At 35.1% G+C, this 72,089-nt stretch overlaps 1 long non-coding RNA gene across 1 annotated transcript; it reads right to left on the bottom strand.

Moving 5' to 3' along the window:
- Positions 1 to 27,100: 27,100 nt before the first annotated feature.
- LOC127539268 (uncharacterized) lies at positions 27,101 to 48,188 on the bottom strand. The gene is made up of 3 exons (XR_007947898.1): positions 48,028 to 48,188; positions 28,947 to 28,999; positions 27,101 to 27,362 (listed from the first exon to the last, which is right to left on the bottom strand). It is a non-coding gene; the product is annotated as an uncharacterized LOC127539268 (long non-coding RNA).
- Between the last annotated feature and the right edge of the window lie 23,901 nt (positions 48,189 to 72,089).

Raw genomic sequence — 72,089 nt, 5'->3', positions numbered from 1 at the left:
AAATGGCTGAGGCTGGATTTGAATTCATGAAGATTACTCTAAATCCAGCAGACTGTTCACTGTATCACCTAGCTGCCCCATGGATTAACTGATAGTTCCTGACTTTTTAGGTAGAGTCATGTCCCTAAATTCAAAATTAGACTCAGACACTTACCAGTTACCTGATCCCAGGAAAGTCATTTAACCTTATTTACCTCAGTTTCCTTATCTGTAAAATGAACTGGAGAATGAAATGGCAAATCACTTTAGTATCTCTGCTAAGAAAACCCCAAAAGGGGTCACAAAGAGCTGGATTCAACTGAAAATGACTAAACAATGAAATGTGACTTTTTGTTTATGTATTGATCTGATTATTGAACACAACATTTACCAGGGATTGGAATAAGGACAAAATGCTTTCATAGTCCCAAGGAAACCTTCTCTTGCTTGGTCTATGTGATTATTGTAATGGCTCGTCCATGGGCCAATTATCAAGCAGTCACTTGAATCAAAACCAATTGATTCCATTTAGTCATCCTGACAACAGATTGATTCATTCTTCTGTGGTCAATCATAATGAAGAAATTGGAATTGAAAGCAGTCAAATCAGAAACACCATGGGTACCAAGCTCTGGCTCTTTGTTAATTTTTTTTTCCCTTGGCAAGTTTTTCTTTGCTAATCTGTCCCTTATATGTTCACTTTGAAACATATATAAACATGGACATACATAAGAACACACATGTGCATGTATTTGAATGAATATATTTACAATAAACACACATATATGTATACATTCATGCATGCATTTTATAAGTATATACTTTTATATGTACGTGCATGCATGTATTTACACATATACATACATTTTTATTTCTCAAGAACAGGGAGAAAAGAAGAGAGAAAAATTAAAGCTGAGCAAGTCATTTCTCCTTTATGGTCCTCTGTTTTTGTAAGATGAAAAGGTTATAGTACATGAACTTTCTAGTTCCTTCTCCACTAAATCCTATAAACTAATAATGATATTTTACTTAAATTGTACCTTAGATTCAATTATTAAGATAATTTCCCTAACAATTAGAATGGCCCCTAAGAGCATTTATTAAGCTCATACTGTACACAAAACATAGTGAATAGAAAGATAGGTCTGGATTTATCAAGACCCAAGTTCATGAGGATTTTGCCACTTTTAAGCTGTGTGACTGAGCAAGTCATTTATTTTCTGTTTGTCTTAGCTTCTTTATCTGCAAAATAATAGCACTTACCTTCCTGTGAAGGATTGTGAAAATCAACTGAGATAATAATTGTGAAGCACTGTGTGCCAGACACACAGTAAGCATCATTTAAAGGTTAACTATTGTCATTATCTTCCCATCATCATCATCAACATCATGCTAAATAAGATCATCCATACTTATATGGAATGAGACTACCAGGGAAGTAGCCTGATGTTTAACATTAGATATCTTTAAAGCAAGAAGGGTCCAAAAGTCTGAAATATTTTAGAGGAGATTCTGGATTAGATATCCATTTGTGAAGATGAGCTCTGACATTAGTCCCTTCTCTGAGATTTGATGTATTCTATTATTTTATATTAACATGAATAGGGCACTTTTCTAAAGAGGAACTCAATGAACTTCATGATGAGATGTTGATGTTACTGGCACTGACACAAAAGATAAGAATTAATTTTTCAAAAGAAAAAAAAACTATTAACAACAATAGAAACAAGTCCTCTTTATCACGGATAATAAGAGAGATCAAAACAACCCTGAAGTTTCATCTCACATACAGCACATTGTCAAAGATGACAGAAGATAGTAATAGTTAAAATTGGATGGATTATAAGAAGATAGACCCACAAGTGTATTGCTGATGGAGTTATGAATTATAATCATTTTGGACAGCAACTTGGAATCATGAAAATAAAGTGACAAAAATATATACATTTTGACTTACTGTTAGGCTTATATTCAAAGCTAGTTACTGATAAGAAAGTTTCTATACACATCTGAACATACACTTTTTATGAAAGCAAAGAATTGTAAACAGAATAGATGTCCATTAATTGAGTTAAAGAAATTATGATATATAAACATAAATGGAATATTACTGTCCTGTAGGAAAGGATGCTCATAATGAATACAGAAAACCTTTATATACTCTGATACAATGTGAATTAAGGACAGTCAAATAAAAATATATGCCCAGTAGCTACAATATACAATTTGGAAAAATAGTCACAAAACAATAAAAAAATTGCAAAATTACAAAGATGAATCATAGACCCAGAGAAGAGGCAAAAGTCTATGAGAATGCTACATTGCATACATTTTCAAATTCATTTAATATATTGATAGTTTTTGCTTATGATTTATATTTTTTATCTTTTTAAAAACATTATCTATTATTTGAGATGGCCTCCTGAACATCCCAAGAATGTGGGATACTGGAAGAACCTTTGGTAACATAAAAAGTCAATAAAAATTTTAAAAATATTTCAAAATAAATTTAACACTCACATCAAGCACCATTATTCACTTCTAAGTAATTCTCTGTAATGGATAAAATCTCAGAGAATGAAACAGGGGTAAAAAATATAGACACTGAACTATTACTATGAAATAGACTGGATTTTTTGTCAAGGAAAGCTGGAACTGAATGAGACTTCAAACACTATCAGTATTAGCTTGTGTAAGCACTTTAGTTTCTTTCAATCTCTGTTTTCTCACATGTTAAATGAGATTTAAAAATTCATTATTAACATTTATCTCACAGGGTTGTTAGATTTAAATGGAGCAGTTACATGGTGAAGGAGATAGAGTGTGAGGCCTGGAATCAAGAAGACCTGAATTCAAAGCCAGACTTGGTCATTTCTTAGTTATGTGATCCTGTATAAGTCACCTAATCTTTTTCTGTCCCAGTTTCAACATCTGGAAAATTATTATTATAATAATAGCATTTACCTCCTAGGCTTGTGAAGATAAGATAAAATAAGTGCACAGTGCTTAGCACAATGCGTGGCACATGTATATTAAGTGCTACATAAATATTAGTTACTATTAAGTAGTAATATTTTAGAAAGAACTTTTAAAAGTTGAACCACCAAGTATTATGTTGATCTTATAATACATGTTAAAAAGATTAATTGACTGATTGATTTCTATATCAGTATCAGAAGGGAAAAAGAATTATTCTATTTATATATCAGTGCTGTAAAGGATGGTGCTAAAAATCATCTTGCTTGAGCATGAAATAAAGTGGTCACATTTTCTCTCAGTAAATACTGGGCCTGGTAATGGTACCAGAGAAGAAACAGAATATGTAAGAAATAATATTTGCATTTAAAATAAGAGTTGAATTGGCTTATTTTTAATGATCTTCTCAGCTCTCAGTGATGACCATCATAGTCATCATCATAATTATCTTATTGTTCATCATGATATTCCTTAATAACAGAAAAAAAACCAAACATTAATAAAATATGAATAGCCCTGTACTAAATTATATGCTTACAGATGGGGAAACTGAAGCAAAGAGAGGGTAAATGCCCATCCAGAACATAGCACTTGAAGTAGCTGATGTCAGATATAGACTCAAGATTTTCCAAGTCCAGAACTTTATCAAAAATCAGTTAGTCAATGAACATATATATTAAGTTCTAGTTATGTTCCAGGCTTTGCTTAGCATTGGGGATCTAATGAAAGACAAAAGATAATCCTTGTTTTCAAGGAGCTCAGTGTATAATAGGAAGATACCACCTTGTAATTTAATGTAGTTTAATATAGTTGGTAAAAGCCTTTAAGGTGGGATTGAATTTATATAAGATAAGGAATATGCTACTTCAAAATGTTAATAGCATGAAATAAATTATAAAAGTTGGAATGTCTATAGTGCTCCAGGGTCTGAGAATCTCCATAGAACAGGAATAAAAAAATTCTCAGGTTACCATGTTGGTTGGCTGATTTCTGAGGCACCAACTCCTTTGGAAACATGCAAGTTATCCAATAAGCCATTGGGCATCTGTCTTATGTCCTCTCAGCTAATCCATTCCTGAACTTATATTGAGGACAGCAAACTGCTCATCAAATTAATTGTCTTCTGGTGCTATTTACCACTAAATCTCTGATGCTTCACTCTGAACACCATGGGAGTTATAAATACATTACATCTACATGAACAGAATTACAGATTAGAAACAGTTTGAAGTTTGGATTGAGGAGATGTGGGGTGTTAGTTCAGCTTTGCTACTAATTTGCCATATGGACATTAGACTACAAATTAGCTCCTTTGAGCCTCAGTTTCCTCATCCTTAAAACAGAAAGGAAATAATTGGTTCCTAGTTTCATAACAACAAAATGGAATCATAAAAATTTGGAAAAGAACAGAACTAGATAAGCAAATGATTATTTTTACTAGTTCATGACTAAGTTTGGGAATCCTGCATAATGATCACATTACTTGGATCCAATAAGAGAAAACCTGCACTTAGTTTTGACTGACTAATCTCTTGGCATATTGGGACTATGCCTGGATATATCTAAGATCTCTTTTCACACTCTTTTCTTCCACCCACCCACTCCCTTCCCCCAACTCCTGCCATTTTGTGAGGATATACAGAGCTCTCATTCATTGCTGGCCATTTGCATGCCTTCAGGAATGTACTGTTGCTTCAGTCCAATGGAACAGGCTGTGGGGTTGGCTCAGCCATCAGGCACCTGTTGGAGCTGAGTCACCACTATTCATGGGGTGTACTTCTTGGCCAGGTTTGGATTCACTGGGCTAAAGATGACAGGCTTAGCCTGCCCAATCTGCTGCAGCTGATGCTTTCATTCAGTGGCAGCTTTTAATGGAAACTATAGAGCCTTGGTTTATTTTTATTTAATTCTCAAATACTCTTGTGATAGACATTCAGAGAAAAGAAGCAAAAATAAGTTGTTGAGAAAAGAAAGAAAGAAAGAAAGAAAGAAAGAAAGAAAGAAAGAAAGAAAGAAAGAAAGAAAGAAAGAAAGAAAGAAAGAAAGAAAGAAAGAAAAAGGAGAGAGGGAGGAAGGAAGGAAAAAGAAGGAAGGAAAGAAGGAAGAAAGAAAGGAAGAAGGTAGAAAGAAAGGAAAGAAGGAAGAAAAGAAGGAAGGACAAAGAAAGGAAGGAAGGAAGCAAGAAAGGAAGAAGAAAGGAAGGAAGGAAGGAAGTATGGAAGGAAATATGGAAGGGAGGGAGGGAGGGAGGAAGGAAGGAAGGAAGTATGGAAGGAAATGTGAAAGGGAGGAAGGAAGGAGGGAGGGAGGAAGGAAGGAAGGAAGAAAGGAATAAAGGGAGATAAGGGAATGGAGGAAAGAAGTGAAAAAGGAAGAGAGGGAGGAATGGAGGGGGGAAGGGAGGGAAACAAGGAAGGAAGAAGGAAGGAAAGAAGGAAGGAGGGAGGGAGGGATGAAGGGAGGAAAGAAGAAAGGAAGAAAGGAGTGAAAAGAAGGAGGGAAGGAAGGAGGGAGGGAGGAAGGAAGGAAGAAAGAAAGGAGGGAAGGGAGAAAGGAAGGAAGGAGGAAGGAAGGAAGGTGAGAGAAAGGGAAAGAAGGTAGGAGGGAGAGAGATAGGGAGGGAGAGAGGGAAAGAAAGAAGGAAGGAAGGAGGGAGGGAGGGAAAGACAGAAGGAAGGAGGGAGGCAGAGAAGGAGGGAAGGAAGGAAGGAAAGAAGGAAGGAAGGAAGGAGAGAGGGAAGGAAGGAGAGAAGGATGAAGGTGGGAAGGAGGGAGATAAGGAGAGAGGGAAGGAAAGAAGGAAGGAAAGAAAGAAGAGAGGGAGGAAGGAAGGAGGAAGGAAGGAAGGAAAGGAGGAAGGAAGGGAGGAAGGAAGGAAAGAAGGGAGGAAGGAAGGAAAGAAGGAAGGAAGGAAGAAAGGAAGGAAGGAAGGAAGGACAGAAATTCCTCTTTTTGAATTCAGTTCTGCTCTCAAACATTATCTTTGTGACTCTGGACAAATCTTTGCCTCAGTTTACTCACCTATAATGTGACCTAGGGAAGGAAATGGGAAACCACTCCAGTATCATCTTTGCTAAGAAAACCCTAAATGGGATCATGAAGAGTTGAAAAGAAATAACAGCAGCACCAGCAAAAGCAACAGCATCAACCCTTTTTAAAAAATTTATCTTTAGTTATCTACCCATTACAGTTACCTTGGGTTTTGAAGGGAAGAAAGAGCTTGTGTTCACAGGGAATTATCTTGGTTATGACTATTAATACTAAAATAAACAATAAAGAAAAAATATATTACTCTGAGTTATGGTCTTTTCCAATTTGTCTGAATATTGGATAAACCAAAATATAAGTAAATGACAAATGTGGTTTGACAAATTCACTCAGTTTAATAAACTGACCAGCAGTAACTTGTTCCTTGGTCTCTATATTTATTTTTATTATAAATATCAGGATATTGTATGGGTAAACTCTTTCATATACCAACAAGCAAACCACTCAGTTTTCCTTTAACAAATTCACAGTTTTGTGCATAAAGGAATTCGCACATCTTAGTAAATCACAATGTAACTTGCAAAGTTATAGAATCAGAATGTTGGTATTGGAAGTCATACATGAGCACATTTTTTTGTATAATTTACAAGTCGTCATCCAGTGTTTGCTTGAAGATTTGCAATAAAAATAAATTTGCAATAAAGATAAAACTATTGCACTTACAGATAACAAGCATTTTCATTACATCAAATCAAAATCTGACTCTGACACGTTCATTGCTCTAAGTTCTGCCCTTTAAAACCAAGAACAAGGTTAGTCTCTGTTCCCACATGATAGCCCTTCAAATACAGTTGTCATGTTATTGATCACTGCCCCTTCCCCTACATCTTCTCTTCTCTAATCTAAATACCTTTTATTTCTTCAATAGCTATTATAGGTAATAATCTTCAAAACTTTTATCAGTTTTGCCTTCTTCTGGCTATTTTCTAGCTAATCTGGAAATTTTATGTGGTTTGTCCAGTGCAGTGGAATATTGACCAATGAATTTGGTAACTGAATGTATATTTCATTTTACATCTTTCATTTCACCCTAAAAATGGCTGAAGTGCTCCCCTTAAGAATGTGTTAGTTTTTCCTCACTTTCATATTATATTAATGACTCATGTTGAATTTGAAATCCACTTAAAACTCCCTGAAAGTCATAACAACTGTTATTGGAGGAGAGAGAAACTATGATATGATCAGTGAAGTTGTGTGCCCCCATTAGATTGCCAACTTCTTGAAACCAGAAACTTTTTTTGCCTTTGTGCCCTCAGTGTCCAGTACATAGTAGATATTAAATAATTGCTTATATATTCAACTTTCTTTGATCAAGTCATGCATTTTCTTTAACTATTTGAAATTTTATTCTGAACATATTTTATTTAGAAATCAGATTTTTAAGAAAAATGAAAGTCACTTTGGATGGTGCTAATTAAGGTCTATTTTTAACACCAAGGTCTATTTCTATAAATAGTGTTGTTATGCAATAGAGGAAAATGCTGGATTGCAAGTCAGAGAACCTTTATTTAAATCTAGGTCTGGCTTGCTTTTTAATCTGCATAACTTTGGATATACAGTTTCATATCTCTGGGTCTCAGTTTTCTAGTATATACAAGAAGGATTTTTACTAGGTAAAACTCCAAAATCTACTCTAACTCTAAATATAGGATCCTAGGTTTCCTGAAAAAGCTACTTAAATCTTTGTCCACTTAGCTGGTTAGCTCAGGGTATCCATTAATTCATGGCCATACTGCCCATAATGTTCAATTGGCTTTGTATTGACCACATTCTTATCTCAAATTACATTAAATTTATAGAATTTTTCTTCTCGAAAATGGAATGTGTTGGACTCAGACTGAACTCACTTGAAAAAACTGATTGTTAAATTTTCAAAATAAGTATATATGCCTCAGACATTGGTAAATGTTATAAATCAAGGCTTGATTAACTATTATATTGATTGGGAAGAATCATTAATAATGCAGATTAAATTTAAGTGTCTTGCATTCTCCCCTTACCCACCAAAGAGGTGATTATTAAATGTTTAGTATTCTACCTTTGCTTAAAAGCAAACTCAAATTCTATCTAAAAAAATATCATTTATAAGAGCAGTTAGTTGGTATAGTGGATAGAGCATCAGCCCTGAAGTCACAAAGTCCTGAGTTCAAATTTGGCCTGAAACACTTAACATTTCCTGGTTGTGTGACCTTGGTAAAGTTACTTAACCCCAATTGCCAATATATATATATATATATATATATATAATATATATATATATATATATTATATATATATATATATATATATTGCTGAGTATATATATTGTTATATATATTACTTCTCTCCATTACTATTAGTATCTTATATCAAACCTTATATTATAATCCTATATATTGCTTCTCATTTAAACTCTCTGCTTCCTCTTTCTTCATCCTACTAATTGACCCTACTCATTGCTGTCAGATCTAGTACCTTAATGCATTTCCCTATGATCTTGCTGCCCACTACTCAGGATTCCCATGACTCCCCATATGACTGAATAACAAATATCAAATTCTTTAAACTGATACTTTAACTTCTTTGTGAGAGCACTCTTCCTACCTTATATTTCTTATTTATTCACTCCACATTGAAATCAAATCTTACTAATTACATCCTACTAGTCCCCAAGCATGCCCCATGCTTTCCCACCACTATTCTTTGTTTACTTTGTCCCTTAACCATGACAAGCTTTTTTTTTTATACAGTAAACACTTTCCTTCAGAGGCTCCCAAACATAACTAGCTCTGGCAATGTGTGTGTCAAACTTATTATCGATGTGGACATCACTGGAAAGTATACTGCCAAGGTAAGAGAACTTATCCACAGCATGCAAAACTTTGCCATTTGCCATAACCGATAGTTTCATGTATGGATGGTGTGGTGATGGCTGATGAAAGACCGGTGTTTTCTTGATGCTAATTGTTAGGCCAAAATTAGTACAAGCAGCAAAAAATTGATCCATAATTTATTGCATCTCAGTTTTCAAGGCTGCAATGAGTGCACAATCATCTAAAAAAAAAATCATGTATCAACAGCCTGAGGAGTTCTCATTTTTATTTAGTAGCTTCTGAATTTCCCTTATTACTTTCAATAAACTAGTCTTGATGTTTGCAAGTATTCTGACCCACTTGAGCAAATGCCGTGCTGTACAACAAATCTCTGAAAGAAAAACCCACTCCTTTTCTGCTCCTTTGTGGTCAACTATGTGTTGGCTTAACTTACCCTCCAAGTTCTCAACAAACTGTTCCTTCTCAGAGAAGTTCTCTAATCTTTGACATTAATTCTACTAGCAGTCTTTTTGCTTTAGGTTCACCACTTTTGTTGAACATGAATATTCAGATTGGAGAGGATAAGTCTATGATCAGTCCAGCAGTCTGTTCCACACATTACCTTGATCACTCATACATCCTGTCTGTCTCTTGCAATCATAGACTCTATTAAATGCCAATGTTTGCTGCAAGAGTGTATTCACAAAGTTTTATTGTATTTATGTAAATGGAATACAATGTTAGTTATGAAAAGTCATGAGATACAAAAGTCTTCGATAGTAAATTGCCATTCCTATTGCTGTTTCCAACTCCATTCCTCACAAGGATTCCCTGCCATGTCTGGTTGTCTGAACTTCCTTTAGCATTAAAGTCACCTAGAATTATAAGCTTGTTCTCTTTTGGCACATTGATGATAAGGATCTGCAGGTCTTTATACATTTTTTCTTTGATCTCATCAGGATTTGTCATGATGGGAACATAGACAATGATAATGGTGGCATGGCATTTTCCCACAATAGGAAATCATATTGTCATGAATCTGTCATTCATTCCTTTTGGAAGACATGTGAGCTTACTTACTAGATTAATTTTGATTACAAAATCTACAGTAACTTCATATCACTTCCTTTCATTGCAGCCATTCCAGAAAAATGGATGAGGTCGTCTTATTTTCCAGCTTTTTTTTCACTCAGGGTTGCTATTTGGATGCAATATCTGTTGAGTTCCCTTGCAGTAAGAGCTGTTCTTTTTTCAAGTCTACTAGATTTTGTGATCTCTATAAGTATATGCATATTCCATGTGCCAGTTGTGAGAGGAATGAAATTTTCTGAAGTTTTTGTATATTTTTTGGTATCATGACTGCAGAGGTAATCAGATTAAGGTTGTGTAAGCAGACAGTTTTTAGGACACCTTTTCTAGACCCTTTCTCACACATGGAGGTGAAAGACATCTTAGACACCTGGGAGTTGTTGAATCCTACTGTTACTTCCAGTGAGAAGATATGTTGGAATACACATGAGCCACCTGACAGTGGCTGCTGGAGATCCAACCCAGACCTGCAGAATGGATCTCCTCGTGTGAGAGGATGATACAAGGAGACTGAGAGGCAGTTGCTGTTCTCCAATCTCCCTCACTGAGAGGCCATTGCATTGTCTGACATCCCTTTTCTTCCCTCTGCCTCCAATTTATTTCATTCCCAGTCTGCAATACCTGTGTCAGCAAAGGATGCCCTGCAACTCCTTCACATAATATGATCCACAGCTGTAGAAGCTCTAGGAGAATTGACCTGCCCCTTAACAAATGACCCTATAGTCTGGCTCGCCTGTGTTCAGGATTGTGACTGTAGCTCCCAGTGTATCTACACCTTCTGTTTTGTCACTTTTCTATCACCACAGGACTTTGAGATAGGTGGAAATGGTAAAATAGTATGGTGATAATTTTTCATTCATGCGAAAGTTGGATTTAAGTAAGGCAAAGTTGCACGAAATCATCAGCCTCATTCTCTCTTCTAAAGCCATTATTGTTCAGTAGTAAGACAAAGTCAAGACAAATGGTAATGACTCAAAATGATCTTCATGTCTTTTATGTATAACCAAGCTCTAAATGCTCCCCAATACTTGCTTCAAGCACCTCCAAGGCCATTGGAACAATTTTTTCTTTTCCACTCATCCCATCAAGGGAAATCTTTACATGAAAACCCCTAATTTATCATAGGGTTTGAGAGCTTTTGGTTACCCTAAACCTGGTTTTGTCTGTATGCGGGATGTGGCCATTGTGCATGCTACATATTCTTGGAACCACAGTTGGAGTTGGGTAGATTAGATGGACACCAAAGGTGGAAAGCAATGCTGCAAAGGGCCTAGCAGTCTTCACACCAGAGGCACTAGTCTTCCTTGAACATATCTGACACCTTATGTCTCTACATAAATGTGGAAGGTCATCATCAACCACATTCACCCATCAATTGGAACCACACCCCTTAAATTAATTTTGTCCTCACTTTAGTTGTCTGCTGCCCAGAAATAGAAAATTTCAAGTCCTTGATAAAAATGTTAATCAGCACAAAATCAATCAGATCATCAAGAACCAAACAATCATTGATGATGATTTATTTAGCTTCAGTCTTACTATTTTAGTATTTTAGTACTATTTTAGATGTTCATATCAACATGAAAATGTGATCTGGGAGCAAAAGAGAGTAATTTTAGACAACATTAAGAAAATTAATACCCAGGAGAAAGAGATGATAATGCAATGGTACTGGTCAGATTGTCTGCAAAGCACTATGTTAAGTTATAAAAGCCATCTTGTGAGAAAGGCATTGACAAATTGGAGTACCTTTAAGAATGGATGATGATAGTTAGAAGATCAGAAAACATTTCCTTTGGACCTTTTTTGAAGACCCTGGGAGTATTTAATCTAAAGAAGGAAAGAATTAGGAAAGATATGTATTAATCTTTGAGTATTTGAATAGTCTTCATGCTAAAGAGAAATCTGCTTGGTACCAGAAACCAGAATTAAGGACAATGGACAGAAGTTAGAAAGAGATAAATTTAGAATTAGTTTAAGGGAAAACAAAACAAACAAAAAGCTTCTAAATAATGCTAACTAAAAATAAAATGGATAGTGAGTGAACTAGCAGAACACCTCTCACTTAGGGGCTTTAAAGATTCTGAATGAAAACTTCTTGTGATTGTCATCTATCTGCTCAGGCACCTATTAGTACCTAAGACTATTACAATCTTAGAATTTTCTTCTATCACTGAAATCCTATTATCTGATTAGTCTTTTCATGCCCATTTATCACATTTGAACTTTATTTTTCAGTCAATTAAGAAGGAATAAATATTTTTTTCAGGAGAATACAGATGCACTCAAACTATTAAGACCATATGACTGAATTTGTTAGTCATTACCCTATTGTTTGAAGTCACTAGCCAGTTCATACAAAACTATGACAATGGTTCGTGTGTCTAGACATCTCTCAAGTCACTTGCTAGAAGGAATCCGAGCAAAGACCAGTCTGACTAAGAAAATGATCCCAAATAAACCCTCTTATTGAATATTTCAAGTTAGTCAGGAAAGAACCAGTGGTTTTTGTTATGATGATAAGCTAGTTCACCTTCGAAAGTGTCATTACAGTGTGGCAAGGCAAATGAAGCCTCTGATGTGGGACTATAGGGTCAAGTTCATTCATCCTGGGCTGCCAGCCAACCACTCTGTTCATGTTAACACTTTTCCACCAGAACTCAAGAAGAGCACACCACAAACATGTAGATTTATATCAGCATATGCTGGGAACTGCTCCAAACCAAGCTTTCAACAGTTTTTCAAGCTGTAAGCAAAGCTCAAATCAGAAGACAGTCACCAAGAAGAAGCACAAACATGCTGTTCTCACCCTGTATATTCATTCAATTTCACTTTGGGGTCTTTCTGAGAATAGAAGGGTGAAGTGGACCAGGATTTCAGAAGATAGAAATAGGACTAAGAGATTTGCCACCAAGTTCTAGCTTTCCTTTGGAAAATTTGTGGTATAATAGTAGCAGGAAAGTCAACAAACATTTTTTTAAGTCCATACTCTGTTACAGACACCGTGTTAAATTCTGGGAATACAAATATCATAAATAAAGAAAGGCAATCCTTGTAGCCCTAGAATCTTATGTTCTTTTGGTGAAAGACAACATAAAAAAAGAATTAAAAAGATGTGGTTAGGGTGTGAAGAAAGGTGCTTCTCTTTGGATGTTGTCTAAGACCAGAGATGTTGAAGCAGAGATAGAAGGCATAAAAAGGTTGATCAGCCTGTACTCTTCTCCAGAAGTATAGACTCCAGGAAGAACTTATTAATATGAGAAAGAGGTCATTATGGCTGAGAGATGTAAGATGAGAAACCAATAAGCCCTGAGAGAAATATATTTTTCAGCTTTTCCAAAAAATAGAAATATAATGATGTTTACTCATACATATATTGATTATGATCTAATCTAATCTAATGGAATAAATTCATTCCAATGAGCATTTGTTAACACTTATAAGGCACAGGAGACAGGGGTTAGATCTGTGATATCATTGAAAAATGGAAATATTAGACAAGGGAATTGTCTAATGCTATACATTATAGTTTTAAAAGAATTGGCTAGAATGACACAAACATTGCATGCGAAAGCAGGATTTTTGTTGATTGGTTAGTTGGGTGGTTGGTTTTCCTCACATGAAACACAATTATGTCTTCATGTATGTTCTAGTTATTGCCTTCCATTCTGTTTTTTTGGAAAGTATTTTAGATTGAGATATGGAACAGATGCAATCACTTTTCAGACTAAACAGGGAGTCTGAATAGGACTAGGCTTGTCTCTTGGAGGACTTGGGGCACCCAAAAAATCCTGTTTTTCCACAAAAGATTATCTTGCCAGTGACTTAATTGGTATTTGCCCAGTCCCCAGACACCACAAATTCCTTTAAAATGCAAAGAGGGTCTTGGATGGCATGTCTCAACTGGTAAAAAAGAGGAAGCCACAGCGAGGATCATAGAAGGAGGAGATAAAAGGGATCTTAGAGTTCAACTATTATTGAATTCCTAACTATTGTTAGGAAAGAAAGGAGGTAAATATTTTAATAATCTTTCCCCCATGACAAAATAAGACTTAACAACTGTATTCTACATGCATTATGTCTATTCTGACACCTTGTTTCCAACAAATTCATGTGTTGTTATTCTGCTATTTGGTGCCTTAGTTTTGGTTTTCCATTTGTACACCCCTTTAATCACTCTCCTGACTTGTAAATATTTATAACTTCTCCCCTCTCCCTACATATATATCTACAGTGAAGGTAACAATAGCTGGTCAGTAATTCCCTCTTTTCTAGTAGTAATAGGAAGAGGAAGATGGAAAGAAAAAGGAGGAGGAAGAGAAGGAGAAGGAAGAAGAAGAAGAACAGGAGAAAGAGGAAGTTGTAGTAATTGTGGTCAGAAAAAAAAGTAGTAATAGTAGTAGTAGTGTAATAGTGGTAGTAGTAGTAGTAGCAGTAATAGTAGTAGGAGTAGGAGTAGTAGTGGTAGTAGTGGTAGTGGTAGTAGTAGGTAGTAGCAACAATAGGAGAAGGATGAGAAAGATCTGGCATTTATATGATAATTATTGTAATATATAAAGTTTTAACAGTTACAATCACTGGAAATCTATTCCACTCAAGACCTTAAAGTTTCATTCCTCAATAGAAGTGGCAACATGGTGTGGTAGAAAAAAAAATCAACTTTCAACTAAGAAAGATTTGGATTCAAATCTTATGCTACCTTTATCACCGTAGGCAAATCATGTCTGTAGAAAGAAAATAATAATACTCTAACAAGTAATTGCAATATAATATACCATGAAAGTAGTCATCCAGCATTTGCTGGAGAAATTTCCAGTAAGAAGAAATCCTTTATTTCTCAAGGAAGGCCAATCCATTTGTAGGTTTCTCTTCATTCACTACACATTGTTCTTAGGCTCTTATTTTGTCTCTAAACAGAATAGATCAATCTATCATCTACTGTCAAATTTCTCTATCAAATTGAGTGTGGAAAAGAGCTACAGATGTCAAGAAATAGGGGAGAACAGTGAAAGCATTTCAAATCTTTTGCTATAGTAAAATGGACCTTCAAAAATAATCATTATACAAAAGCATTTATTTCCTAGAAAGATCAAACAAAATATTATGTAATACCTGATGACATTATAACATGAAAGTTTATATTGATAAAATCAAAGCAACAGAATAATCAATCCTTTGTGTATTTGTGATCCAACAAAGTTATCCAGAAGAACAGAAATTTTAACTGAGGTTTCTTCCCTATACTCCCTCAGATCACTATGCTGTATTACCTCCTTCACATATATTCAAATCCTAGGACCTGAACCTATGGCTTCATGCAAACAAAGCATAATTACTACTACTGAATTCTATCCCCTAATTGCAACCTTTTGTGACTTTATAGCAAAACTTGGCACTGTAAAAATCTGATGATTTGTTAAGATATGTTACATCATCGGACATATACCATGTCCTACACTGAAAAAGGTAGTGGGATTGGAGTCAAACCCTTGGTCAGATACTTATACATGACCTTAAGCATATTTACTTTCCATTTTGGGGCCTCAGAATAAAGGGATTAAAGTAGTTGATTTCCAAAGTCCCTTGCATGCACCTTTAAATACTCACTAGTAGCAATTATTACTAGATCTTTTGATCTGAAATGAGAATTTCCTCATTGTGTAGGCAGGGGGCTGGCTGATATGGCCTTTTGCTGTTTCTTTCAATTCTGTGGTTTGAATTAAAAATTAGATATTTAATTTACCGCAGTAGTTACTGCTGTTTGATTACCATTGCCAAATTCCCCTGTAAAATGCAAAAGGGAATGCTAAGATTTCATCTGATGCAACCCAAACCTCACCATTGTCAGCAGATTGCTCTGAACAGGCTTATAGAAAGAACAGCTGTATGTCTTCAGTACAACTAATCCTTTTATAAAAATTACACAACATGAATGCATTGGCTTTTCTTCTCCTTCTTCCCCCAACATACTTTTTAAATTTAAAATATCTCACAGATTGCCAAAGTTGTATGGGATATAAAGGAAGACGAATGAATGAAAGCCAATAAATAAGTAGTATCTCAATGAAAAGCTTAGATGTTTCTAAAGACAATCCCTGGCAAAGGTAATGAGAAGAGGTTTGAACAATTGTTCAAAACATTGTGTTTCAAAAATTCTACTTATTACATGTGTGGCTTTGAGTCTGTTTCTTTATCTGTTGAATGGATTGGTAGTTGAAAGAGATAGGTGAAATGAGTGCTTTTTAGCATTCAGTCTCTTAAATTTACAATTTAGCAGTACTGCCTCTTTGTTGCTCAGTCCCAAGGTATTTGGATCTCAAACTTTCTTAGCTTTTTGGGTCTACTCACACTCACAAACACAAACATACAGAATATGCATATAGGTAAATCATTCAAAATACTCCATTATCTCAGCAATATAATAATTATATGTTTGTATCAATGCATATATGTGTGCATCCATTGTACATACACACATGCATATGTGTATATATGTCTGTGCATGTACATACAGGGATATTTTAAATATAAATGCACAAATATGTTCACATATATTTGCATAAGGGTTATAGAGATAGTGACTGAATCTGTGATTTAAATGGCATAGGGAACTCTTATATGAGGAAATTCACTCTATCAATGCAAATTGGAATTTTATTCACAATTTATGGTCTTAGAGGTTGCCTAGAGCATTGAAATATTATGTGCCTTAATTAGGATCCCATAGCTGATATATATCAGAGGCAGAGTTCATATGCAACAGATATATACCAGGGAAGATATAGATTATATGCCTATCCATTTATAGATACTGATAGATATACATAGATGTACTTCAGAATTTGTATATCATGGCACACACTGGCACAGAACTGCCTAGTATGATATAGTGTTATCAGAGAAGATGCTGTACTCTATGAGCAAGACAGAATTGAATTAGCTCAGAAGAAATGTTAGATGCACAACATTAGAAAAGCCTCCCCAAATGTTCACAGTGACTGTTTTCATTTTATCTGTGGCAGACCATTCTGAGCTCATATTGTTCTGATCAACCCAAGTCATTGTTAACAATTTTAACATAGTAATCTCATTTTGGTCCTTTATGAGAATAAAGGAAGAAAACTTTCAGATATAGGCATATATATAGATATTTATATAATTATATGTGTGTTTATATGTATGTTCATGTGTGTAAATGTATATATATGTGTGTGTGTGTGTGCATACACACATACACACATCTGTAGGTGTATTTCTATCATCTACCTATGATAACCTTTGCTCCTTCCTTTTACTAACGAACTTATAAAAAAGAGTAGTGTACTTTTGTGTCATGTGTTTCCCCACCATCTTTTTTCCTCTGTAATCTGATTATTGCATTTATTGGTGTGAAGGCCAATGATGGCCTTCTTAAATGATGGCTGTTCTTAAAAAGAACAATTTCAGAAGTTTGAAAATGAAAGGCCATAGGTGGGGATAGGAGTGCAAAGAGTAGGTTATTAGCTTGTCAAGGTAGCAAGGTCAAAATAATTTTTCCCCTTTTTCTTTTGTTTTTCTTCTTCCCAATTTCTTTACCTGAGGGGAATCAAACCAACTTTTCATGGGAATTATCACAGGCATTCACTTAATTCTACCATCAAAGTTGTATGAGCTAAAGTTTGAAACACAACTTTAGCTACAGTACAATTGATTCCTCTTTGGTCAAAAACAATGGCTTTAAATATGAAAGGAACCAATTCCTTGGATTCTTTTTATTCAAACCTCCTAAAAATGATTGAGGAATGAATTCTAGGAACATCCTAAATTTCTTTAAATTTATAATTGTACAAAAAATCTCTTGTTGTAAGGGAGGGAGGAGGTTATTGGTATTAAAATGTTACACCCAATGCTTGGAAAATATATACCATTATATACAACTATAGCTCATATAGCCATAATCTAAAGATCTATGTCTAGGATTATTGGAAACAGAAAAGCAAAATGTAAAGAGTAGTTTCAAAACATTTGTGTTGTAGCCACATGCCAAGGGATGCTGTGGTACAATTTAGTCATTTTTATTCCCTTTGAACTCTTCAGTAGTCAAAGACAGGAGGCTAGACAGTGGGATCCCATCACTGCATGTCACAGAAATTACTGGAGAAGCTTCTAACATCAGTCCTGTCCACAACCCACAGGGAGAAAACTCTTGCCAACAGGATCAGTGGAATACAGGAAATGCATGTTCCCTAAAATCCACAGGTCGGTTCAGACATAGACACCCTGCCCAATGTGTGTGTGTGTGTGTGTGTGTGTGTGTGTGTGTGTGTGTGTGTGTGTGTGTTGAGGGAAGGAGAGGCAGAGGGAAGGAAGAATCATGCTTTATTCCACTTCCAAATTTGATAGCACTGAGACTTAGCTCCTACTTATCACCTGGTATCACATGAAGCCTTTCTTGACCCTCTCAACTATTAGTGGCCCATGTCCCTAAATTACCTTATGCTGAATTCATTTTATATAAACTTAATTGAATGTGCTTTCTTTGAATATAATGTAAGTCAATCATTTTAAAGCCTATGAGTTCCTTGAGAGCATGGACTTTTTTTTTTTTTCAATTTTTGGTTTTGTATACCCAGCACCTTGAACAGTGCTTAACCCAAAATAGATTCTTAATGATGTTTGTTAAATATTGATTGATTGTTAACACTAATCCCAAAAACCTTTTAGTTGTTTCTTGTTCCAGGAGTTAATGTTAAGCTTTCTTATAATACTGTAATATTATTATCTGCTACAGTCCTGGCTCTGGGCGCAGAAGAATTAGACTTAATATATGGGGAGGTATAGGAAGGAATTACAAATCTCAAAGAAAAGAGATTTAACTTTTTAAAAATATATACTAGCTAAATCATTAGGCACCACCTGAAATTAGTCCTTGAAAACTGCTTTCAACAAAGCTTAGTTCTAATTGATTGGTTAATTGACTAATCTGGTTCATAATTAGAGTCTCTCCCAAAATGATTAGCAGAGTCTTCACAAAGAAGGTACTCAACTTACAAAGTAGAATATATCGGGTATAGGATAGTTATTTATTTATTTATTCTACCATAAAAGAAATAATTGAGCCATACACTACTCCATAAGTGTGCATAAAAATGTATCTTTTTTTAATAAAGAGGGGTTGGGAAGAAGCCCCATGGAAGCTGAGATTTTATTTTTTTAATAACTTTTTTATTGACAGAACCCATGCCAGGGTAATTTTTTACAACATTATCCCTTGCATTCACTTCTGTTCCAATTTTTCCCCTCTCTCCCTTCACCCCCTCCCCCAGATGGTAAGCAGTCCTATACATGTTAAATAGGTTACAGTATGTCCTAGATACAATACATGAGTGTAGAACTGAACAGTTCTCTTGTTGCACAGGGAAAATTGGATTCAGAAGGTATAAATAACCCAGAAAGAAAAACAAAAATGCAAGCAGTTTATATTCATTTCCCAGTGTTCTTTCTTTGGGTATAACTGCTTCTGTCCATCATTGATCAATTGATACTGAGTTAGATCTCTTTGTCAAAGAAATCCACTTGCACAGAATACATCCTCAAACATTGTCGTTGTTGAGGTATATAATGATCTCCTGGTTCTGCTCATTTCACTTAGCATCAGTTCATGTAAGTCTCGCCAGTCCTCTCTGTATTCATCCTGCTGGTCATTCCTTGTAAGGAATATTCCATAACATTCATATACCACAATTTACTCAATTATTCTCCAATTGATGGGCATCCATTCATTTTCCAGCTTCTAGCCCCTACAAACAGGGCTGCCACAAACATTTTGGCACATATAGGTCCCTTTCCCTTCTTTAGTATTTCTTTGGGATATAAGCCCAGTAGAAACAAACACTGCTGGATCAAAGGGTATGCACAGTTTGATAACTTTTTGAGCATAGTTACAAATTGCTCTCCAGAATGGCTGGATGTGTTCACAATTCCACCAACAATGTATCAGTGATCTTGGAAAACGTATTCATAAAACAAGTAACTGAGACTGCAAATCAGGGACAGGCCATCTGTTTTCTAAATTTGTAATCAGAATTCACATTGTATCACTCATCATTTATGTAACCTGGTGAAAAATCTCTTAATCACTCTAGATCTCTACTGCTGTTCTTTTATCTGTAAAATGAGAGAGCAATCAGACATTATTGTTATGCTCCCTTTCAGTTTCCAATCCATGAGTCTATGATCTTGTGATCTTGTGTACAGGCATTTCACTTTTACTTTTTACCAAGTCAGGAATGGCTAGATTTGTCCATGAACATGTTCATCTCTAAGAAAGATATAGTTGCTGGAAACACCTCCTGCTATGAACATCCGGGAACTCTCAAACTCCCCAACTCCCAAGATAGCTATGAATGCTTGAAATGCTCATCTTGTAGCACCATTGGTTAGTGGATTTTGCTCAAAGAAACACAAAGCAAAAAAGGCAGATAAGAATTTGAGGTCCAGTATCAAAGTCACCTAGGCAAGCAAGTGATCTGTGCCTATGAAACATGTATACAGCTGCTGTAATTGTTGCTGAGGAAGCTGGAAAGTGGGGGAAGAGGAGGGAGAGGAGCTAATATCCCCTACTAAAGTTTAAAGAATATATTTCTCCCCCTAGAGCTAGAGAATGCATACTCACCTGGATGGGTAGTGTCCATTCCAACACATCAAAGAGGCTTTCCTAATTATATCTATTATACTCTTCTCAATAATAAAATCTTCACTTTTCCCAGGATATAATAGGAATGATTCAGGAACAGTCATCCATATCTTCCATTCTAGAAAATTCTCTGAAGAACTGAGCATGCTTAAGCATCACCTTAGCTTTTCTGTTTTTCCCCAAGACTTTATACTAAAGTGTATTCATAACATCTTATATGTTATGTGAAGAGTTCCAAGCAATCAATCCACCATATTGTTTAGACAATTTCCTCCACCTTTAAGATAGGGGATCAGATCTACTCTTGGCTTATTTTGTTGCTATAATATTGATTTCTACAAGAAAAAAAAATGAAACAAAACAAGGGCTATAGTTTTCCCTAAAAGTGACAACAAGTTTTCTCATCATAAAGAATGCTTGAAACACAAAAATCTTAAATGGACATTGACAAATATTTAATATGCCTAACAGTCAGCTCCTCATTTCTGTACACTCTTGATAGGTAAAGTCTCTGAGGAACTTTGTATTGCTTAAAAGGCATTGCATTTTCACTTTTGAGTTGTCTGAGCAATTAATTCAAGGTCCATATCTTCTTTTAAGTCAGAGTATGGCTTAGGCTTTCTTAATCTTTTTCTTAGCTGCATCATCCTGGGAGGGCTCATTTTCTCTTCAGAAAAGTTATTGCAGAGATCACCTTCTAATGGGCATCAACATACAAATTCAATTGTTTCCTAATTCTCAAAAGCTAGGAATATTCCTCCAAAATTTGGCGTTTGATTATACCTTCAGGTAAAGAAACCCAAAGCAGAACATTTTCAAGAAGAAGAAAAAGGGGGAATTGAGAGAGAGAAAGACAGAGAGAGAGAAAGAGACAGAGAGGAAAGAGAGAGAAAGAGACAGAGAGGAAAGAGAGAGAAAGAGACAGAGAGGAGAGAGAGAGAGTGAGAAAGAGAGAGAGAGAGAGAGAGAGAGAGGAGACAGTAAATGAAGAGGAGGGGAAAAAAAGAACAACAACAGCAACAACAAAAAGTAAGAACAAAAACAAGAGAACAAGAAGAAGGTGGTAAGAAAATCATTTCTTTTTTTAATCCCACTGAGTTTGAGCCTTTCCTTTAGTCTTTAGTGACAAATGTCCTTTGGCTCAACCTCAAATGATAAACATCTTGAAGACTAATTAACAGGATGATGCTTTATCCCAAGGACCAAGTCTTTCAGCACTGAGTCAGAGTACATGTCTTTCCTATGGAGGCAGAACACTCAACTCTATGAGATAGGTCTCATTTCAATTCTAGAAATTTTGAGGGAGGGAAAGAAATTCTGAGTATTCCCTGACTCCCATTATATTTTCAATTTTAGCTGAGTTCAGTGTTTGCACCTGTCAATACTGTATATTATGATACATATAGTCCTCATTCTGGAATTTTCTTGAACACAAAGTCTTTTAGTAAATCTTCCCTAAATATGTTGTATAATCATCTTCACTAGATAGGTCATGAACAGCAAAAATAAACAAACAAACAAAAAACCCAATGCTCTTAAACTAAAACTGTGACTTGATTAGTATAAGGAGCTTCCTAGAAGAAAATTGCTTCTACCTATGAAGAGGGGCAATTGATCCACAATAAAGATTTTTAAGAGAGTTTCTTGGAGGAGAGGATGCCCTGAGAGATTAGGTGTACAGTATTAGATACAGTAAGTGTGTAACACATAATTCACTTTCCCTCTCTGGGCCTCAGCTTCATAATTAGTAAAATTCATTCAATAAGTGCTTGATAATGTATACTGACGTGAATTAGGTACTTTATAAATGTATTATGTGATGTGGACTAAACTGACATGGATTAAAATTGAAAGTAAAAAGCTAGGTAGCACAATGGATAAAGTGCGAGGCCTGGAATCAGACAGACTCATCTTTCTGAGTTCAAATATGGCCTCAGGCACTTACTAGCTGTGTGACTCTGTGCAAGTCACCTAGCTGTGACTTTTTTGCTTCAATTTTCTCATCTGTGAAATGAGCTGGAGAAATAAAAGACAAATCACTCCAGTATCTTTGCAAAGAAAACCCAATGGGATCATGAAAAAGCACAACACAACCGAACAACAACAAAAAGTTGAAGGTTGTACATTTGAAGGGGGAAGGGAAAAGGAAGCTTTTGCTTGTTTGTCAATTTTTTTTTTTAGACTTTTAGTAGCTTCCCAAATTTAAGGTTCTTATTGAAAGCCAGTTTGCAGCTGGCCAGAGAACCTGAAATCCTCAACATTCAGTTAGAGGTTTGGGAAAGCATATATTAAGGTCCCCAGAGAACTACCCCTAAAGCAGGAATTGTCATTTCCTTATTTCATCAGCATCCAAAGCAAGCCCACAACAAGGAAAAATGCAAGACTTCATTTTCATGGCTTGAGTAGGAAGAGATACATGAAACCCTGAGAAGAAACGTGACATGGTTTGAAATGTCGGCCTTTGGCCAAGCCTTCCAAAATAACCTCCCTCAAAGAGCTACTTGTAGATAAAAATGGTTTCCCACTTTAGAAGCTCCTCTTTTGGTCTGGTGGGGGGCAAATGTCCAGAAATTCTAAAAATTTGCTGAGGAAAAGCAAGACTTACAATTTCTTGCAGCATAACTTTCAGACCTCATTTTTAAAAGTGGCCAAGATGAAAGAACAATTCTAGTTTATTTTTTTTAAGATGAGGCTCTGCTTACTTGGTTGTTGACTGGAAAGGTGGGTTATATGTGAATTTGGGAGAATACAGATAGTAAGAGGCAGAGGAATAAGCTCTTACCTTTGAAAGAGAGAAGAAGTAAAGTGTCCAGTTTATGTACTTTTTTGTAATTCACAATAGAATAGCTTCCTGTCTAATTCTACTGGAGAAAATATACTCAGTAGAGTCAGAACTAAGATTTTGTCATGGAAAGACCATCATATTGGAAGACAATACATATGAGATGTGAGTCAGAAAAGCAGGACTTTAAGCCTTTTCCTTGCAAGTTTGGAATGTGGTAGTTGCTACAATATCTTTTTTGATTATTATGCAGTCAAAGCTTACATACAATTCATGGCCCTTTAGGAGCAACCAGTACCAAGTACTCCCTTCAGTAGGGCTTAACAACATGTGTTGAATTAAGCACTTAATAAATGTGTTTGTAAATGAACAAGTAAATGAACTTGTTTTATTCTGGCACAGAGTGTAGTATCTGGAACAAACATAATAATATTTTAATAGATGCCTGTTAACTAACTGACAGATTGCTCTTGAATAAATCACTTCTTTTCTCTGCTCCTCAGTTTCCTCATCTACAAAATTAAAGTTTTGTATGTGATCTAAAAACCTTTCTATACTCAGTGAGTCAAGGAGTCTAGGCAAGTTTTATAAACAGGTTAATAAGCAGTGCACATTTATCTCATATTTGCTATGTCCAGTTGTAGTCAAATACCTATGGAACAATTCTCTTTTCCCATTTCCACTTGTTAAAGCATAGACACCTTCAGTGATAAAAAGAGAGAGAAGAAAAACACAGTAACAGAAGATGAATGCTATGAAATTAGTATAATGATCACAAGGAGTAGATTTGAACATGTATCGTTATACTTCTTGGTAGCTGTGGGATGCTGCAAATATTGTCAGACTTGTTTCGTGTTTAGCTTTTCTAATGGTTCAGTTTCTTTTTAAGTATACTACGCTTTGCAGAAATTCCAATGGAAAATGCCATCCACATCCAGAAAGAAAACATCATATTTTTCTTCCTAGATTAAATGTGGATCAAAGCATAGTCTATTCACCTTTTGCTGTTGCTTTCTTATTTTTTTCTTTTTGATGGTTTTTCCCTTTTGCTCTAATTTTTCTTGCACAACATGGCTAATATGGAAATATTTACCTATTTAACCTATATCAAATCGCTTGATGTCTTGAGGAAGAGGAAGGTAAGAGAGGGAGAAAGAAAAATTTGGAAAACAAAGTTTTACAAAAATAGACATTGAAAACTATCTTTACATGTATTTGGAAAAATAAAATACTATTAATAAAAGAAATAGATATCAGCTACTTGGGAAAGATTAGTATGAGATATTGATGTAAGACAAACAAAAGATATTAATAAGATTTTTTTCTGAAATCAAAATAGATTACTCACTTTTTCAAGAATCAGAGGAAATGGTATGCAAACTTCTAAGAACTGACTGGATCTTCAATCAGAAGAAATTTCTCATTATTATTATTATTTTTTTAATTCTTGTGCTCTTCTTTCTGTGGGTGTTTTTTCTTATATACTCATCCATCTGCTTTTTCTTTTCACTCTGTTGAACATGGGATCTTTCCATCTGACTTGTAGTTACAGATACAGATTATTTGAAAATATATGTATGTATTACATATATACATATATGTATGTACACACATATGTTATATTCATCTGTAACTACAATTGTGTATGTGTGTGTGTGTGTGTGTGGTCTCCCCCCATTAGAATGAGAACTCCTAAAGAGCAGAGACTGTAATCTTCTTTTTATTTTAATTTCCATCCCTGGCACTAAACATGATTCTTTGTACAAAGTAATTACTTAATACTTTTTCATTTATTCATTCTATTCTATCATAATCTTACATTTAATTGTGTGCATGTATATTTTTATTAAAACTTCTTATTGTCAAAATATATGCATAGATAATTTTCAACATTTACTGTTGCAAAACCTTGTGTTTCAAATTTTTTCCTTCCTTTCCCCCAACCCCTCTCCTAGACACCCAGTATGTGCAATTCTTCTATACATATTTCCAGAATTATCATGCTGTACAAGAAAAATGAGATCAAAAAGGAAAAATAATAAGAAAGAAAATAAAATTCAAACAATAATGATAGACAATAGCATGTTGTGATCTACTCTCAATCCTTGTCCTTTGTCTGGGTACAGATGGCTTTCTCCATCACAAGACCTTTGGAACTGGTCTGAATCACTGTTGAAAAGAGCCTCATCCATCAGAATTGATCGAGAGAGAGAGAGAGAGAGAGAGAGAGAGAGAGAGAGAGAGAGTGAGAGAGAGAGAGAAAGAGAGAGAGAGAGAGAGAAATAGCAAACTACCTTATGTTTGTGGTACTTCAGTAGAATGAGGCAAAAATAGAAGAATTGTTTTTTCTTATGGTCTCTACCTAGTTAGGCCAATAATAGAGAATTAGAAATATGTATAAGCCCACTGATGGTTCATTTTTCACCAACTGTGGTTAATCAGAACAGCTGTAACTTTTGGTTATTCTGTGTCAATTTTACAGACGCAAGTGTTACCACTTTCATTATATAGATAGGACAATAGAAGATTTTGTGACTCTGGGGAATCCTTGCAGCTTGTCTGATTCAATCAATTCATCAAGAAGCATTTGTTAAGGGACAACTATGACTCCTTTTGAAATTAAATTAAGACATGTCTGTTAAACCTTGGGAATAACTCTGGCAAAGGGAGTCCTTACAAGTCACTGTTCCTATATCTAGCCTTCAAATCTAAACCAAACCCAGACTCCTTTTAAAATTCAGGAATAAGTGAAAAGAGTAATTAAAATTATCTTTTCCTTAACTAACCCTGAAGTCAGAAAGACATAAATTCAAGTCAAGCTTGAGATACCTACAAGCTTTGTGACCCTGATAAAATCATTTAACCTCTATTTGCCTCAGTTTTCGCAAGTGTAAAATGTGTATAAAAATAGCATCTACCTCATGGGTAGATGTCAAGATTAAATGAGATTGTATTTGTAAAAGCACTTAACCCAGAGCTTGGCATGTAGTAGCCTTTATATAGATGTTTATTTCCTTCTCTTCTTCTATTCCCACCCCCAACCTTTAATATCTATCTTAGATTATCACCATTTTGTCATCTTTGCAAGGGGAAAAATGACAGTATTGTAAAGTGACTGAAGTGTTGGAATTGGAATCAAATTGTACTTTTGATACTTAGTAATCTATGACTTTGGATAAGCTAATTAACTTCTCAGCCTCAGGCAGCTAAAATTCTCACTTATTGATTGGTTGCTATCTGCTTCAGTGGAAGAAGTTCCCACACAATGGAATCATTGGGTCTTAATGTGTTACAATGGAAAAATCCCACAAAATCTATATGTCTTGAGGAAATAAATCATAGGTACCCATAAGATCATAGAGTTGAACACTACTAAAAAATGACTCAATAATAACTGTCATACACTGTCACACACTGTGCTAAATGCGTACCTTATAATAACAACTATTACTGCCATTTTAGAATTGAGAAGACTGTTTTTATTTTGTTTTATTTTTAAACTAGATCTGACACAAAAGTAGCTCTTTCTTTAATTTTTCAGCTAACTTTGACTTTTTTTTTTAGGGCAATTTGGTGATGCAGTTGATAAAATTCTGAATTTAGTGTCAGGAATATCTGAGTACAAATCCTGTCTCTGATAAATACTCTCTGCTTGATCTTGAACAAATAACTCAACCCTCTTAGTTTCCCCTTTTGTAAAATGGGGTTGTTGTCAGAATTAAATGAAATATTATTCATAAAGTACTTTGCAAATCTTAAAACACTAAACCACTATGTAAAGTCTAGGTATTTGTATATGATGGCTATAATGTGAGAATTTTTCTGAATTCCTTGATGTGTCATTGTTTATGGCAGATGATCTCTCAATGGTAAAATCTACTTTCTCTTTCCCATTCTTTATCCTTAGATTCATAGGACCAAGACATAAGAAATGAAGTAATTGTCCCAGATGGCACATCTTATTAGTTGTGTGACTATGGATAAGTCTTACCTTTTTTTTTTTTTGCCTCTGATGTGTTATCTGTAAAATGGGAATAAAAATAAAATCATAATAAGAAATAATCAATTAATAATATGAAATAAGCAAATGAGTATAATAATAGTATTTACCTCCCAGGGTATCAGGCTCAAATGAGACAACACAGGAAAAGTAATTCGTAAAACAAACATATATATGTTATTATTATCATTAATATTATTTAAAATAGCATGTTATGATAAATGTGGAAATAAAGATAGAAGAATTGTACATGTTTAACATATATTGGATTACTTGCTATCTAGAGGAGAGGATGAGAAGAAGGAAGGGAGAAAAATTTGAAACACAAGGTTTTGCAAGGGTGAATGTTGAAAACTATCTTTGCATATATTTTGAGAATAAAAACCTATTATTTAAAAAAAAAGTAAAATAGCATGTTATTTTGAAGGGTATAGAAAGTGTGCTTGGATGTGATCTTGAATAATGCATTGAATGGTAGAGTCAGAAGAGATCATTACTTGCCCTTCATAAGTCTTTGCTCAAGGAATTTCCTCTACTTGAATGTCCACTTTCCATGTCTCTGCCATAACCAGATTTCTGAGTTATATCCAAATATAAGTAAATGACAGAGTTGGGTTACATGACCTCATCTGATATATATTTCCACTGTACCATGAATAATAATGATCCCTTACTCTAGTCTATCCCTTACCATAGTCTATCACTTTGCATACTACATCCCATCTGACTCTCATAACATTTCTGTAGAATCCTTTCCACTTCCTGGATGAAGAAAATGAGGCTTTAAGAGATAGTGGCTTGCACAAAAGGTTACACAACTTTGAAATAATGTAAGAAGGATTAAGTCCAAGTCTTCTCATTTCAAGCCCAGTAATCTTTCTACTGGAACACCAAAGAGGTCAAACTTATTCTTTCAACCTGCAGGATTCTTTAGCCTACAGTATACTGGAAACATCCTTTCTTTGTGCTAGTTCTGCCCTGGCTCCTTTGTGTCTTTCTCCATACAAGAGAGAAGGAGAAAGCAGCATCTTTACTCATTCTCATATGACTGGAGAGTCTCCAAGTATAATAACTTTGGGAATCTGCAGCTGCTCCCTTGCTTTTATTTTCACTCTTTCCTACTCTTTCCTTCTTTTAGCAAATGAGAAGTCTTATTAGGTTGTATATTTTTTAACAATTTCTGTGAAGAACAAAATGTCACTAATGAAGTAATAACAAATGCTGGACTCAGTTTTTCTTGGCTGCAAAAGACGAGTTGCAGAATATAACTTTGTGAATAATTCCTTCATTCTGCCAAGTTTTATGGTGTCTAGTCTGTACTCAGCAGACCTTCAAACCCACTTCTCATGCTGACTACTTGTGTGATTGGGGAAGTCAATTAATCTCAGGGCCTCAGTTTTCTCATCTGTACAATGCAAAAAATGTACTAGTTTCCCTCTGAGATCTTTTCCGGATTTAGATATGATGCTACAATCTAAAATTTTATTCTCAACTCAAAAAGCAGTTCAATTAATATTGCCCCACAGATGAGATAGATGAGGTAGTGATTAGAGCCCTAGACTTGGAGTAAAGAAGACCTGAATTCAAATGGCCTCACATACTTACTGGCATTTTGACCCTGGATAATTCTTCATTTCTTCTTGCCTCAGTTTCCTTATCTGTAAAAGGGGGATGATAATAAAATAATAATATAAATTAATAAAATAATAAAATGGGTATGATAATAGCACTTACTTCCCAGGGTGGTTGTGAGGATCAAATGTAAAGCATGTTGTAAAATAAGGCAATATATAATGCTCTATTATTATTATTATCATTTAAAATAGCATGTTATTTTGGAGGGCATAAAAGGCATACTTGGATGTGACTCCAAATACTTCATTGAATGTCAGAGCCACGTTTCTGTCATAACCATACTTCTGGATTATATCTGAATATAATCACACTTCAAGGCCAACTAAATATCATCTATCCCTATAAAGCTTTCTCTGTTATCCCCAGTTGAAAATCAAATTTCCTTTCTTGGATATTACGTGATGTTCTGTTTATATGCAGTTGATCTATTTTGTTTTATAATTATTTGTTCATTAGTCAAAAGAAGTCAGAGAAACACCAAAAATTAGCTTCAGAATAAGAGAGACTCCTTGGCATATCAACCAGAGGGACTTCTCTGTTCAACCTCCCACAGAAGCTGTCAGGCAGACTCTACTTGAAGAACTGCAGTAAGGAGAAATGCCCAGCTTCTTGGGGCAGCTGATCTTTTGGTATTTGGGATAATAAGAATGTTTATTTTCCCCTCCAAATCAAATTTAACTTTGCCTCTTTTCAAAAATCTAGATCCTCTTCCATCTGTTTATCTATCAGTCAAATCTGTAAAATAATTATTGTATCATCATTTTCACCCCCATACCTCTCTGTAGGTGAAATATTCCCAGTTCTTTCACCTGATCAGACAGTATTATGTTATACCTCTTCATCTTCCTGCCAATATGCCATTTGAAACTCTGCAATTTACCACTGAGTTCCCCAAAATGGCCATTTAAAAATTTCATATTTATAAGCATGTGCATGTACATACACAAACCCATGAACATACACATGTGTGCATGCACACAGGTGCATGCATTTATAGGTACACACCATATGTAGTATGTACATATATGTATACATACACCTGTGTTCATGCACATACACACAACATGTATGTTTGAACTTTTGAGTTTTTCTACATTTGTTTTTTACAAACAAGAGGGATTCTCTTAGTTTCTTAAACAAAGGAATGATATAGACAAACCTGAGCTTTAGACTGATTACTGTCAGTTATTTATAAGATAGATTAGAAAAAGAAGAGATGGGCATTGATAGTAGTATGTATGTACATGCTCATAAGTGCAAGCCTATATTTTCATCCAAAGTTTTTTCATTTTTGAAAAAAGTTGTATACTTTACTTGAAGTATATGACTATCATTGATGCCTTTTTGAGGCACTAGATTCTAAACACCTTAGGGCAGAATCAATGAATCTTACATTTGGAAAGAACCTACTTCAACTTTTACACAAATCATGCATTCCCTCTACAACCTCCCTGACAGAATTCATCTATATTGTTCTGGAGATATCAAGCACCAACAAATTGATTAGATTCTGAAATAGCCAGTTCCATATTGTGAAGCATATTGTCCTATTTTCTTTCTTTGTATCACCTAGAATAGTGCTGTTGAACTTAAATGGAAATGTATCCCTATAGGTTGCAATTGACTTGGAAAACTACCAATTAATATTATCCACATTTTATTGTATTTTGATTTATTTTGTCTAAATACTTCCCAATTAATTTTCACCTAGCTCTAGTGTACTTTAGAAGTACCACAATTTGACACCTCTAACTTAGAGTACCTCATAAGGATAGCACAAACCCAGAACTCTAAAGGATTTCAGATTTAGTTCAGATTCCTCAATTTATAGATTACAAAATTGAGTTCCAAAAGTTAAGTGATTTTCCCAGTGTTACACAGATAGTAAGCACCACAAACATCATTAGAACCCAAGACTGCTGAATCTAAATCTATCCCCTATTTCCATTACATCATGCTCTCTCTTAGGTATTCCATAAATATTTACAGATTAACTGATTGTATTCATTCCTCATCCCTTCCCTAATTATGCTAATCTTGGCTTCTGAAATGCAAGCTATTTGAGGGTAGAAAGCTCATATTCTATTTAAGGATGACTCCCATAACCTTTGGCACACCAAGGAAATCAATAAATACTTTTTTTGATTTCTGGACACAGTCATTACATCCAGCTCTTTCCTTGTAATGACTTTCCAGGAATCTACTGAATGCAGCCAAGGAAGGTCTAATGAGGCCAAATGTCTACAGCCAAGTGGCAAGACATAAACTGTGGGCTAGCTCTTGTATGAGCAGCAGCCATGTTGAGTTGGATTATCCCAATGCTAAGTCATTGTCTGGAATAGACGTCCTTGAAAACTGGCTGCCCTATACCAGGCCACTTGGAGGTCAGCCAGGAAGTCATTGTTTCCAAGTCATTTGGATCAACCAGTTCATCATCCTGAGAGCAAATGTAATTGTTCAAGCCAGTAGAATGCATAGTTTAGGGAACAATTTAAGCATCAGAAGAACCTGAAATAATGAATTCCAGAAAGAAATATTTCTTTTTCCAGTAAAGGTGGAATTTTTGTTTGTTTTTACCTAGTTTGAATCTTGCCTTTGTCACTTTCCTGTGTGACCCTCAGTAATTAATTTCCATTCCCTCTCAGGAGTACTTTAATTTGATGTTCTTTTTTAGTACTGAATCTGTAGTCCTATTATCAACAAGACAATCTTTTTAAGGCTTAGAGGCCCAAGTTTCAGACTTTGAAGTAGAGTGACCAGTAACATTTGAAAAGGAATTTTTTTTAAAAATTTAAATTTATTAAAATCAGAAGAAAATTTTAGTTGTATTAAATATTAACTTTTTTTGTTTCCACATCACTATTAATAAGAAAATCCCTCGAATTCCTCTAGAAATTTCTTTCCTTGCTGTGAAAGTAGCAATATTCTAAAAACAAGGATTCTTGCTAAGGCAGCCAAGGGTAAAACATTGGAAAAGATTACATTCCTGGGAACAAAGGCAAAGGTTCCATGGAGGATCTGATAGGTCAAAGATCATGTACTATGGATATTGTCATCAGAGTGTGTAGGTAGAGATAAATCCCATATTATGTCATTAAATGTAATGGGGGTCATTTTTGTGGAGGCATATAATTGACATCCACTATTCTGGAGGAATTTTGTACCTTTCACCTAGTTGTGTTGACACATTACTTTCTCTGGTTTACCACCATCACTAGCAATATTCTCACATGAGTGGTCAAGATTTTTAGAGGTAGATCTTTGTAACACAATTAAAATCACACTCCATCAGGATCCTGGGAATAATGATGAACAGGGGAAATAATAATGATAACTACTAACATTTTAATAGTATTTACTATATGCTAGACAATTGTTTTTCACTATATGCTAGGCAATTATTTTTCCATTTGATCCTCACAACAACCCCAGGAAGTAGATGTTATAATTCCCATTTTTTTGACTTAACCCAGGTTACACAGCTAATAAATAACTGAGACTGGATTTGAATTCAGGTCTTCCTCACTCTAAACCTAGCATTCTTACCACTGTATCATTTCAATGGCTCTTACTGTACTAGTTCATAAGCCCTCATTTGTAGTGGGCTGGAACTCTGGAGAAGTACACTTGAAACAAGGTGTTGACTCAGTGGAATTGATGAGATAATAGTTCTCTAGTTCACATATATACTTAGTATTTAGTATGGTGATATAGTGGTTCTTTAAGTTCACACATATTCAGTATGCTGCAATAATGTAATTAAGATAACATGTATATAAGGGCTAAGAAGGACTGGAAGATAGACATTCTATCTTTGACCAGGCTCATGGTGGCTGTCCTGCCTCCTGCACTAAGGGGGAGACTGGTTGAGACTGGCAGACTGTCCGACTGCTGGAGGAGACTGGGTCAGACTGAGACTGGGTCTGACCATGAAAAAAAGCTAGCCCAAACATTACACTCTTTCAGAGTGTTTTCTATTTATAAAATCAGTTATTCATAATAATAACACTTAGATATTAAACATAACCATTTGTTTAAACAGAAAATAAAATAACATCATAGATACTAATATGTGGAGGTCTATTCATATGTAATTAATATATACACACACTCAAATTACTCTTTCTTATCAATGCATGATTCTAAGAATGAAGTTAAGGAAGCACGTGAAGAAGGAAAAGCAATGTGCTTAAGGTAATTCTGGGCTGCAGGTTTTACTGTTTTTATTTAGTCTATTCAGGAACATCTACATCAAATCTTTGACTCAAGATTTAATTGCTGTTCCTCCATACTTCAACTAAATCTAGTACCTCCTCTTCCATACTTGAACATGGAGACATTTATTTTGCCCTTAAAAGGAAATTTTTATAAGTGTTATCTTATTATATGAATGACACTTCCCTTTAAATCAGGGGAAAGCAAAGCTAATTGAGCTGATTACATCTGGACTACTCATAACAGTTCAGCACATTTATTATTCACTAACTTGGATGTTGTTTTGTCTTAACAGAATGTAACTCACAGCAAAACTATTCCAGGTGACTCTGAAACTAGAAGGATCAGGCATGCCTAATGATTGAAGCACTATACAAAATAATTTCAATATAACATTATAATCTCTCTGTGCAAGTGCAATTTGAATGAAAATAATTATAGATAGATACTATAATTGTAACTTAAAATAAAAATAATCAAATTACTATCTCTAGTTTTTTTTTTTTTTTTACATTATGAATGGAAAAAAAAAATGAATTGAATTCATTGATGCATCTTGGCCTTCAAAATATTCTTATACTCCAGTACTTTCAACCTGACAAATAAACCTAAAAAGTCCATCAGGATATCAGAACAGCTGCCAAGACCTACCTGTATATTCCTTACCAAACTAGAGGTACCAGTAGAGAGTCATAAGATCATAGAAAGATTTCTAACTCTAGATGGCAGTGAAGGGCAATATCTGCTGCTAAACTCTTGACTGATAAAATCAATTCTCTCTCTGATTATTCAATAAATTCTAGTGGCTCCCTACTACTTCAAGGATCAAATATTAAAATGTTTTCTTTGTCATTTGAAACTCTTCATTACATTCTTTCTTCCTGTATTCTCAGTTTCTTACACTTTAAGATCATTTTTGTGATCCAGAAATGCTTTTCTGCTTATCTGTTGCAATTAACATGACATTTTCCGACTGCTTTTTCCCCTCACTGTCCCTCATATTTTCCCTTCTCAGGTGTACCTCCTAGCTTTCTTCAAGACTCACCTCAAATCTTTAGTCAAGATACCTTTCCTCATCTTTCTCCCATCTATATTAAAAATCATCTTATAAAAATTATTTCCATATTTTACCTCATTGTAATATGGGCTTCTTAAAAGCAAAGATCATAGTTTTGCCTTTCTTTGTAAAAACAGAACTTACCACAGTAATTTCAAATAGAAAGCACTTAATATATGCTTAGTGACTATTGACTCATCAAACTTCCACAACTCTAAAAGATCAGCTTTTCAAGGTGTTCCAAATCACTATTGATCAGAGAAATGCAAGATAACTCAGATATCACTATACACTGCGCACATTGGCTAAGATGATAGGAAAACATAACGACAAAGGTTGCAGGGGATGTGGGAAAAATGGGACACATACGTTGTTGGTGGACCTGTGAATGGATCTAGCCATTCTGGAGAGCAATTTGGAACTATGCTCAAAAAATTATCAAACTGTGCATACTGGTTGATCCAGCAGTGTTACTACTGGGCTTATATCCCAGAGAGATCTTAAAGGAGGGAAAGGGACCTGTATTTGCAAAAATGTTTGTGGCAGCCCTGTTTGTAATGGCCAGAAACTGGATACTGAGTGAGTACCCATCAATTGGAGAATGATTGAATAAATCATGGTATATGAATATTATAGAATATTATTGTTCTGTAAGAAATGATCAGCAGGATGATTTCAGAAAGGCCAGGAGAGATTTACATGAACTAATGCTAAATGAAATGAGCAGAACCAGGAGATCATTATACATGGCAACAACAAGATTTACAATGATCAATTCTGATGGATGTGGCTCTCTTCAACAATGAGATGATTCAAGCCAGTTCCAATTATCCAGTAATGAAGAGAGTCATCTACACCCAGAGAAAGGACTATGGGAACTGAGTATGGACTACAACATATCATTTTCACTCTTTCCTGTTGTTGTTTGCTTGCATTTTGTTTTCTTTCTCAGTTTTTTTTTTTCATCCTTGATCCGATTTTTCTTGTGCAGCAAGATTACTGTATAAATAAGTATACATATATTGGATTTAACATATAGTTAACATATTTAACATGTATTGGACTACCCGCTATCTAGGGGAGGGGGTAGAGGGAAGGAGGGGAAAATTTGGAACAGAAGGTTTTGCAAGGGTCAATGTTAGAAAAATTACCTATACATTTGTTTTGTAAATAAAAAACATTTAATAAAATGAAATTTAAAAAGAAAGATCAGCTTTGCATTCTAACCTAGCCCTTCCCCCAATTCTCTCAGTGTCCTGAATCTTAGTGACTCATGTTTTACTTTAAAAAAAATCAAAACTCCCTAAATTTCTGCAATCCATGCAAGTAAATAAAACCCAAACAACTAACTAGATCATGTCAAAACACTGGACCAGAATGGTCCTTATGTGTTAGGGCACCATGGGCTTCATATAAAGATAAATTAAAGGAAATGGATGCTACCTTCTCAGGATGAGAAAACTCGAGCTAACACTAAATAATCTAATCTTAAATTGGTTAGATAAGCCTAAATATAGAGGTTATTAGAATTTCTTTGAAGTGACAGTTTATATTTCTGCATATTCATGTCACTCATTTTTTACTTACATTTTCTTTTACAAAATGGTGTTAATTTAACTGGATCATCTCACTGCCTCTGGATATTTGCTAATAGATGCAATCCCTAGAACAGTTGGAGCAAGAGTATCCCTTCAGTTCTCATTTCCATGCTGCTACATAATTGTGCTCTCTGATTAGAGGGATCTTCCTTCTCATAATGCCAGATATCCTTCAAGACAACTCATATTTTGCCTTCTGTACTTGACCTTTCCTGGTCCTCCCAAATGTTAATGATTTCCTCTCTCAGATTATGTATTCCATCAAATCTAAATGTATCTAGAATTTTACTAGTTATGTTCATGTCTTTTTTCTAATTACAACATAAGCTCTTTGAGGGCAAGGACTATTTTCTCTTTCTTTGTCTCTTCATAGTTTAGCATAACTGTTTTTAAAAATGCTTGTGGATTAATTACATTCTACATGGTATTCAAACATGGCTTCCATTATCAGTCCTATACTCAAAAACTGTGACTATCTTCCTAATTCCATATCTATATTTCTCTGTATAGCTAACAAATACCCATGACCCTTTTCATAATGTGGCTCAATAGTTTTAATTCTCATTTATTATCTGCAATTTACCAAATTTGTTCCCCTGTTCTAATCAGATTCCCTGTCCTAATCAGACCATGGATGTAAAATATTCATTTCTGTCCCTATGCTAAACAAACAAATAAATAATGCCCTTCTTTTGCCTCTGCCTATCCAGTCTTAAAGTCCAACTAAGTCTGTATTTCCTCCTTAATGCCTTTCTGAACCACAACAAGCCTCAACCCATCTACCTTCTCTGAATCCCTGTTATACTTATCTGTAATGGACAATATGACAATTAGCACTTTGTATTTGATGTAGACTTTTTATATAGTGTTCATACCTTCTCTATTAGAAGGTTAAGGGAACTTCTCCTCCTCCCATCAGGACCAAGATTTCCTTAGAGATTAGTGAGGTCAGGGACTTTATGCTCTGCACTATGCCTTGTACTGAACTAAGTTAATAGCCAATCCCAAGAAATATTTGTTTAGTTGATTTATTTATTTTTAAACCACACCCAGGCGTTGGGGGGAAGCTTGCTTCATTGGATTCCTAGATGTTTAAAGAGAAGCTAGTAAAACAAAACCCAGATTACTATAACCAGGGGTGGGCAGGAAGATAAGGTCAGATAGCAAGATATAAGAGCTGGTATTTCTTCTAATTCATTTATAGGAATTCTAATTCCTATAATTTTACAGATGAGACCCAGAGATTAAGAGGGTATTGCCTCAAAATCATGCAGAGAATACAAAGACACTTAATGTAGTTTTAAATTTTAATAACTTAAAACTACACTATGATGTTTAAGACATTCTATATATAGAAGGGTCCTATATGTTTAATTTTTTAAAATCTATTATTTATTTATTTTTAAAGCATTTTTCTTCTTTTTAAATTTCGATTTCCAAATCTTCTCCCACACTTCTACTACCTACTGAGAAGGCAAGCAAAATGATATCAATTATATTTGTGAAATCATGCAAAACATGTTTCTATATTAGTCATATCACAAAAAAATAAGCAAAGTGAGAAAATTATGCTTTAATTTGCAATCAAAGTTCATCAATTCCCTCTCTGAAGATAAAATGCATTTTTTCCATCATGAGTCCTTTGGAATTGTTTTGAACCATTATATTGATCAGAGTAGCCAAGTTTTTCAGTTGATCATCATTGAAGTATTGCTGCTACTGTGCACAATGATCTCTCAGTTACTTTCTCTTTATTTTGGATCAATTTGTTTAGGTAGGTCTTAGCATCTCCTCCCTGAAACTATATCCCTCATTATACCTTATATAACAATAGTATTCTATACCAATTATATGTCACAACTTCTTTAAACTTCTTTAACTATTCCCCAATTGATGAGTGTACTTTCAATTACCAATTTTTTAACAGCACAAAAAAGTTACTATAAATATTTGTGCCCATATAGCTATTTTTTCCCATTTCCTTTGATATCTTTGGATAGAATTCATTGAAATAATTCATAATTGCACCCACTATTTATTAGTGTTTGTATTTTCCCACAATCACTTCAGCATTTGTCATTTCTGATAAGGTGAGGTGGTAGCTCAGTTATTGTAATTTGCATTTCTCTAAGAAATCATTTATTTAGAGCATTTTTCAGATCATTATAGATAGTTCTGATTTCTTCTGAAAGTTACCTTTCATACCTTTTGACCATTTATCAATTGGAAAATGGTCTTATTTTTATAAATTTGATTCAGTTTGCTATATATTTGAGAAATGAGTCTTTTATCAGAGAAAAATTGCTGTAAATTTGTTAATACTACTTTATTTTCTATGGTATTTTTTGGCAAAATGTAGTTTTCTTAATTATCTCTTTTAATTAGATCTACTTTTGCTTTGTCAGAGATCGTGCCTTTTTTTTTTTTAACTTTAGCTGATGCATAATATATTGTGCTCCAGCCCTAAATTTTAATTCTGTTTGACTTTCTGTTTCAAATATGTTTCTTGTAAATAATAAGTCGAATTCTGGTTCCTAATTTTTTCTGCTATCTGCCTCCACTTTGTGGTGAGCTCATTCCATTCGCATTTAGTTATGATTATGACAATTGGACAGAACTAAGATGGCAAGGAGAAAGCAGATATTTACCTGAGCTTTTCTCCAAACTTCTCCAAAGACATTTAAACAATGTCCTAACATTTTGGAATTGCAGAAACCATACGAGGTTTCAGTCAATTATTTTGCAGTCTAAGACAAAATCACCAGAGAAAGTCTGTTGAACAATGGTGAAAGTAGAGTGCAGTCCATTGTAGTCTTCACTAATATAGATCAGGCTCCAGCAAACCAGGTATAAACATTGGAACAAATAAATCAGCAGCAATAGCAATTTCTGCAGTTCTCAGACCATAAATGGGGGGTGGGGGGAGAATAGATATTCAACAAAATTGAACATTTCAAGCATTCCTGATGAAAAAACTAGCATTGAATCAAAAAAAATTGATTTTTGAATGCAAGACTCAAAAGAAGAATATTATATTGGCTAATAAGATAGAAATAGGAAAATAATAAATGTTAGCGGGGATGAAAGAAAACTGAGAGACTAATACACTGGTGGTGGACTTGGGAACTAATTCAACCATTATGTAAAATAATTGGTAACTATGCTTCTTGTTCCCTTGGGGCATAATTCCAATGTTTACAAAACCATGGATATTCTTTCATCTAGCAATAGCACTATTAGGTTTGTGTCCTAAAAGAAGTACCACATAATTTAATTTTTTTTAAAGGAAAATGACTTATACGTACAAAAATGTTTATAGCAGCTCTTTTCTGGTGGCTGAACAAGTTGTGGTGGATATAATTGTGGTGGAATATTGTTGGCTATAACAAATGAATTAGATGGTCTCAGAAAAACCTGGGAAAAGTCACATGAACTGATACAGAGTGAAATAAATGAGTACAACCAAGAGAAAATTGTATGTAGTAACTTCAATATTGCATGATGGTCAACTATTAATGACTTAGCTGTTAACTGCAATACAATGATCCATGACAACTCTGAAGGGCTTATGATGAAAAAAATAAAGAATTGATGGAGTCTGATTATAAAGCATAATTTTATTTCATATTTCTTGTTTGTTTGTTTTTTTAATTATGGTTGATGTTTTCTTTTCCTTGTATTAATCCCAACTGTTTTGCTTCCTAGGATATCATATTCTAGACTCTCTGATGCTTTAATGTAGAAACTGGAGTTTTCCTTTGGAGTTTTCTTTTAGAAGTTCATGGGTGGATTATTTTACCCTCTGAATCTAAGACATCAGAGAAAATTTCTTTTGTAATTTCTTGGAATATGTGTAGACTCTCTCTCTCTCTCTCTTCTCACATGCAAATAGTCCAATAATTCTAAAATTCTAAAATGATCTTACCTCAATCTATTTTCCAAGTCAGATTTTTTTCCCTGATGAGATTGTTCATATTTTCTTTTTTTATTAATTCTTTAGTTAGTTGGTTTGTTTTACTATATCTTTAAGTCTCATGGTATCATTAGCTTTCAATTGCTAAATTCTATTTTTTGAAATTATTTTCCTTGGTATACTTTTGTATCTCTTTTTGTTTCATATTTAGTCAATTCTACTTTTTAAAAAGTTCTTTTCTTCAGTGACTGTGTGCTTCTACTCTTAGGCCAATTGTATTTTTAAAGTATTATTTTCTTCAGAATTTTTTATGTCTTTTCAAAAGTTAAGCTGTTAATTCTCCTTTTGTACTATTTTGTTTCATCATTCTTATTTATTTTCCAATTTTTTTCTCTTCAATTCTCATCTCTTTCTTTAACAGTTTCAGGAATTTTTATTGGGCTTAGGTTTAGCATTTTTCTTTCAGACTTTGATTGCAAGCTGTTTTTATGTTGTTTTTGTCTTTTGAGTTTGAGTCTTGGTCTTTCTTGCCAGTAATAACTTTTTATGGTCAAGTTCTTTTTGTATTTCTGTTTGCTGATTTTTCCAAACCATTTCTTAACGTTGAACTTCATGTTAAATTTGGCTTTTGCTCATCTGAGATTAGATAGACACTGTCCCAAACTTTGTTTTTGTATGCTGCTGTTTTCAGAGGTAGTTCTGGGAGACTACAAGTTTTTGTTGTTTTCAGAATAGTGTGATGTGTGGAGAAATGTGGTCATTGCTTCCCTGGTATGTACACTGGTCTTTATTCAAGAAGGACCCTTCCTCTCCTGCATCCACAACCATGAAGAGAGCTATAATGAGTTCTCCTGCTCTCCTACAGCCACAAGGGCTAGCATTGCTCCTGGCCTTAGAAATTAAACCAGCCCCATAACACTGACCCCCGTTACCCACCATATACCCTGCTTTCCACCCTGTAACTACAATCTAGAATATCTAAGTTGAGAACTCCCAAAGCTGCTGCTGCTGCTGCCTCCTCCAAAGCCCTTCACAAGGTACTGCTGTCATGTCTATGTGTTCTGGACAGGCCTTCTCTCTGAATAGGTCTCCTTCCCACTGTCAATGATTTCTCCTGCCAACCTTCTAAGTAAATTATAATAGGCAGGAAAAAATGTCTCAACTAGATTTTTTTTTTTGGCTCTGCCACTCCAAAATTTGATTTGAAGTCTTCTTTTAAAATTCTTTGGAATAGGATGTTGGGTAAATTCAGCTGGATTGCAGCCTATATTATTCCATTTTGAGACTCCTCTGTGCATGTTGTTTGTCAGCGTGAAATATGTGCTAGTGTCAAACTTTTCATTAGATAATTATAATTATATCCTCCCCCTATAGCACTTTAAGATTTAAAAAGTAGTTTAGATACATTAATTATGTTGATAATTTGATTAACTAAAATAATTACTCTCTTTATGTAGCAATTTAAGGTTTACAAAATGTTTTAATTCATTAATTAAATTGATGTTCATGACAACTTTAAATATTATTTGTTATCTCCATTCTACAAATGAGGCAAGTGAGATTGAGAGAATTTAAATGACTTGTCTAGAATTTGGGAGAAGGTCACACATCTAATAAATGCTTCTTAGATGGAATTTGAACTCACATCCTCCTGACTCTTTCAGGCATTCTATTCAATATATCTTGCTTTTAAAATCAAAGCTGCTGCTTCTTTCTTCACCTTAGCAGCCCTGATTTCCAATTGACAATTGGATCTGCTTCCAGCCCAGTTCTCACAGCTATCAATGTAAGGAAGCCTGCCTCCTGGGGAGACAAGACCAACTGTACCCACTAACTGCTAACCCACTGTCACTCAAACAAGCCAGGCTAGCTGAAGTTGGAGCTTTGAGGGAGAGAAAGACACATTTTCATGAACTAAGCAAACCTACTTTGAGAACAATATCCTTTCAGACTATGATGGGAACAGTTTATGACCCTGAACCCAAAATCCTTTTGAATAACAATGGTTCTAGGGTCAGTGTCTTTAGCTATCATTCTGGGAGTAACTCCTGTTCAGACAGAGCCTGGCAGATGCTACAGCCAAAATTACTAAAGACCCAGAAAAGAGAGTAAAGTCTTTAACATGGTCACCTCATTCAACATCAGAAAAATGACATAAAATTACCAATGTGACCTTAAGAAGAAGCAAGACCATGTGCTATGCCTATGGACCCTGAAGATCATGGAACCTTTCTATTTAACTTTCAGTTGAAATTTTCCTAAGAATAAAATCTATCATACTTTACTCTTTGTATCATAAGTATTTAGCACAGTATTTGCTACATTGGAAGTATTTGATAAATCATTCATTCATTCATCCATTTATCCATTCTTTCAAGCTTGATCTAAGTAAGATAGGTTTTAGGGAGTAGTGTTTAGGATAAAATGAAATAGAAGAAGCTATAGATAGAACACACAGAAAAGAGAAAATACATGAAATAAAATTATTCTTTATGGGTGAATTACCTAGATCTGATCATTTTTCCACATTTTACAAAGAGTTAACTTGTCTCCATTGATTATTATTATTATTATTATATTATTAAATATTTCTAAAGCCAGCAATGAGAAAGGGGTGGCTTAGAAGGAAGCAGAAAGAAGGAGGCAGTGATGAGATTGTCTGATAGTCATTGAATGAAATTCTAGGAACTCATTCAAAATCTGCTTTTCTGGAATGTCCAAATATTTTGCCCTGAAGGTGAAGCTTCTTTTGAAGTCAGTGAAAACTGTACTCATAAAAAAGAAACCCAGGTAATATGGAAGGCTCAAGAATGTGTCTTCTGTTTTTATGGCAACTTTTTGTCCCTCTGAATATTTGCTATCCAGCCATGAAGATTGATGCAGTTAAAATGCTAGGGAGATAAGATCCTCTAAAGAGGCACAAATGTCCCTACTCCTTATGGTCCTCACACACACACACACACACACACACACACACACACACACACGCATACATGAGCTAATAATAATACTTTTATCCCCGTCAAGAGAACAAAGTTTAAATTTTAAGAATTTGATTAAAAATATAATGAAGGAAGGAAGGAAAGAGGGGAGAAGGAAGGAAATTGGGAAGGAGAAGGAAGGAAGCAAGAAAGGAAGGAAGAAGAGAGAAAGGGAGGGAGGGAAAAAGGGAAGGAGGGAGGAAAAGGATGATCTCCTTGGCTCTCATTGCTTGAAGGAGAGTTCTGTTACATTTGATCCAAACCCAAAGGCTATTATTTCTCTTTAAGGAGTTAGGAGAATAGAGTGTCCAATCTCTCTGCCCATGACTCCAGTCCTCACTGATTATGTTCTCTCAATTTTAGGGGGATTTTCAAATCCCAGTAGCACTAAATCACCTAACAGTGGTTAAATTAACTTCAATTTTTACTTCAGAAGTATAACAAAATCAATATAAAATATATCTCCTTCCATTTTCGAAGAGGGGAAGGGGATTAGGTTCACAGTTGGGTAGAGTTCCTGTATCACCGAATTCCTTTATGTTCCAAGTTCAAAGCTCCTCATGGCCTGCAGGTCAATAGAAGTTTACTATTCTTTTCAATATCTTATACTATCCATATTTAATATCAAAAAAGTTATTTTTAATTTGAAAGACAAAAAAACTCCTAATCACAAAGCTCTGTCTTCTACATTTTATTAGTATCCTCTATGTCTACATTAACAAATTTTGGCCATTTGTGTATTTCCCTTAATGGGCTCTCATTTTGCAGCTCTTATTTTAAAGGTATTAAAATCACTATTGTTATTCAGTCTTGTCTGACTCTTAATGACCCCACTTGGGGTTTTCTTAGCAAAGATCTTGCCATTAACTTCTCCAGATCATTTTACAGGTGAGAGAACTAGAGTTAAAAGACTTGTCCATGAATATATAAGTATATGTCTGAGGTCAGATTTGAATTCAGCATCATAAGTCTTCCTGATTTAAGCCTGGCATACTATCGACTGTACCACCTAACTGCCCAAGTATTAAAATATCAGGGAAGGCCAACTAGACTCTCAATTACCTATGAACTTGAGAGAAAGGGCCCAATTATGTTCATTTTATAAATTCACTCTCCCCATCTTTTATGTTGGATGAAATTCTGAAGCCACTCATTTCCCTTCTATTGAATGGCTTTTCTTTCAAACTCTGTGGGTGTTACCTCTAGAGGAAATAGAAATTGGTTGCCTGCCTTGCAGGCTGGCTTCTGGGACTACAATGGTTTACATCTATTTTTGTTTTTGTTTTTTATTTTACTAAGAATATCTTGATCCTGGGATCTTTGCCAGATATTCCAAGTCTAGACAGGAAAACCTGGTTTGAAGTTCTGTATCATAAAGTTGCCAATTGTGTGATCTTAAACAAGTCATTTACCCTCTCCCAACTTCAGTTCCAGGATAATGTAATGGACATCATCATCATCATCAATTATCAACCACAATTATCATAATGATACCTAACAATATCAAATGAGATAACACATATTGAATACTCTGCAAAACTTTCATCATAATATAAAAGGCAACTCTTAGTACTACTTTCTCCATTTTGTTCTGATGGCTCAGACTCCAGCTCAGTTCCAGCTGAACAAACAGCTTTTTCTGAACAGAGCATTCACTCCCTCTTCTTTTTATCTCTAGATCTGGAATAATTAAAATATAACAAACTGTTCACATTTGCCAAACATAATTGTAAAATCATATATCAAAAGCTTAGAAATGAAAGTAAAATGTGCAATTGTTATCAAATTGCATGCCTTCTCAAGGCGGAGGGATGAGCAGGAGGGAGGGGAAAATTTTGAAACTAAAATTTTCAAAAAATGAACATTAAAATTGCTTTTGCCTGTAATTGGGAAATATTAAAAAAAAGAAAAATATATTTAAAAAAATGAAAGTCAACAGTACCTCCTCAATTCCTCTTTTTAAAGAGAGATGGGATGAGAATAGAAAAAAAAATTTATTAAGTACCCACTATCCAGATACAATGCTAAGCTTTTTACAAATGTTCTCTTAATTAATGCTCATCATAAAGCCTGTAAGGTTGGTACTATTATTAACCCTATTTTATCTTTGAGGAAATTGAATGGAGCAAAGATTTATGTAGTTTGCTCAGGGTCATACAGCTATTAAGTGTTGGAGGCCAAATTTGAACTAGACTTCTTTACTTCAGACTTATCACTCTATCTTCTGTCACCTAGTTGCCTTTAATTATGAAAAGCAAAATCTTAAGGTGAAATAGAGTACATAGACATCTGACTTTCCTCCATAAATTGTATCACTACTGTCTCTTTTCCCAGCCCACAAGTATTAGCTGTGCTCATTTTATCCAGATCAGTGTGAACACTTATACTTTTTTCCATTGTCCTAGTTCAGGACTCCCTGTAGTTTCTCCTATTTGGGATTGCCTTTTGCACCTCTCACTGGCTCCTTGCCAGGCTTCTTTCACTGTTTTCTGTCTTCTGGCTTCTTCCACTGGTTGACTTGTAATAGATTCTCAATTCTTCCACCAAAAAGTGGAAATGATGACTTCTCTCATATCTTGTAGCCATCATTCTCTTTGACCTCAAGGTCTTGAGAAAATGAGATTAGACTGGGAAGGCTGGAATAGGAACTAAAAGTAATGGCCATGGAGTGATAAGCAAGCCTCCATGAAGAGCCCATAATTAAGATTGCCCATGGCATACTAGAATCTGTTTACAATGTATGGCAATATTATATAGTAGATAGAGAGCTAACCTTAGAGTCAGCAACATTCAGGATCCACTTTCTGACTGATACTTGGCTTAATGATCCTAGGTAAGTCATTTAATATCTTACTATCAAGGAAAATCCATTAGGACCATTAGCTGTCAAGTGTGTGCTGATCTGAATTGGTAGAGAGAGTTTCCTCACTGGAGATTCCCTAAATTGATGAAATCACAATCAGGATATCAAAATATGATGGTATGAAAATAAAAACTAACTTGAATAAGAAGAGAAGTCACCAAAGGGAAACATATAGATTGAGGGGAATGTGCCAGAAGAAGGAAGCCAATAGTTAATCTGATTGTGTAAGTCATCAACAAACATTAATTAATTATCTATGATATTCTAGGCACTAAGAGCTCTCTTAGGAGAAGATATATATTTCGGAAACCTAACCTTTGCTTAGCGAACTAGTAATGGGCTTGGTAATGGAGTCTATAAAGGGAAAAACATAGCTCAATCGTGTCTCCTCTGCTCATAGGCACAATGTCAGTGATAGCTATATTTTAAATAGCATGCTCTTCTGGTAATCTACTGAGTTAGATACTTGTTATGCCTTAACAATGAGCTGCCCTAGCAAGGACAGGTTATAGCAAAAATGACTCAGCTCCGGTAACATAGCAAAGTTATCACAATCTTAGTGAACCAGTTTTAAAAGCAAGGGGTACTGGTAGCAACATCATGTAGTTGAGAGAATCAAGAGATAATCTCAGTTCAAATTCTGATTTTGACTTTTCTTAGTTGTGGTATGACCCTGGTCTGTGAGCTTCATTTTGTCCTCATCTGTCAACAACGGATGATAATACTTAGGATGCTCACTTCTTCCACTGGGTTATTAGGGGCAAACGTTTTCCAAACCCTTGATTGCTGTCCAAAAGGGAGCTGATATAGTAATGCAAAGTATGTTATTTAGGATGATAGTCTAAAAGATTAAAAGCTGGAAAGGATTATAGGAGTCATAATGAACCACTGATTTTAAGCATAAGGGAAGGAAAATTTTCAGAGAATAATTTGCCTAAGATCAACAAGGTTAAAAAAAAAGTCCTTTCCTTGACTTCAAACCCAGAATTCTTTCCACTCAAATCAAAGAATATAAGTTTGAATTCTGGCTGTCTCTGTGTGGTCTTGGGCAAGTTCATTAATTTTAGCTTCTTCATGTGCAAAACTAGAGAATTGGAGTAGATAATCCCTAATATGCCCTTTATCTTTAAGTTCTATGAACCTATATCCCTATGAACTAATGCAGCATAAAGTAACATCAATAATAACTTACATTTTCATATTGCTTTAAGGTTTGCAAAGCATACCATTTATATTATCTTGATTGGCTCTAACAACAATTCTCTGAGGTAGATGCTGTTATTATCTCCATTTTACAGATAAAGAACAAGAAGTTGTCCAGAGTCACACACTTAATAAGTGTTGGAGAGAGATTTGAATTTAGTTCTTCCTGATTCTAAGTCAGATACTCTATTCATTATGGCAAGGCTTCTTAAACTTTTTTTCACTTTTTATCTCTTTTCACAGAGAAATTGTACATGACCCTAAGTATATGAGGATATAAAATAGGTATACAAATCAAACATTTACTGATAATAAATCATAATTTCATGACTGCCACATTCAGTTACAAGAGTCTATATGAGGTCCCAAGCCAGTTTTAAGTTGGGCACCATGATACCTAAGTATAGGACTAGATGAATTATATATGCAGTAGATTATTCATGTAAATCAAAAGAAACTTAAATGGAAGCTGTATTCTGAAGATTTTTCATGTCCAATCCTGAACCTGAAGAATAAATCATAAGACATCTCTTGTGTCTCCTGCAGAAAAATTTAAGATGATGAGAACATAACAATAAACACAAAATTAGTAATGGTCACTATGTTTTGCTTTCCTGATCTACTATGTTACAAGAGAGGATTTAAGAGGGAGACATGTTTTTTGAAGTGACTGTGATAAAATTAAGTAGATTAATAAAATGCATTTTAAAATCACATACAGATTGGACGGATAAATAAAATTATTCATCTAGAAGACTTGGTCTGATCCCTCTTCCAAAGCATCTCTTTCCCCACCCTTAGGTTAATCTTTTCCCTAAGTAGGAGATTTTTAATTTAGAAACTTGGAACTCTGAAAACACTAAAGTTGCTAACTCAGATCCCTTCCAAATTAAGAACCTTTTTACCTTTATTTCATAGAGCCCAGTCTTTGAACTTAACCTTTGAAAATCCTCACTTCACAGTGAGAATTCCTCTTTCTGCCTGGGCTGAAAACTCTCTGCTTCTCTATTCACATTGATAATATTCATGTTTTGGCTGAGATGCCTATCTCTTCTCATTCATCCTCTCCTACCCATAACATGCATTCTCTGTCCATTTGTGTCTTTTTGCTCTCAGACTCCTAGCTCATTTTGCACACTCCTTCTGCAGAACACTTACTTGGCCAGCACCCAGAAACACATAGTTACATGTGAGGGCTAGTCTCAATCTGCTTTGACTTACCAGACGGTGGTCACAGGTAGCCGCCCAGAGATCAGCCAGGCCAGAGTCAGGAAGGGGTGGGAGGTCAGGTCCCTCTGTGCCACAGGCATCCTGTGCTGACATTTGGCCAGCGGCTTCTCCAGAACCAGTGCCAAGAAGAACAAGAAAATATCAAATGTGAAACTTTCCTTCCCACTCCTCCCACAAATTATTCTCCCCCATCCACCCATGTTTTCATTCCTGGAAGCTTAGGGGTGTCATTTATTTACTACATCTCCACCCACTCCAATTCCCTAGTTAAGCCTGTCTCTGTAATATTTCCTCTTGCCTGGAATGAACCCAGACATATTTCTCACCATCGCTCAGAAACTACACCTAAAAATTATAGAAATAGAGAATGACAATATAAGAGACCTCTGGGTGAGGAAACTTCCTCTATCAGTTTCAGATGACACCTTCTCTGAAACTTAGAGTTAAGAATTTTCTACAGCAATCAAAAGTACACACAACCCATCTGTGTTAAAGGCAAGACTTGAATTTATGTTCCCAAATTTGAAATCAATCCCCTATCTGCTATATCAGTCAGCCTCTTCAACAATGACAGACAACAAAAGTGTTGCAACAATAGTATCAATAAAAAGAGTAAGAGCAGCAGGAGCAATAATAAAATAAGAGCAGCAGCAGGACTCATGTGTTCATCTCCAACCCTTTCTATTTTTCTATAATGGAGAGAAAAACTGATGGAATAGAAATTGAAGAAACTCCAGTTGAAGTGACTTACTTATGGTCATACAGGTATTAAATGGCAGAGCCAGGATAGCATAAGATCAGTTAGTTAAATCCTCTTATTTTATAGGCATAGACATTGTGACTCAAAAAGAAACACTTGCCTAAATTCACCTAGAAACAAAAGCATAAGTAGGATTCAAATCATATTGAATTACCTATTGAATGTTTGTTCTACTCGCTCCTCAGCCCTTTTTCTGAGTCAATCAGGGTTAAATGATTTGCCCATGGTCACACAATTAGTAAGTGTGTGATGCCAGATTTGAATTCAGATCTTCCTGACTCTAGTAGCAGAACTCTATCCAGTATGCTAGCTAACTGCCCCTTTGTTGTACAAACTCACTTTTGTACAATGTTTTACATGTTAGATATAATTTCTTCACAACAATCTACAAGACAGGTAATGGAAATACTAGTTGGATGTTTCAATGGCTCCAAATCAAGTTCTATTAGTATAGAGTCAGATGTTCATCTAATCTAATATACTCATTTTTCAGAGGAGGAAGTTGAGATCCTAAAGCAGTAAGTGACTTAACCACAGCCATCTATCTAGTTAATATATGAGCAAAGAATACTGGGGAAAATGGTCAATTAGGGGAAAATTTTCTTTTTTGATGTTTCTCTGGTGATTTTGGCATCCTTTAACTATGAATAACCCAGTGCCCCAATAAATTTTGCCATGTTCTTGACATAACTGCTATCCTTTCATAAAATGGGATCATACAAAGTTTATTGCATTTTATTGTCATTAGACATGTCTATTTAATAATCTTTAATAAATGTACTTATTCAACAAACTTATTTTTTCAAATGTCATTATTAAATTTTATTTACTTGTTAATAAGAATTAATTAATAATTTTTTGTTTCTAGGAGAACTCCTGGAGAGAGGATGTTTAAATTCAAAGTTAGTATGATTCAATGGAAAGGATTCTAGATTGAAAGTCAGTGAACCTGTGTTTGAATCTCAACTCTTTGGCATATAAGTTGGGTAACATCGGACCTAAGTAGGATCTATGGCCCTAACTGGAGCCATAACAAATTCCTCTTACTTACATTCTTCATCCATAAAATGAAATTTTGGATAGGGAACCTAGAAGTTGCTTCAAACTTTATGATACTATCACAAATAATCATTAATATTTGACATTTTCAGCATTTGTCAGTGATTAGTCAAGGGTGATTAGTGTTATATTTTGGGGCAAGGAGACTTTACTTGTCTTTAATATATATTTTCTGACTATCCATTTACTCATACTACTCAGAATGAAGATTCTGTTAGCAAACATACAAATGGAATGGAAAATAAGTTGTTAGAATATGTGACAATATTTGGGGAATCATTAGAAAGATAGTTGGAAAAATATTTACATTGTCAGATATTCATATAGATAAATAACTGCATAGTAAATGAGCAAAGCAAACTTGAAATTTTGATATAAGGAGAGAGTCTCACATGTATCATGAAAGATTTTGTGGGCAAGGTGTCTTAAATGTAATAAAGCAATGGAAAAAAAGTATATTCAAAAGAAACATGTATGCAGAAAAAAGAGGAAGAGAAGTAGGAGGAGGAAGAGGAAGAGGAAGAAGAAAAGAAGAGGAAAAAAGTCATCAAAAAGTTACACATATATGGAGATTTATATTCCTAATTGTGAAATTGCATTCAAAATCACTTGAGTAAGCAGAAAAAGAGAGGAAAAAAAAACAGAAAAAAAAATTATTCCGGAAATAAACAACAAATGGTCCTTCCCAATAAGGGGCTTGACATTTAGATTCTATCAAACATACAGGAAGAAGGAAGGTTATGTAGTAGGAAGAAGGAAGGTTATGTAGTAGGAAAAAAAAATAAACAGTTAAGATGGAATTCATGGGGCCTGAGTTTTTGTCTAAAATCTTTCAAAATGTTGTTCGCTTGACTTGCTTTTTTGCCTCCATTTCTTGTTATTTTTTTCATCTGTAAGCAATGAAAAAATATTGACCTTTTTCAATCTGCAGATCAATAAAGTCAAAAAGATCCTTAAAACTCTAAACCTTTACAATTCTATTGCTCAAAACTATCTCCAAAAAACAAAAACAAAAAAGGAGTAATTTAAGGAATTGGAGATAATTGGTTTGAAGAAGAGAAGATTAAGGGATGTTAGGTCTGCCTTCAAATATTAAAAGGGCTATCATATAGACAATGGACTAAACCCATTCTGCTTGGCCCAAGTGGTAAATAAATTTAGAGTAGAATTTACAAGGAGAATAATATCTCAATAAAAATAACTTGTGATGGCTAGTTCTGTGCAAACAAACAAACAAACAAACAAACAAAAAAGACTATTTCATGATATACTTTACCATTCTCATTACGTTCAAAGGAAAACAAGATAGTTCCCAAGGATATTTTAAGGGAGATTCCTACCTAGCAATCACCTCTAGGGTCCAGTTAAAATCCATGTTGGGTTGATGCTTTGGAACCCTAACTTTGTATTTGTTTTTTAAAAACCTTGCAGGTGACCAAGTATTATTAACCATCTTTTTCATTAGCATAGACACAGAAACACACCTACCATGTTGAACAAAATGTGATTTGCTTTTTTCTTCAACCTCTGACTTTACCCTTCTTATACACTGTTGAATTGTAATGAAAAGAACATCGAACCTGAATTTGAATCCCAGCTCTATTAGTTATCATCTGTATGGTATTGAGAAAATCAGTCATCTTCTCTGAATGTCAGTTATCTCATTTATAATTCAGTCAGTCAGTCAATCAGTCAAAATATTTTTTCTTTTAATTTTGTTTTTGTGTTTAGTGCTTATCATCTACCCTGAAGTCTGCTAAACACTGAGGATATATAGAAAGGTAAAAATAATGCTTCTTCTTAAAGAATTCACATCCTAATGGGGGAGAGACCATGCAAATAGTTACATACATATGTTTGCACGAAATATATGTACTCTATCTGATATTAAGTGGAGGGTAATCTTAAAGAAAAGACAATAGCAATTGTGGTTGGGAAATGAGGATAGGACAAAGCTTATTATAAATAATGGGATTTGAGCCGAGTCTTGAAGGAAGCCAGAGATTGAACTAAATACCTTGCTTGGAAAGTCCCTTACAAAAGAGATAAGAGAGTTCTGAGATTTATCTCTTCTTTCTCTTATCTTTAATGATGTTTTTAACAAAACTTTAGCAAAAAAGCATTTAACACTTGTTATATGTGATTTTTAAAAAGAAATGACATGCTAATAGTTTCATGTATAAGTCTTCATTAATTCATACTTATAATGTATTCTTTTTTTTGACTGTTGCATAACACCATTTAATAATGTTAAATTATAAAACTTATCCTCAAAGGAAGTTTATAAGCTTCTCAAGGGAAAAGCAGTCTCTACTTCTTTTGTATCCACCAAAGTGGATAAATATATATGTGATATAGTGTTGAAGACACATTGGATATTAATAAAAACTTGTTGATTAATCAATAGGGTGTAAAGGACAAAACAGATTTCCAAATGAGGCAGCTGTTGGAGTAAATAGCCTCCAAGGTCCCTTCCTGAACAATTTAATCCAATCCCACAGTTGTCATTAAATACTTGCTATCTGTGCTAGGCACTAGGTATTCAAAAACAAGATAGAACACACTTCCTACCTTCAAAAAGCCTACATTAAATACAAAACAGAGAGAATGCAAGGCATTGTACAATTGAGTATTGACACCATTGTTTTTACAGACAAGAAGTGACACATGACTTCATTCTTCCATTCACACAATATTAAACACTTGCTATGAGCAATGTGCCATGCTAAATGTTGAGAGAGATGCAAAGGTAGATGACACATTGCTCTTCTCCTCATATCATCTAGTAAAACATAAATTCTACTAAAGTATGGAATATGCAAACAAATAGGTATATCCAAGAAAAATGAAGAGTAGATGAGCAAACACAGCCAGAGGAATTAGAAAACATGTCCTCTAGGTTGAGGACATAATATAATCCATAAGGGTCCTCAAAGATTCTAAGAGACAGAAGTGAGAAGGAATTGCCCTGTAGGCAAGAAGAAAAGCCTGTGCAGAAAACATGGTGGGAAAGGGAACATTCTGATTTCAGGAAGAAGGAAGTAGGTCAAATTAAGTGGAACACAGAGTATATGAAGAAGAATGCAGAAATAAGTCTGGGAAGACAGGTTGGTACCAGATTGTGATAAACTTTTGATGCCAAGTTGCAGCTACTCTGTGATTTTGTGATAGTTAGCTGTGCTCAGCCACCGGTAAAATGATGTAGAGTCTAAACAGAAGGTGGGACTTTCATGATGAACTGTTTTAACAAATACCTTCTGTTCCTGGTTTCTTTCTTCAGCCAGAGGGAAAAATGAAGAGAGAGACTAACTTTCCTAGCAGCTGCAGGCTTAGAGCCATCTCTCCATCCAGAATGCTAGAACAAAAAGAGAAAGAGAAAGAGAGACAGACAGACAGACAAACACAGAGACAGAGACAGAGAAAGAGACAGAGACAGAGAGAGAGGTGGAGGGCGGGGCTTTTTGGTGTTCATAAGCAAGGATTCTTGGAATCAATCCAAGGTAATAAAAAAGGGGTAGGGGGGAGAAGAGTGTCTGCTATTTATAGCATAGTCCATGTGGATGCCTCCTTTTGTTAAAGTGTTGAGTTGGTAGAGTTTTTAAGACAACAGATGAAGCTGTTAACAAATTAATGAAGTCAGATACATGTATATTCATGCACTGGACCAGGTCTGGCTCCAGCACTTCTCACTGCAAGATCTTCCTTTTCACAATTTCCACTCAGTGTTAGCTCTTTCTAGCAACAGAAAGAGAGGTTTGGAGTCACTTGAGAACAGACTGGTAATAATACTTTCAATACTTGTAATAATACTTTCAAGAAATTTATCTAAGGAAGAGAAGTTCCTGGCTTTTAGAATGCAACAGCACAGGCCTACAAAGAAAACATTTAGGATCATAGATGTGGAGCTAGAAAGGACTTAAGAGATCAGGTAGTCCTTTGTTGTCAAACTCTAATAGAAATGCATCTCTCTATGTTACATGTGAGAAGTGCTGAAAAGTAGGGTTTCCACAGTATTGCAAGTTCAAGGTAATGTGGGATAGGGGGTAACACTGACTAAGAGGTTTCAGAATATTAGAGATTAAGAAAGTTTAAGATTCCACAGAACAATTAAATGATCAATAGCAGCCTTGAGCAAACATGGAATTAGGGGATGAGGAAGGCATAGGGGGGTTCAGCCAATCAGAAAGAGTCTTGTGGTTTTGAGAAAACTACACACTTAAGATAATAGCTGTTACTGCCCAAACTAGTTGGGATCAATGACTAGACTTGACCAAATGACCACTGCAATTGTTTAATAGGCTAATTGAATATTAAACAACATACCCTATAGAAGTTTTCTACCATTTTGGAACATGAGATTTATGAGGAGGGAGAGGGAACATGCTTATACATATTTAGGGAAAACATGTAGTGGGCCTATCAGAAAGATTGTAACCTGCAAGGGAATGGACTAATCTGTTCCTGGAAGGGAGGGGCTGCACCATGCTAACAAATATTAAGGTCCTTCCACTTGGGCGCTCAGTGCTCCCTCCTCCCAAGGAGAGTAGAGTCCATTTTTGGCCAGAAACATTAAGACGATTCCTTAATAAAATTTGCCCTATATCAGATTTTCAGTGTTGAGTGTATTTCTAACAATGTTGACTTAGAAAACCATAAATTAGTCCACATTGACATCTTTGATCTATTCCAACCCTCACAGTTTGTATATGTACTTAGTATTAACTAGAGACAAGGGGGATGACTATCCCAAATTCCTTTTGCAAAGACAAGTTGTCTACATCAGGATTCTAGAAAATGCCCTTGAGGCATTGTGTATACCATTATAATATCATTGGATTGAATCCCAATTCTTCAGTATTACTCCAATATGAATTACCAATTATCTCTTCATTAACATCTACCCAATGCCAGTTAATCATTTTTCAATATCAATATTCACATTAATCAGAGGTCCACTAACATTGGGCTAATCTTTACAAATTGACATTTACTAAAAACTTGTAGAACAGAAATACAAGCCTATTTTTCTCAAGGAGGAGAATCTTCTATATCAATCACTTAATTCCTTGGAGAGTGGGATCAGACTTAAAGTGGTTGCTACAAAGTATTTCCAGGTTACTTCTACATGATGCTACTTCAAAGGGAAAAAACTGAGGTTTGTATCATTCTACACTGGATATTGCAGTCTGCTTCTCACTGGGCTTGGCTATAAGCTTAGGCTGGTATGGATTCCAGTACCTGGATTTCTGTTCCAGTAGCACATCCAACCATTCAAAGATCACAAGATCACATCCATTTACAATATTCCTTCCTCTAGGAAGAAGAAAGACAGCAACAATAATAGAAGCAACAGCAAGGGCATGAGGGTCAAAAGTCACAACCTGGATAGATAGATAAGGATCAAAGGCTTCCTTCCATACCCAAAGACTTACAATGTGCCTTATCTTAATCATCACTAGGAAAGAAAGATCAATTTGTCCAATTAATGCTCAATTTTAGCATAACCAATTTTAATTTAGCTGCCAATTATGAGCTAATAATTATGAGCTTCTGTTTGAAAAAAATTGCTCATAGTTACAACCATCAGCAGAGAAGAATAATTTGAACCCACATCTTTTGACTCTATATCTAGGGATTGCATTGTGAGGAAAGACAATCATAAAATGTCATTACTGAAAGATAAATACTATGTAAAAATTACCAGATGAACCCTTTCTCTTTATCCCAAATCCAGTTTCATAGAAGAAGAAATTAGGACCCCAGGAGGAAAAAAAAGAAATGATTTGTCGCTGTGATCTAACAAATACAGGAAAAGTTGAGATTAAACAATCAATCAATAAGCATTTATTAAGCACCTGCCATGTACTAGGTTTTTCACTAGATAGGATGGTATTGTTTCTCTAACAGTAAAGTTTACCGAGTGGTTTTAATAGTATTCCTATTTTCCAGATCAAAAGTAAAGTGACTCCAGGCATAGCAGTATTTGTTATCTGACATTTTGGTTTTCTTTTCCACTCAGTCATCTGGATATTGAAACATTTAATTCCTGAAATGAGAATTTTTATATTTATTCAATAGGAGGAATCATTGCCTGTAAACTAGAAAATGTAAATATTTAAAATGTAATGTCTAAAAGCATGCACATATAGTTTATGGCAAAAATAATCACTCAAGACTATCATAAGACCAATCTAAAACCTAATAAGGACTAATCAATCATTTCCCTCAGATTGATCAATTGGTTCCTTACCTAAATACTACTGGCCTTAAGAAGTCAGTCAACACCATTTATTAAATACCTACTATGAGCCAGATACTCTGCTAAGTTGTATAAATTATATACAAATAATATGTATGCATATGTATACTCTATATAATGATATTTATATGCTCTATCTAACAAATTGAAAATAATCAGCAGAAGGAAAGCACTTACAATGAAGGCAGATAATAAAAGCTTCCTGTTTTTGCTGAGACTTGAAGTAAGCCAAGAGGCAGGGATGAAGAGGAAATGTGAATCATTATGTCTGATCTCAATTTGGAGCAATACTTAGAAAATTTCTGACATATTTAATATATTTTATGTGCTTATGTGCATACATACATATATTAATATGAATTCAGGTGACTTATAATTCATAGGTTTGTATATTTTCTGATAAGCTGCTGGGAAACCTGAAGCACACATAGTTAGCCATGTCTTTCAATAGCCCAGAGAGGGGGCTCTTTCTCCTTTTCTTAGGAACTCAACATTTATTTCTCTGTCATCAGCTCTTGTCTTTTTGAAAAGCACATTCCTGAGAAGGCTTCATTGTTCACAAGGGTATTGTCCTCAGGGGTATCTGAAGCTTTTCAGCTCCCTCAGCAAGGGGTTCAACTTCAAACCATGCAAATACATGTGTGAACACACGCACACACACAGCTTTCTATCAGAGGGTCTCCTAAATATGTTAGAACCCAGTCAAGTTAGTTGTATTATGTTATAGTATATGCATAATATAATATTGTATGGCATAAGTAATATATTCATATCATTATTTATACATGCATAAAATATAATATTATACATTTATTTATGACTCCATTTATTATTTTTTATAAAAGGTCCTAAAGCAAGGTGAATTAATTACCTAATATATGTGAATCCCTATATAAAAAAACTTATATTCTGATAAAGATGATAAAAAATAAACATACTATTTATAAACACATAGTATATATTATATATAAATAAATACTTTATATGTATTTATGATAATAATCAATAAAATGTGTATTATATATTACTTGTAGTTTAATAAGAAAGGGCAGCTAGGTAATGCATTATAAAGAGCACCAGTTTGAAGTCTGGAGGACCTGAGTTCAGGATCACAGCTGTGATCCTAGGCAAATCACTTGACCTTGTTTGCCTCAGTTTCTTCATCTAAAAAATGAGGTGAAGAAGGAAATAGCAAACCAATCTAGTATCTTCACCAAGAAAATTCCCAAAATGAACTCCCGAAAAGTCAGAAGTGAATGAAAAATTAAATAATGAGTAAAAAAAATGAATAAAAACAATATATACAAAGTAGTTAAATAAAAGGTAGTTGAGAAATAAAAACATTATAGTTGGGGGATCAAGAAAGATTTCATTTAGAAAAGTGCACCAGAACTGGGCCTTAAAGAACTTTATGAAGCTGAGTATAAGGAGGAAAAACATCCCAGACTTGTGAGAGAACCAAACCAAAGACAAAGAGAAAGGAATTAGAATCTGGTATGAAGTGATAGACAAATGTGCCTGAATGACAGAGTCTGAGAGGTGGAATGATGTATGATAAGATCTGAGAGAAAAGTTAGATATAGATGGAGAAGGTTTAATAGCCAAGGAGATGATATTCTATTTGCCATGAGAGGTGAAAGGAAGAAAGAAGAAGAAAAGAGAAAGAAGAAAAGATGGAGAAGGAGAAGGAGAAAGAGAGGAAGATGAAGAAGTAGAGGAAGAAGGAGGAAGAGGAAGTTTTGGAGGCTTTGGGAAGGATTACTTCTTTGTTAGAAACTTGGAAAAATGAGATTATAGTGAGAGATGTTAAGTAGTTTTGAGATAAATAGAATGGGAGAAGGAACCCATATTAAATGGCTTAAAATTTCTCAGAAAGATAAGAGATCTGAGAGAAATGGAAAAGGCCTGTGAAGCTAGAGTAACAAAGAGAAGGTTTGTTATAGCTTTTATATAGAATGTAATAAAGAATCAACTAGAGTGAATAATACTCTCTACGAATTATGCCTTAGGAACCAGTGAGCATTAAATGCCATGACTTTGCCATCTATCCAGTCAATAAAGTTGTCAGGTTTCTTCCAGATATACTTAATACCCCATGAGTAAGACTCCTTTGGCCTGACAAATTGAAACCTGATCTTGGAGTTAGGAAGGTGAGTTCAAATCCCAAATCACATGCTGGTCCTATCATCCAAGCAAGTCATTTCACATCCTGATGCTTTAGACAATTTTGTAAGGAAGTTGGAGGAAGATTACGTTCCTCATTTTACAGAAGAGGAAACCAATTCACTATGAAGTCTGGTAATTTGCCCATCATCACACAGTTGGTAATTGTTGTAGATGGGACTCAGATTCAGGTCATAAGTTCTATGGGAATAAAACATCTTTGAGGAGAGCACTGTCCAGAAGAAGGAAGGATATATAGAAATGTCCTCTTCTGAAAGGATGAGATCAGTTATTCATTTGCCTCATTTTGTAGAAGAGGAATTGGAGGTTCACATGGGATTTTTGGAGTAACCAACTGGTTGATTTGCCTGCCACAAATCTCTCCCCATTATAAGTCATTCTCTACCTAGCTGCCAGAATGATTTTTCAAAAATGTAGGTCCAATCATGTCACACAGGAATGATCATTTCATAAACTCCAGTGGTATCTTATCACTTTTAGGATTAAAAGCAAAATCTTGTTAGCCACTCAAAGACCTTTATGACCTATTCATTTCTCCACTTCTGCAAATTTTATTTTTCTTATACTTTATGCCCTGCATAAAACTAAATTCCTTATATAGGTATGTAGCATCAGGCTCAGCATTCTCTCAGCCAATTAGTAGTCACAGCTCCCTCCTCCTACATAGTACCACAAAAATGCCCCAGATTTAGGTAGAAGCAAGGATATACTTGTAACTTATAGTTACTGATTATTGCTTATATTTCCTAAAGTTTCTTTATTCAATCCTTAGTGATTAGTCGGGAGAGGTAATGTGGTATGATAAATAAAGTGCTGGAATTCCATCAGAAAAACCATGTGAGTTAAATTTCACTATCTGGATGACTCTATGAAAGTCATTTAATTTATCTGGGCCTCAGTTTCCTTATTTTTAAAATAAGAGGTATGGACTTGGTTTGTAAGATTCCTTCCTATGTAAAATATCTAATCTTATGAGAATCTCTATCTCATCCTTTTACTGGCCTCCAGGACTGATTCAGCTATTCTAATTTCCTAGATTCAGTTCTCTTTCAATAGTATCCTCTCTTCAGATATACAATAAATTATTTGTCAGTTGGTCAATAAATAAAGTGCCTATTATGTTGAGTGCCTACTATGTGCCAGGCACAATGCTAAGCACTAGAAATACTGAGAAAGGTAAATGACAGTCCCTACCCTGTAGAAGCTTTAAATCTAATGAGAAAAGATAGTATTCTAATAACTGTTGAATCAAAGAGACACAGATAGGATAATCAACAAAAAGAAGCACAAGAATTTTCTTTTCTTTTTTTTTTTTTGGAAGCACTAGAATTAATAGGGATTGGGAAAGATTTCCAATGGGAAGGTAGAATTTTAGCTGGAATTTGACTAGGTAAAGATATTTCAACTTCACAATTGTGTTGGAAATTTATATGTAGGAATACCTCTACGCATGTATGAAAGGTATCTGTGAAGGAGGATACCAGTTGAAAGGATGTACTGCATATCTATAGTCACAATCAAAAATCATCCAGGGCTATCTCCAGTCCTTTTGATCTATATCTGGCCAGTGGACCCAGATGGCTATGGAGGGGAAAATGAGACAGGTGACCTTGCCCAGCCCTCCCTCACTTAAATTCAATTCAGTTGCATGTAATGGCATCAAATCCCTGATACCATAGTCCTCTTTGAGAAGGACAAAGAACACCAAAAACTCTGAAATCCAGTGATACTGCGTCCTTACTTTTGCTCAAATGAGACACTTCATCTCTCAATTCTGAACATTATCTCTGGCTGTTTCTAGAATACTATCCCTCCTTATCTTTCTATCCCAGTTTCTGTAGTTCTAGTCAAGTCTCAGCTATAATTCCACTTTCTCAAGGAAATCTTTCTTAAATGGTTTTAATTCTACTACCTTTCCTCTGATGATTATGTGATATTAATTCTAAATATAACTTCTTTTTCATATCATTGCTATACAGTTGTCTCCTCTTTTAAATTCTCAGCTCCTCTAAATCAGGGATAGTCTTTTGACTTTATAACCCCAGTCCTTAGTAGAGTATCTGGCATAATATGTATTTAATAAATCTTTATTGCCTTGCAGACTACCCAAAATTATCCAGAATTCCAACCCAGTTCTTGTAACTACAACTATTTCTGTTAACAAAGATGGGGGGAGCAAATCATTTCTAGCTTATCATTCCTTCCTCTAAGGTTTTCAGTGTCACCCTTAGTTGAACAGTAGATTTATTTTCTACCAACATAAATAATACATTGTCTCTTAGGCTACAGACCATGGATGAATGAACTCAGACTCATGTTCTTATTTCAATTCAATTCATTTCAAAATTTACTTACTTCAGTGTATTGCGAGGACTGCAGTAAACCCTGGGGACACTAAGCTATGAGATATGGAATGATGATGATAACTGACATTTATATAGTGCTTCAGAATATGGAAAGTACTTTATCAACATTATCTCACTCGAGCCTTACAACAATCTTGTGAGACAGGTACTATGGGTAATATTACCTTCATTTTCCAGAGGAGTATAAACTAGACTCAGAGACATTAAATAATTTGCCCACGATCACACTGATCATAACTGTCATAGATAAACTTCATTCTTGGTTTTTCTGACTCCAAGAGGCAGAACACAAGGTCCCTAAACCTGAGAAGCCTTTGATCTTGTAGATTAAAGATTTGCATTGAAATGGAAAGAGTTTTGAGCTGGGACACACTGGGGCACTTAAGTCCCAACTTTTCTAAAACACTTGTTATAGGGCCATTAATTTGGTCATCTCATTTTCCTGAGCTATTTTCCTAATCTGCAAAATGTAATTAAAAGTAACTGTACTACCTACTTCACAGGATTACAAGAGGAAATGCATTTTACCTATCTTTAACCATCCCTATATATATGAGAATATATATCCTCTTAAATTTAAACATTATGCCTGTTTTGATGTCATTCTCAAGAAGAGGACAACCAAGAAAATATTACTCACTCACAAAGAATCTCCTCAGCCATGCAAGCTACTTCTCTGGGTTTCTATATCAAGTGATTTCTACATCACTACCACCACTACCACCTACCCACCTATTTCTCTTCTTATCATTTTAGGTAGACAGTTTGATCAAAGAAATGCCAGTCATCTTTCCTCTGACTCCCCCAAAAACCTTAGCTATCTTGAGGAGCTTGTTATAAGCTCCTGCTTATACTTCTGCACATAATGCAGGACAAGAACATTCTGGGAAAAACTATCTCCCATCCAGTTCCATTAGGTCTGCAGTTTCCTCTGAACAAAAACCCCACTCTAGTCAGATCATCATATCTTCAGGGCATATTCTATTTAAGGAAAGTAATTTTTTGTAAAATTTGTTTGTAAAAATCAGAAACTTTCCTCAAATACATGACATTCATAAGAATCATTAGTTGAGCTTCCAGCAAAGCTCTACTGGCCAATTACAGTATTTTATGAGGAGCATTTTCAGATAGAAGAGCTTAATTGAACCCCAATATCTTCTACTGTGTGGAGTCCAATGTGGAGTCAAGAAGACTTTTAAAATCTGTTTTCAAAAATGTACTAGTTGATCTTGGTCAAATCATTTAATCCTGTCTGCCTCAGGATTTGCAAAATGAACTAAAGAAGTAAATGGCCACTACTTCAGAATCTTTGCCAAGAAAACCCCATTGGGATCATAGAGAGTTGGACTCTAATGAAAAAAAAAAAAGTGAAGAGTAACTTCCACTGTTAGTGTGGATAAGATTTCTTTGAAACAAGAGGAATATACATCTAGAGTTCTTTGAAGCATAATGAGGCATGGAATTATCGAGCTGATGGTAATGATAACAATAATAAAGAACATTCATTTTGTCAGTGCTGTTCAGTCAACTTAGTTCTATCCATCTCTTTGTAACCCATCTGAAATTTTCATAGTAAAGATTCTGCAATGGTTTGCTATTTCCTTTTCCAACTCATTTGTCAGATGATGAACTGAGATAATAAACAGGCTTAAATGACTTGTCCAGGATCATACAGCTAGTAAATGTCTGAGGCCAGATTTGAACTCAGAAAGCTGAATCTTCCTGACTTTATTTATTATGTCTCCTAGTTTCCCAATTATTGCATTAGGGCTTCACAAAAGTTATATGATACCTTATGTATTAATTGATTTTTTGATTAGATAATCTCTAAGGTTTTTTGCCATGTCTAATGTTCTATGTACCTAGAAAATGAATGAAAAAATGGGGGAAGCATTTACAACATATAAAACATTGTATAAAACATAGAATATATATATACATACATGAGTGTGCATGTATGTATATATATGTTTACACAATCCCTGCAATCATGGAGCTCATATTCTATTATGAGACACAAGACAAATGAAAGTTTTTAGATGCAAGTCAGGTGGAAAAGTCTCATAGTCTTTAAGTTGCAATGGCAAAAGAGATGTTTTTACTGCTTCTTTAATGTCATTTTCACTGGATAAAAAAGCATATCAGTTTCTGATGATGAACCATTTGATGGTAGCAAAAACTTTGATAGCAAGGTCTTCAGTAGCTATGATTTTAGTTCATTCAGGAACAATTGTCAAGTTGTATCTGCACAGTGGCTGCTTCAAAGCTGATGGCTTAGATCACTAGGCTTCTCTTGTCTTAACACTGCTATTTTCTATATCTAAAGTTGTTTCATGGCTTCCGGGTCCTATAGTATCTTGATTGACCCCCACTGGGAAGCTTTTCTGTATTCTTCAGAAAATGTGCTACTCAGAACTGAACACAAAACTGGAGATATGTCCTACAAAGAGTATTTCTACATTCCTGTCAGGAAGACTTGAGTTCAAATTAAACTTTACATACTTACCAGGTGTTTGACATTGGGCAAATCATTTAACCTTTGTCAATGTCTTCATTTGTAAAATCAGAATATTAATTGTATCTATCTTACCAGGTTTGGGGGAGGAGAAATGAGATATTTGAGAAATACTTTGTAGATTTTAAAATACTCTGTTAATGGTAGTTAACAATCACAATTTTGTTTTGAATTTGTAATCCATAAAACCCTGCCTCCCAGATTTTTTCAATCTATAATAGTGTCTAGATTATATTAGTGCCACTAATTTTTTATACCAAGTAGGAATTTAAATTTATCTTTATTAGTATGGCAACAAGGAGATGCTGTTTGACCTTAACAAATCATTTAAACTTTGTGTTCTCTAGGCAAATCTCTAAGAAAAAATGCTATCTTTATTAGGAAAGTTTATTTACTCATCTAGAAACTTCAAAATACTATCTTTGCTGACTACGCTAGTTTTCTTCAAGTTTTAGCTCAAATCTCAAGTTCTACAAGAAGCTTTTTGTGCCTTCCTCAATCCTATTGCCCTTCCTTGAAGATAACTTTCAAGTTAAATTGCATACATCATATACGTACATAAATGCTTCTATATTGTAGTCCCCTTTAGAATGTCAGTTCCTAGAGGCCAGGGACATTTTTTGTGTTCCTTTACATGCTGAGCAATTAGTAGACTTCCCAGCCTATGTTCAGTAAATAAATAAGCATTACATAAACACTTATTGACTAAACCAGTTAAATGATAGACCCAATTCCTGTCACTGTTGAATTTCATCTTAATCATATTTTATACAAAAATCATGACAGTTGAGATTACCCCCTGAAAACTATTCTTCTGAGCTCTGTGTTACACAGATTTAATAAGCATTACTTTATACCTTTCTCTTGTTCTATGCTTTATTTCTTCAGAGTTCTGTTCTTAATTAGGTAAAAGTAGCCTTACAAGTTAATATATAATAATGCAATCATAAATGTTATTATTAATGTATCAATATATTATTTCTCCAATTTAAATATATGCCATTCATAAAGATCTTAAATGCTCTTTTAGATGTCAAATGATATTGAAATATAAACTATTATTTTTGAAGCCCACAAATTTTATTCAGTTAGCTAAAATTTTGCTTTTATATGATACTTTATTTTTCTGTAAAATCTTCCACAGCTGATGCTATATTTCAGCATCTATGCTCCTAAAATTGTCCTGTGTTCAATAGTCCATTGTGTCATAACCCAATTTAAAAACTATAAAGAATTTTAACTATTTTTGATGGTTTTAGAAAAGAAATATAATATGAACTAAGGTGCAATAGACCTGTAAGTAATTAAGTCCTTAGTAAAAACATATGTGGAGTATTGTTTTCAATTCTAGATTCTAGTTGAGGAAGGATAGAAATTGCATATACACAAAAAAGAGCAAGTGGAATGTTAAAGGGATTTGAATTTATGTTCAATAATGATCAAAGAGAAGGGAAATGTTTCAAGAAAAGAATACTTAAGGAGAAATGAGACCTATGTTAAGTATGTGAAGGGTTCCTAAAGAAGAAGAAAAAAAAACAAACCTAGATTTGTTCTTCTTGGTCCCAAAAGATAAAACTAGAAATTATAGACAGAAGTTGAAGACAATCAATCATGTTTACACTCGATGTAAAACAATTTGAGCTATTTGAAAGAAGAATGGGTGGCCTCCCTCGAGTGTACTATCTATGTATTCCTTCTCAGTGGGGCTCTTCAGGAAAAGAATATTTGCTAATGGTCATGGTATACAGGGGATTCCAACTCTTATATAATAATAACAATAATAATAAATATAGCTTTTATTGTTATAAAAATTTATATAAAAACTTATAAAGAACTTTACTTATCTCATTTAGTTCTCACAACATCCCTCTGAGGGATATGTTTTATCTCCATTTTACGACTGGAACAACATAGTAGTTAATTCTTTCAGGGTCATTTAGCTAGTAAATATCTGAGGCAGGAGTCAAACTCAGATCTTTTTGACTCCAAATGTAGCTGCCTGCTACATTGTCCAGCTGCATAGTTCAAAAGAAATGAGCACTGAAAACCCTTCCAACTTGAAATTTTTGTTGTCATCTAGTGTAAAGTCATTGTTTTATAGGGGAAGGAACTAAGGCAGTCAGAAGAAACTATATGCTCAAGGTCAGAGGAGACAATAAGAGGTAGTTCCAAAATTTGAACATAGTGTCTTGCATATAAATCCAACACTCAGAACCAGGCACCTCTTTTTTTGCTGGTAGTGTTGCTATAGATTTCTACTGTATAGTTTACATCATGAATATCATGATTTAGAAGTAGGAATGGTAAATAACACTTTAAAAAAATTTTGGTGATTGGAAGAGGATGAATATTATCATCTAGATAAGAATAAGAAAATTTACCAAAATCATGAAGTTGGAAAAGATTATCTTCAGCTTTAACTTTCAGTATATTTCTTATTCCCTGGAAAGAAAGACCTCATGCTTAAATTAGTTCCTTGTCTGATGTTGCTGTTTGACTACTACATTACTATCATTCCCATCTAGGTAAGGTCTTTCTGTTTTATGTGATGAACTTGTCTCTTCTGCACTATTGCAAGGTGTTTTCCTAAATGGAGTCAATTTGGTGAAAAAGGACAGGGCTTTTCCTGAGCTCTCCATACCTTCTCTAAGACTCAATGCTAGATCAATCCTCTGAATTTATTTTGGAGTGACAGAATCCACAAACTTTTGGAGTGTAATACTTTCCCAGCTTAAGATATCCTGGAAGAGCTTCAGGAAAGGTCTGTCTCATTGGACAGGGGAAACACAGTCCAGAGGAGGAACAGAGCAGAGAATCCCATTGTGGAGAGGCCAGTCATAGGGAATATAGCAGGAGGTTCTTAGGCCAAAATAAGCATCATTTGTGACTTTGTACTGGTTCAGAAAACCAGCAGATCAGCAGTCTAACTGTGAGACTTCCAACACAACTACAGATGGCAAATTGTGAACCACTAAACCCTATCATAACAGGCACCCAGACAAAATGGGAAAGTCTACAGCACCACCAGCTTAAACCCCAACTGAATGCCTATACAGCCACTGAGAGGCTTTGGTCTCCCTGCAAAACAGCTTCTGTGTCCTAGGAGCAGAGCTCAACTTTAAAAAATGAGCAAAAAAGCAAAAAGAACTCAACTATAGAAAGCTACTATGAAGATAGAGAAGATCATAACACAAACCCAGAAGAGGCCATTAAAACACAAACTTCATTCAAGTGAAATCTCAGAGGGAAATATGAACTGGTCTCTACCTCAACAGGCTCTCTTGGGAAGAGTTAAAAAAGGATGTTAAAAGATAGGAAAAAATGGAGGAAAAATGAGTGCTATATGCAGGAGAAGTATGAAAGTTTGTGTCTAACATCATGGAAAAAGAAACAGAAATTGACTAAAGAAAGCAACTTCGTAAAAATAAATTTGGCAAAATGGAAAAAAGAAAACCTCTTGAAAAAGAGAATTGGCAGAGTGGGAAAAAAAAGAATATATTTGGTGAAATAGAAAAAAAAATCTACCGAACAAAACAAATCTTTTAAAAGTACAATTGGCCAAATGCAAAAGGAGATGAAATAGCTAACTGACAAAATTAATCACTAAAAACTAAAATTGAACAAATTGAAGTGAATGACTCAATGAGACATCAAAAACTGGCTAAACAAAACCAAAAAATGAGGGGGGAAAAAAGAAGAAAATGTAAGACACATCCCTGGAAAAACAACTGACCTGGAAAATAGATCCAGAAAAGAAAATCTAATATTTATTTGAATACATGAAAGATATGATTAAAAAAAAAAAAAAGGTCTGGACACCATTTTCCAAGAAATCATTAAAAAAAAAAAAAAAAAAAAAAACAGCCCTGATATCTTTGATTTTTTCTTAGGGAGTTGGTTGATAGTTTGTTCTATTTCTTTTTCTGAGATGGGACTGTTTAGGATATTTACTTCTTCCTCTGTTAGTTTGGGCAAGCTATATTTTTGGAGGTATTCTTCTATTTCATTTAAGTTGTCAAATTTATTGGCATAAAGTTGGGCAAAGTAACTCCTAATTATTGCTCTAATTTTCTCTTCATTAGTGGTGAGTTCTCCCTTTTCATTTTTAAGACTAACAATTTGATTTTCCTCTTTCCTTTTTTTAATCAGATTTACTAAGGGTATACATGTATTCTTTATACCTCTTTATATCAGAAATATAGTTCCCAAGATTAATCTTTACCTTTTTACATTTCTCTTGAGTTCTATATTTGTAGATCAAACTTTTTGTTAAGTTCTAGGTTTTTCATCAAAAATAGGTGAAATTTGCTTACTTCGTTGAATGTCCATCTTCCTCCCTGGAAAAAGATGCTCATTCTAGCTGGGTAAGTTATTTTTGGTTGATACCATGTTCCTTAGCCTTTCGGAATATCATATTCCAGGCCCTTCGATCCTTTAATGTGGATGCTGCTAGATCCTGGGTGATCCTTATTGTGGCTCCTCGATACTTGAATTGGGTTTTTCTAGCCGCTTGCAATATTTTTTTCCTTCTTCTGAGAGTTCTGGCATTTGGCCACTATATTCCTTGGTGTTTTGAGTTTAGGATCCCTTTCAGTGGGTGATCGATGAATTCTTTCAATGTCTATGTTATCCTCTGTTCCTATGACTTCTGGGTGGTTCTCTTTGATAATTTCCTGGAAAATAGTGTCCAGGGTCTTTTTCTTATCATGCTTTTCTGGGAGTCCAATGATTCTCATATTGTCTCTCCTGGATCTGTTTTCCAGGTCTGTTGTCTTCCCCAGAAGGTATTTCACATTCTTTTCCATTGTTTGATTTTTTTGGATTTGCTTGACTAATTCTTCTTGTCTCCTCGAGTCATTCAATTCCAATTGTTCGATTCTGATTTTTAATGAAGTGTTTTCTTCACTCACTCTTTTAAAATCTTTTTCTAATTATCCCATTGAGGTCTTTTGTTCTGTGGAATTTTTTTCCATTTCACCAATTTTGTTTTTTAGAGAGCTGTTTTCTGTTTCCAGTTCACTAATCCTATTTTTCAAGGATTTTATTTCTTTATCCAGTCTCTCTTTAACTGAGTGGGATGACTTCTCCAGACTCTCTTGCCAAGCCTCCCTCTCCTTTTCCCATTTTTCTTCTAGCTCCCTTGTGAGAGCCTTTTTAATTTCTTCTATGAGGTTCATCTGTGCTGAGGAAGAGATGATCTCCTCCTTTGGGGATTCACTGGGGACTGTCTGTTTTTAGTCTCCTCAGGATTTGGAGTCTGCTCTCTTTCTGTATAGAATCTGTCAAGGGTTAAAGTCCTCTTCAGTTTTTTGCTCATTATGTCAAAGAATCAAAGACAAATTAACAAAAAGAGAAAAAGAAATCACCCCTAATTTGGAGTCGGCTTTTTTGGGGGCAGGGGCTGGGTGGTGTTACCGAGCTTCCTCTACAGACTGCGGGGGGCATCACCGAGGCACTAGCCAGACTGTGCTGTGCCTGCGCTCTGAGATCCCAGAGCGTGCTGAGTCACTGTGGGGGGAGTGAGGGGAGGGGGCGGCCAGGTCCCGAGAGACTCCAGCTGTTTGGGGTTATATTCTTTGCCCCAGTGTTTTTAGCTTCTCTGCTGGGCTGCTGGCTTGCTGCCGGAGCAAAGTATCCAAACCTGTAGCAAAGCTCTCTCCGCAGAGACAGCTACGATCACACCCCACCCCCTCTCCAGTCTGCTCCACTGTGAGCTGCCTTCCGTGCTCTCAGCTGCCTGCCTGCACCCTGCACCCGATCCAAAACTGTCCCAGCCCTTTCTTGGTGAATCTCAAGGATGGCTTCTCTTGGTAACTATTTGTGGGTTTTTTCAGTCAAGCATCAATTCAGAGGCTTGTAATGAAATGGATAGTGAGAGAAAAACACGGAGCTACACAGCTGTGTGCCTCCTCTCCGCCATCTAAAAGATCAAGAATTTCAAGCAAATTAATGGGAAAAAAGTCAAAGTAAGGTTTTCTAGCTGTACCAGACCTAAAACTATATTATAAAGTAATGGTCATCAAAACTACTTGGTACTGGTTTATAAATAGAGTAATGGATCAGTACAGTAAGTTAAGTTCATAAGACACAATAATCAAGGATTATAGTAATCTACTGTTTGATAAACACAAAGACCCTAGCTTCTGGGATAAGAACTTACTATTTGACAAAGACTGCTAGAAAAGATAGAAAATAGCAAGTCAGAGCAATTTATGGCCAAAAAAAAAAGTAAAGAACATTATGAAATGAAAATGTATATTTTTAATTGTGCTAAATTAAAAAGATTTTGTACAAACAAAACAAATGTAGCCATGATTAGAAAGGAAGCAGACATCTGGAAAAAATTCTGCATCCAGTGTTTCTGATAAAAGTCTCATTTCTAAAATATATAGGAAAGTGGCTCAAATTTATAAGAATACAAGCCATTCGCCAATTAATACATGATCAAAGAATATACGAACAGACAATTTTCAATGAACAAAGTAAAGCCATTTCTAGTCATATGAAAAATGTTCTAGATCACTATTTATTGGAGAAATGCAAATTAAGACAATTCTGGGATAGCATTTCATACCTCTCAGGTTGGCTAAAATGATAGAAAAGCATATTGGTAAATGTTGTATGGGGTATGGGAAAACTGGGGCACTAATGTGTTGTTGGTGAAGTTGGAAAATAATCCATCCATTCTGGAAAGCAATTTGGAATGATGACCAAAAAACTATCAAACTGTACATACCTTTTGCTCCAAGAATATCTCTACTGGGCCTGTATCTTAAAGAGTTCCTAAAAAGGGGGAAAAGATCCACATGTGCCAAAATCTTTGTAGCAGCCCATTTTGTAGTGGCAAGGAACTGGAAACTGAGTGGATGGCCATCAATTGTGGAATGGCTGAATAAGTTATAGCATATAAATGTAATAGAATATTACAATTCTTACATTGTAATTACAATATTGTAATTACAAATTACAATAGAATATTACAAATGTAATAGAACAATAGAATATTATTGTTCTAAAAGAAATGATCAAGATAATTTCAGAAAGGCCTGTAGAAATTTATATGAACTGATGCTAAATAAAGTGAGTAGAATCAAGAGAACATCATACACAGTAAAATTAGTATTATGTGATGATGGGACTTCCGGTTAAGATGGCGGAGAGGAGGTACACAGCTGTGTAGCTCCCCACTTTCTCTCACTATCCATTTCATTACAAGCCTCTGAATTAATGCTTGACTGAAAAAAAACCCACAAATAGTTACCAAGAGAAGCCATCCTTGAGATTCGCCAAGAAAGGTCTGTCTTTACTGGAGGGCTGGGATGGTTTTAGATCGGGCGCAGGCTGAGAGCAGCGGCAGTGAGAGCACGGGAGCAAACTGGAGAGGAGGAGGGGAGTGATCGCAGCCGTCTCTGAGGGGAGAGCTTCGCTACAGGTTTGGATACTTTGCTCCGGCAGCAAGTCAGCAGCCCAGCAGAGAAGCTAAAAACACCGGGGCTGAAGAATACAACCCCAAATAGCTGGAGTCTCTCAGGACCTGGCCGTCTCCTCCTTCCCCCCCCCACAGTGACTCAGCACGCTTTGGGATCTCAGAGTGCAGGTGCAGCACAGTCGGGCTAGTGCCTCACTGCTGCCCCCCACAGTCTGTAGAGGAAGCTCGGTAACACCACCCAGCCCCTCCCCCAAAGAAAGACTCCAGTTTTTTTCTGTTTTTCTTTGCTAGTTTGTCTTTGATTATTAGACAGAATGAGCAAGAAACTGAAGAGGACTTTAACCCTTGACAGCTTCTATACAGATAGAGAGCAGACTCTAAATCCTGAGGAGACTAAAAACAGACAGTCCCCAGGTGAATCCCCAAAGGAGGAGATCGTCTGTTCCTCAGCACAGACGAACCTCATAGAAGTAATTAAAAAGGCTCTCACAAGGGAGCTAGAAGAAAAATGGGGAAAGCAGAGTGAGGCTTGGCAAAAGGAGAGGGAAGCTTGGGAAAAGGAGAGGGAGGCTTGGCAAAAGAGCCTGGAGAAGTCAGTTAAAGAGAGAGTGGATAAAGAAGTAAAATCCTTGAAAACTAGGATTGGTGAACTGGAAAACAAAATTGGCAAAATGGAAAAAAATTCCACAGAACAAAAGAACTCAATGGGACAATTAGAAAAAGATTTTTAAAAAGTGAGTGAAGAAAATACTTCACTGAAAATCAGAATTGAACAAGTGGAATTGAATGACTCGAGAAGACGAGAAGAATCAGTCAAGCAAATCCAAAAAAATCAAACAATGGAAAAGAATGTGAAATACCTTCTGGGGAAGACAACAGACCTGGAAAACAGATCCAGGAGAGACAATCTGAGAATCATTGGACTCCCAGAAAAGAATGATGAAAAAAAGAGCCTGGACACTATTTTCCAGGAAATTATCAAAGAGAACTGCCCAGAAGTCATAGGAACAGAGGAAAAAATAAACATTGAAAGGATTCATCGATCACCCACTGAAAGGGATCCTAAAATCAAAACACCAAGGAATATACTGGCCAAATGCCAGAACCCTCAGATGAAGGAAAAAATATTGCAAGCGGCTAGAAAAACCCAATTCAAGTATCAAGGAGCCACAAGAAGGATCACCCAGGATCTGGCAGCATCCACATTAAAAGATCGAAGGGCCTGGAATATGATATTCCAAAAGGCTAAGGAACTTGGTATGCAACCAAAAATAACTTACCCAACGAGAATGAGCATCTTTTTCCAGGGAAGAAGATGGACATTCAACGAAGTAAGCAAATTTCATCTATTTCTGATGAAAAAGCCAGAACTTAACAAAAAGTTTGATCTACAAATATAGAACTCAAGAGAAATCTAAAAAGGTAAAGATTAATCTTGGGAACTATATTTTGACTATATAGATGTATAAAGAATACATGTA

The sequence above is a fragment of the Antechinus flavipes genome, chromosome 1, assembly GCF_016432865.1.
Source record: "Antechinus flavipes isolate AdamAnt ecotype Samford, QLD, Australia chromosome 1, AdamAnt_v2, whole genome shotgun sequence".
NCBI classification, from domain to species: Eukaryota; Metazoa; Chordata; class Mammalia; order Dasyuromorphia; family Dasyuridae; genus Antechinus; species Antechinus flavipes.
This window is presented reverse-complemented; position numbering and strand designations above follow the sequence as displayed.